Source organism: Zonotrichia leucophrys, chromosome 3 (genome assembly GCF_028769735.1).
Source record: "Zonotrichia leucophrys gambelii isolate GWCS_2022_RI chromosome 3, RI_Zleu_2.0, whole genome shotgun sequence".
Classification (NCBI taxonomy): domain Eukaryota; kingdom Metazoa; phylum Chordata; class Aves; order Passeriformes; family Passerellidae; genus Zonotrichia; species Zonotrichia leucophrys.
Window position 1 is genome coordinate 81,361,545 of NC_088172.1, and position 72,089 is coordinate 81,433,633.

At 39.5% G+C, this 72,089-nt stretch overlaps 2 long non-coding RNA genes across 7 annotated transcripts; both read left to right on the top strand.

Annotated features, from left to right (window-relative positions):
* Nucleotides 1-2,351: 2,351 nt before the first annotated feature.
* Nucleotides 2,352-33,447, top strand: LOC135445869 (uncharacterized). 2 transcript variants are annotated; one of them, XR_010439624.1, is made up of 3 exons: nt 2,352-2,416; nt 27,729-27,829; nt 33,218-33,447. It is a non-coding gene; the product is annotated as an uncharacterized LOC135445869 (long non-coding RNA). The 2 variants fall into 2 exon arrangements; XR_010439623.1 differs by lacking the exons at nt 27,729-27,829; nt 33,218-33,447 and adding exons at nt 4,979-5,081; nt 11,878-11,912.
* Nucleotides 33,448-37,877: 4,430 nt separating this feature from the next.
* On the top strand, nt 37,878-58,945 carry LOC135445866 (uncharacterized). Of its 5 annotated transcripts, XR_010439615.1 has the most exons (4): nt 43,410-43,805; nt 50,683-52,715; nt 57,347-58,098; nt 58,278-58,945. It is a non-coding gene; the product is annotated as an uncharacterized LOC135445866 (long non-coding RNA). The 5 variants fall into 5 exon arrangements; XR_010439618.1 differs by lacking the exon at nt 43,410-43,805 and adding an exon at nt 37,878-38,211 and having other exon boundaries at nt 57,347-58,945; XR_010439614.1 differs by having other exon boundaries at nt 57,347-58,945.
* The last annotated feature ends 13,144 nt before the right edge of the window (nt 58,946-72,089 follow it).

Consider the following 72,089-nt stretch of genomic DNA (forward strand, 5'->3'; position numbering starts at 1 on the left):
CTTTCTTTTTTCATTAATAGAAAAAACCTGTGTCCAGAGAGCGATTCATCTGAACTGTGTAAGCTACCTAAATTAAGATGGAATTATTCACCTCTGGAAGCCCCTAATGTTTTTCTGATGAATAGGATGCAGGAATCCTAGATGAGATTTAGAGGTTATACCAAGATTTTACATAGGTAAAAGCAGATGGGACAAGTCTGCCAACAAAGACAGCTGTAGCATTCAAACAAATATCAACTCTACTGCTCAAATACCTTCTAACTACTCTGACTCATGGAGTGAGACTTAAAGAGGAATGAACTGACATATACCACTGGCATGCTTTTTAGCACATATTTCTGAGGAGTGTAGAAGGATTTAATTAAAGATATGGCTCTGGATGAAAAAGAAGTCTCGATTCAACAGAAGTACAAACACAACTACGCCTTATAACTCATTGGCTAGTTACACAAAATGAATCTGATTGACTTGGTGATAGTTCTTGTACTGCTGCTTGCAGAATGTGCAGAAACTTTAGAAGACATTTTAGGGAAAATTTCTGGTTTGGAAAACAAGACTGAAACTTTACCAGGCAATGGGAGAATGCTGTGCTATGCATCTACCCTGATGAAAATCTGTGCAGCCAACCTTAATGGATGGTGCTGAAGAAACAAGTGGAGCAAACTGGTGAAAATAGCTACATTCACTGCTTGCACAACAGTGTTTCCACCAGTCATCCAGCTTTCTGAAATCAATTATCCTTTTTGGCTGTAGGACAATGTTTTCGGAAACTGGAGTTAGACTTTATGAACATGTTCTAATCATGTTTTGATGATTAGGTACTGAAATAAATTATCTTCCTTCAGTAACAATTTTACAAGTGTCCAGGTTCCTGTCTCTCTATGACTGCTGCTGAAGTCAATGGTACCAGTCAGAAAGTTGTTTCTTGCAAAGGGTTTATTTCAGAACATTGTTTTTCACCCTGGTTTATAAAGTCATAACTTGCTTTCTTGCTCATGTGAACTTCTAAATTGGTTAATTTCTTCCATAGGAGTATTTTAAAAGCCCAAATGGTCTCATTCTCTTCTCACTTCAGAGCAATGTTGACATGATTTCTGTTTGGAAGTAGTGCCAATGCCACTAGGCCTAGGAAGATCATCATAGGCTTTGTTCAAATTCAGGCAAATTCAAGCATACCAGGCAAGATTTCAAGTATTAGTTAACATTATATTATAACTCTTGCAGCTAATCAACAATTTGTTCAAAATGTACTCCAGACCTTGTATTTGGGACTTGAAGAATTTGTTGGTCATACTCAATAACTGTGTTTTGTGTTTTCTTTTGCTTTACAAAGACAACAAAATCTTTAGCAAATTGCTGTTTTATGTAGATTCATTGGCATTATTTTGCAAAGCCTATGCAACATAATGAGTCATTAAGATTTCAAAGTTTAATACACTGGAGGGAGAAAATTAGCTAAATTATATAAGACCTTGGAGCAATAACTATTTTATTTTCCTTATGCTGTTCAATGACTGTAAATTGCAAACCAGGATTCCTATTCTTATGCAGCTGCTGCTTTTGCATGTTTCATTCACAATGCTTTTTCATGAAGCAGCAAGCTGACACTTGCCACGTTTTCAATTCAGTTTTCTCAGAGCTCTAGATTGGAATGGCATAGGCTATGAGGAGTGTTTAAATCTGTGAACTATGTTTGATTTCTGTAGGCATTGGTCCAAAATCAGTATAACTCTGTGTTGTTTTGATCTGAAAAAATGCAAAGCATTTTTAAGAGAGTTTGGTGCCTATTTTACAGATATAAAAACTTAAGTAGGTCTTGTATAGCCTTGTGCCCTACAGTTAGTTAAACAGCATTGCCTGATTTTCACTGGGAACTCATGGAAACCGGACTTGTGAGGTTTTTGAAGTGGTTGTGGGATTTGAGGTCTGAATCATAATAGGCAGTTCTTGTTTTCTGTTTAATTTCTAAGGTATTCTTATAACTAGATCTTAAACCTGTAGCACTTGACTGCTGTTGCTGATTTTCTCATTGATTTGGAAAAATGGGCAATGTTTCTCTGGCTCAAAGTGGTATAAATTAATTTATGTTAGCTTCACTACATTAACTAACGTTTGGAGCTACTAAAGTGAAAAGTACCTTGATTATAATTTATCCATTCATGTTTGATATTAGTAACTTTTAAGTGTTCTTTCTACTGAAACAAAGGGTAATCTTCCTCCACACATACAGATTGAGACTTGTTAGACCACAAATTAATAGAGCAGAAGTACTTGTGATCTTTGGCTAACAGAACTGAGGAATGAATTTTTAAAAACAAACTGTTCCTGATAACTTTTATTCCCTTCTTTCCAGAATTTATCATTTCAACCCGAGGAAAATAGAATTGACAAATCAACAAAATCCCTGAAATTTAAGGTAAAACAAAGAAAATAATTCTTTGTACATGTAAGGTAATTATTTGAAAATTGACTGTGTCTGATAGAATTATTCTGATAGAATAATAGAACTTTCTCTTCCTGTGTTAGAAATAGCTTTTAAATTCTTCAGTTTTCATCTCCTTTATTTCAACATATGTGATGAAATGCATTGAGATTTATGTATGGATATTTTATCAGTCAATCTAATTGTGATTTGAAGGTTCCTATCAGTATACTTTTCCAGTACCTTACAAATCTTCACTTTAAAACTAAATACATTTTGCCCAGATATCCTGATTCCAAGTGTCTGTGTTGAAGTCTGATGAAAGACATGGGAATCTTTTACTTTGGTATCAAACATCCCAAATATTCTTTGGCCTAAATTTTGTATTTACTTAGACATAACGATATAAATAAATTTTCATTCTTTCTTAAAGAATGAGCTGTTTGTTAAGTATATTATCCATTACACTTGAAACAGAATGATAAGGAAGCACAATTTAATAGTGTTTTGAGTTCGAGCCTCTACTTTGACAAGGTATTTGGTACAGATATTTTACACTAATTCTAACTCAATTGCAATTTTATTTAAATTTATTTCTTCTATTTAAATTTGACCAAGAAAGTAGATTTTTGTTATTTACCTGATGAAATATATTGACTGATATGAATATATTCATGTACTGGCATAAAACTCCCAATGATCCAGACTGAAAGACCTGTCCTGCATTATTTCCTCTTTATGCACTCTAATTTAGATCCCTTAAATACTTACATGCTCTTATCCAAATGCCTGATTGATTTTAATGATATAAAAGTGGCAGAGTGGCTGCAAATGAAATTCCTCACTCAGGAAGTGACCCAATAATTATTTCTGTGAAAAATTGCTGAATTTTCCTGAAAAGCACTCCAAATTATTTCATCAGGAGTAAACACATTTCTGGGAGAAAGATTGCTCTGAAATGTAGGTCTTTACTCTCAAAATTAAGTCAGAAAAGCTATTCTGTCAATACTGCATTGTGATTACTGTATTTTGATTGTAAACCCAGTATTTCTTTTGCACTTGCCAAAGAAATGAGGTTTTTCCAAATGATAAGCAAGGAAAAGTAGCTTGTTTCAGAGGTATAGGAGGCACAAAACAATGTTTCCTCCTCGATTTCTCTTTTCCTCTAGCAAAAGCCAGTGAAGGGGCTTAGGGAAGAGTCCCCTTAAGAAAAAAGCAGACATTGTTGTGAGGGAGGGAGAAGAGATTGAGGGAAAGCACAAAGTGCTGCCATTGGAGAGGGCCAAGACAGCTGAATCAGGGTGATAGAGGCTTTTCATTATCAGAAACAATTGCTCCAGCAAGAACAGCATGGGAGTTCATGAAATGTTTTTGAACTCGGATTCCTGATAGGAGCTCATTACATAACTTGTGCTTTGTGAGTGCTGGCAACTGGCAACTTACAGAAAGACACAGCCAGAAGCAATGTGCTCAGCTGCTTGCTTTAAAAAAAAAAAAAAATCACCTATATCTGGGCCAAGCATTAAACAGACAAGACAGACAAGCCTATCTTTACCCCTCCCCCTGCCCCCTTCATCAACAGAAGTCTGGTTTTCATCACAGATTAATAAACGAAACCTTCCATCATTTTTCTCTGCTTCCCACAGCCTTTTGGTAGGAGTTAACAAAGCTCCAAGTCAACATTGCCACAGTGCTTGAAATGTCTTTGCATGTTTGTGCACTTGAAAGAGTTGTGGCGATAGGATTAGAGAAAGGCTTTTAATCCATCAGTGCCTATAACCTCAAAAACTTTGGGATGGTTTTGATCACATTTGGTTTGACAAAAATCTGTTGAACTGTCTTGCTTATTGTGTTTTATAATAACAATAATTTTTTAAAAAAGAGCCTGTGTTATATATTCAGCTGTCTCCAGAAGTGATTATTTGTATCATATGCTGTTAAGGAAATAAGTCTAAATGCTGAGGAATTCCAATTAAGCAGTCTCAGCTGGAACAAATAGCCGTAGGATTTCACAATACTGTTCTGAAATTATTGGCAGGCTCAGAAGCTGGGGAAATTCTTGAATTTTGGGGTTTTACCATGGTGGACATAGCCACTAAATCTTATTTGTTTTCAAATCAGTGGGTTTGTAGACCGTGTGATTTCACAATTGCTGTCAGAGGTTGTTCCTCTTTCTTACTTTCTCTTCCATCTGCCCCAAAAAAAGAAGAAATTTTAGCCAAACAAGCAGAAACTCTTCCACATTTCTAAGAGAGATGTTTATGGGACTAAATGCCATAGAACTTCCTTGGGTTCAGGTGGTTAATTTATAAGAAAAAGCTTTGGTTGTTTTCCTTGGAGGTAGAGGCAATTCTGTTGAGCCCTTGAGGGGAACCGCATTGTAGGTATTTACTGAATCTGTGAAAGTTTAACAGTAAAATCACCTATTAAGTTCTGCTCTAATATATAATTTTCTGTGTAATATGCTCATCAAAAAAACAAGTTTAAACTTTTCTGTGTTGTGTAACTCTAATTCCCTGTTTATATGATAAACACTTCTCTGTTTTGCTTTCCAAGGGCCATCACTCCCTGCCTGCCTAATCTACTGTTGCTAACAAGAATGACAGTAACAAACCAGAGAGGAACAGCCTTCCCTGGCCCTTTGCTTTCATTCTGCCAGGTGAACACATGTATTTTTTGCCCCCTTTTTGCCTTTCCTCTCTTCTCCTTTCAGAGAAAGGAAACCATTTTTATGTTGTGCTAAGGAAAAGTGATTGAAAAGTGGAAGCCCATAGTTTTCTCTTCAGCAAGCGGAGATCTGTTTTCAGTCTGATGTTTGGTGAAAGGAAGCTTCAGAGCTGCAGGCCGGCTGCCAGGAATGTCTGATTTCCTTTCCACCCACTCCTATGATCCTCCCTTTTGGCAGTGATTACTGATGACCACAGCTGTCATGCTAGGTCATGGTAAGCTGTCAAGCAAGGTAGTACATGAGATATATGAGGCCCAGTCCTTGATCTGAAGAACAAGATCTTAAATTGAATCTGGTATCAGCCAGCATGTGAACATACCACAGCAAGAAGTGCTGGGCTGATGTCAACTTGTTGTTCTGGTTCCTGAGGAGATGGGCAAGCTGTAGGTGCTTTTCTAACCTTTGCACAGCTCCTGATATCCTGAAGCATGAGGAGGGGTTGTAATTTAGTCAGGGCAGACGATTGTCAGGAATGGGCAAGTCCTTCCAGCCAGCTGAAATGAGAAATAAGCACTTTGCATGGCTCTCACCCAATGAGTGTGTAATGATAGAGGCCAAACTCCATAATTAGGGATCAGAACAACAGCATTCAGGTGGCTGTGCTGTGTACAGCACTTGTGGGTGACCGACTGTTGACATTATGGATGTGACTGAAAATCAGCACAGAAATGCAGACTTAAGAAAATGATGGATACTTTTGTCAGGGACATAACTTCTATAAATAGGACTTGCACTCTGCGTAAGGCAGTATTTTGTTAAGCTTCGTGTGTTCAGTGCCAAGTGCATAAATATCTTCTGAAGGGGTAATATTTTACTATGTTTTATGCTGTTATGCTGGGTTCAGAATGCACTTTTTGCTGTAGCATCTGTTTTTCTTCTAGTGGCATATTAAATAACGTGACTAAAGTCCATTAGGTGTTTGCTCTGTATGCCTTCCTCTGGAGGGGGAGGCATTTGTGATGAAGTGTTTGTTTTTAAAACATTAAAGAAAAGGTTGCTTTCTGTTTCCCAGAGAAAAAAAGGTCAACACTAGAGGGACAGAAGGTCATAAGTGCTGTGATTGTCCATTGTTTTTGTGGGAGTTTATTGCTGCTTTAGGCTGGCACAGCCAAGGAACTTGCCTTCAAAATAGCGTCAGGGTATGTGTAAGTAGGTGATGCTGATTTCCTTTGGTTCACATTTAAAATGACGGGGTCCAATACCTGTGGTCTTGCTCTAGTTGCAGGATGATGACCTTAGTGAGTTCCATGTGAATTTCATTTGGTATGATTTACTCCAGAACAGCAGACTTAATTTCAGCCCTTTTGCTCCTTGTTCTCACAAAACACCTATGGCCTTCGAACAAATCTTACATAAAATTGAATTTGACTTTATGAAGCTCTTACACAAGGTTGGTAGAAAATTCCAGGAACCGTTTGGACAAGAGCCAGTTTCTTTACTGATTTCTCCTAGCCAAAAAAGGCAACTAATGACTGCTTTCACAAGGCAGGGGAATCCACAGCTACAGCTAAGAGGGGTAAAAAAAATGTCATAAATAAACAAGTCCGTCCACAAACCCTTCCTCAGGAAACCAGCATGGGAAGCACAGACATTTAGAATGACAATCCAGCAGGTTTTGCCAAAGAGAGACTTTCCAAAACAGCTGTAGCAATGGTTGCAGTTTCCTTGAACGTCCCTTTTAACAGCATTGTAGCCTCAACTGTTTATATGTTAATCTAATTGTTTTCTTGCTGTCAGCTGTATTTATTGCCATAATATAAAGTTGTTAACCTTCATAAGTAACCCTTGAGAGGGAGTGGCAGGCTTCAATAAATGCTGCTGTCTATGAACCCAGTTACCTTTCAGCCCCTGTTCAGTCAGTACAGTCAGGTACAGTCAGTTTTGAGGCTGGGACTGAAGCTGGTGTTCCATGTCCCTGTAGGATACCAAATGCTTCATTTGTTCAGAAAACTTTTCTTAACTGTCCCATGTCTGGAGCACTCAGGAGTGAATATGCTTCCTCTCTTTGAATAATGGTTGAACTCCCTGTGGAAGAGGAGGTATTTAAATAACCGTGTTGCCATGTAGAGTATCTCATGATTTCAATCCTCAGAGTCCCTGAGCTATCTGAGCACATATTTATAATCAGCTTGGTGAATGCTCTCTCTGGCTATTTATCAGCTGTGAGCCTGTGTTTCCATTTTACAAGTGCAACTCTATAGCTTAAGAATATGGTATGTCCAGTCATTAGCAGAATTTTAATTTTTTTTTGTCTCTGAGAATAGAAAGTTCCCAGCATAGGACAAACCTTCTTTGTGTAACAAATACACATATACGTTTTTCTCTTTGCTTTGCTGACTTGGACTGTGGGACATAGCTGCTGAGACACAAAAGGATTTCTGTCTGGCCCTCATTGCCATGTTAGAGGGTTTAACTCTAAATATATTTGCAACTGGCAGGATCTGTATCCATACTGTTGAACTCTTCCACACTTAAAATTCCCAAATTGACTTTTGGAAGCAGTCTCTGGCCTATGCTAACTAACTTGTGAGCTGTGTCTAGGAATTATATGCAACCTGGCACTCTCCCAAATGCTAACTGACCCACACTACATCTGTGTCAGGGCTGCTCCACCCCTTTGATAGGAAAGACATTTGACATTGCTTAACCTACAAGGCCATGTAGAGTTCTTAGCCATAAACAAGCTCGTCAAGCCCCTTAAGTGAGACTCAGATGCCTACTAAATTTCAGTTCAAGTTGAAAGTTTGCAAGGCTATCTGTAGTCATCATGGCTTCTGAAAGCCCAGAGACACAATTTTGTAAATAATTTCTTTTAAAGTAGTATTCAAAGTACTTAAGTACTCAGAAGTAATAGCATTTTGGCAAGATTGAATGTCCTGGCATGGTGAAAGCATCATCAGAAGTCACAAATGGGCTTTCCTGATTTGAAATCTCCTGAAGGTTTGGGTTTGGTAGATCTGTTCATGGTGATAGAGGTGGTTTGAGCACAGAAATGAGCAGCTGTGGCTGCCTCCATTTAGGGATGTGGATAGTGCTGGTGGTGCAACGCTGAGAGCTGCCACCCAAATGTTCAGAGTTGTATCTTTCACCTCAGATAAGAACAACTGAGGTTTACCTGGAAGAACTCTGGGTTTTTCTGCTGAGTGAGGTATATATGGATTTGGGATCCTAAGAGCACTGTGGGTGTAAGGTTCTGATTGCCTGTTTCCTTCAGAAGTCTTCTGTCCTCTGTGCTAAACTTTAAAGTCAATGGTGATATTAACACTGGCTTCTTGGAACAAAGAAGTGAAATTGAACTGAACATCCTCACCCAAAGGGATGTGAGAAAGCCCTGAACACAGAAAGGGTTGATAAGTATTTCCTGTGATGAGCAGTGAGTTTAAAGACTATTTGTGGCTGGAAGAAATTATGATTTCCTGACACACTCCTCCACTTAGTGTTTCCTTCAGCAGCTTGGCCAGCTGAGGCAGCCCCTGGCTGCTGGGAACTCCATCCTCATGGCTCCTGTGTGGTCACACAGGCATGGCCACCTGGGCTGAGATTTGCCAGCCTGCCCTGGCAGCTAGGCCTGGCAGCAGAAGTGAACTTAACATCACCATGAGTCCCACTGAAGTGCAGGCAGCACTGACCCAGGGAAATTGAGGGCAGGTGTCTGGTGTCCTCAGGAGTGCCTGGATCATGAGGCTGTGTGCTCCAGGGTACATCATGTTGCTGTAGATAAAAAATGGCGCTTTGAAGTGACAGTGGTTTTGTCTGTCTCAGTTGAACTTGTGCTAGCAAACAAGGAAATTCCAGAAAAATGCTGCAGAGACTTTCATGTTCTCCATCTATTGACCTTGCATGAGAATCACCCAAGCCTTGCAGCAAAACTCTGCATTTTACTTATTTTGTCAGCCAGCCTTCTCCTTATAATTGAGCTCTGTTTGCATCTCATATTTATTACTGGGTAACCATCTGCTTCAAAACTGCCTTTAGACTAAGACTGCTCTCTTGGTCAAAGCTTATATCCTGTTGTCACCAGCAATTCCACTGAATATCAGGGAATGCTGAAGACACACTTTTTCAAGGCTGTAAACTGACTTGTGTTAGATAATTGGAAATGAGAATCAATACTCAGTTTCAAACGTTGAAATTTACAGTTTTAAAACAAATCTTCTCACTTCCAGAAAAATATTTTATGTGGGAGGAGTCTGAACAGAAAATTGTGCTTAAGAACAACATAAACTGTTGTGAAATGTGAATTGACTCAGAATTTTTACAGATGGGCTAAAAGATTGAAGAGAAAGACCAACTGTTAAAAGTGAATAAAATTTTAATTGTTTGCTATTCAAATGGGAGTTAACTGAAGTGAAATGGATATAAATTTCTGTTCAGACCTACTTCAGCTGGTTCACATCCTATCCTAACTAGGATAGGACATGAACCAGCTTAAAGAGAAAATAATTTAACACTTTGTGAAGAAAAGGATTGTGCTAGGTTGAAGGACTGGATTAGAAATGACTGGATTCCACATGAAGGAGTCATCAGTCATGAAGTTTTATGTTTTGTGCGTGCTCTCCGGAGAGCAGGCAGATCTAATCTGTGAGGAGCTGCCTGCTGACTCAGGCTGCTGCGGGAAGGCGTTGAAGGACAGCCAGGGAAATCTCTGACCTTCACTTTGCCGCTGACCGTCACTTGGGGTTTTCCTGCCTGGAAAGGTGGCACTGCCTTGGGGTAGCTGGGGAGGAAACAGAGACCAGAACCATTGACCTCAATCTCAACAGAATACAGAAAAAGACAATAAACTCCAGGAGGAAAAACACAGGATTGATTTACCTAGGAGGAAGTGAGAATATTAAATTCTTTCAAGTAACTTCAGGAGGTGTAATAGAGGAAATCTATTGAAAACACACAGAGTAGACATCTGTCTCTAGCCAAGGATTCCTATGGCACACAGAAGGGATAGATATCTACTGTATAATCAGTATTTTACAACTGATGATACCTGTGAATACTGTGGGATTATTGCAGAGAGTGAGAGATATTTGTGCAGTCACTCCTTCTTTTAAAAAGCATGGGAGGGCCAGAGTCTAACAGTGGGCAAGTTGCAAATAGTAACTTACAGAATCTTACCCTAGACAGAAATTCCTTGTTTCTTTCCTCATTACAGTATTATATTGCATTGACTCTGGTTTCCATGCACCAGAAGCATGTATCATATCCTTATCATATCCTTAGGTTCTTAGGCAAAGAGATAATTAACATATGTCAAGGGAAGTTCTTACACTCCAGCTGCACTTGGCCGACTGACAGCAGCTAATGTATGGAGAGAACAGAACACCAGAATTCAGGAATTGTGTCCTGTCTGATGATGAAGATGAAATAATGGAAAGTATTCTCTTTCTCCCCAGTCTGTTGAGTTTGATGTTTTTATAAATCTTAACCTAGACTAAATTTTCATACATTTTGAAAATGAAAAAAATAGAATTTCTGTCTTTTATAATATACACATTCATTAAGAAGGAAGATAGAAAATGTTTAGAGTAATTCCTTCTATGACAGAGAGATAAAAAAACCAACTTGTTTCCCCCAACTCCACAAGCTAAACTGTAACAACACAATTCTATAATTAATGTGAAAATAAATTTTACTCCTTTGTTGATGCCATATTGCCAGGTAATTGCAATCCTTTTTGTTTGTATGCCTAGGACATTGTGTTCAGGCTCAGTGCAGTGAAAGAAAATCCAGTAAAAAATCTATTTTGCAATACCAAAAGTAGTTCTTCTTATTTCAAGGAAATAATGAATTTTGTCAAATCAACAGTTATGACTAAGTGGGCCTAAGTATAAGAAAAACTAAATAAAATGGTATTGGTTGAAAACCACTGCATTTTTTTCCCAAAGTACCTTGAGAAAAAGTTTCCTCAGAATCTACCCTGTAGCAAATGAGTAAAGGAGAAGCATACCTACAACTTACTATGTGTGTGTCTCATCACACTATATTCTAGCATATCTTTTGTTAATTTCCTATATTAATGTTATAAGTGACTGAAGACATGGAAATACACCTTACTCTATCAGTATTTACTTGATGTTAACTGTGTCTAACAATGGCTTGGCAAAGGAATCACTGCTAGGTTTAATGCTCTGTTGGCTGGCCCAGAATGTTAAAGCAAAGTTTAACATTTTATTTATTGCTCGTTCATTGTATATCATCGAGGCTACATGATGTGTTTGGACAGCCTAGTTCTCATTCTCATAACTAAAGAATTCCTGAGTGCAGGAATTCTTATGGGAAAGCAACAGAATTAGATCAGTAGAGGAGATTTGATTTATGTGAACTGTTGTCTCTCTAATATTGGATGTCTCCAATCTTCCTAATTTAAGAAGATCAGGATATCAAATGCATAGAGATTTTGTATCAAATGCTTTAGATTTGGGTGCACTGTGGATTTAATTTCTCTAAGCAGTTTGCTGCCCTTCTAATATCTTTAGAGTTGGGTTAGTCTATTTGTAGTGTCTAGTAAGTGGTTAAACCTAACTTTCTCAAAATATGCAGGTCACAAGTGATAGTATGACCAATTGAAGGTTCTCTTTAGAGAATATAAAGTTATTTTTCACCTCTGAGTTATCTTGAGTCTAAGTGTTCATTCAAATGAGCGCCAGCTGGTAGGAATATTTCTGTAATTGCAGAGTGACATAATAAATAGGGCTGAGAAATTTCTAAAGCTGTTCCTGTTCCATTTCAGCTGGGCACTCTGGCAGCATTTGCTGTATAAGGGAGTCTTCATCAGCTAATGGCAGACTCAGCTGGAGCAGTGCGGCAGACCCGTGGTTATATACTGGGACTGGAGAACCTTTGGAAAAGTCATGCTCCAGCAGGCCATGCTCCCTAGAGTAGGATCTGAGAGGATGTGGGGAGAATGCTTGGTGGTGTGTCAGCCTTAAGAAATACATAAATCAATATACAAAAGGAAACCTTGTATGCTGTCAGTTGATATCCATGTCCAGGAAGAAATGAGAAAGTAGGGGTACGTGTGCAGCCTCCTGGCAGTCTTTTGTGTTTGCCTTTCATGCTGTGCAGGTAGAAATATATAACCTTAATATGCAATTTGTGTTTTCAACCTGCTCTGCATTTCAAATGGTGAATGAAGAGCTGTGTTACAGGCAAATTCTGGAGAAAATAAAACAAGACAAGCAAGCACTAAGGGGGAGCCAGGTAGTGGATTTCATATTCTGGGGCTGAGAAGCTACTGCAGGCACGTAGCTGGAGCTGTGTGTTGGGTACTGTGTACATGACCAGCACTTCCAATGTTATTTTATTCTTCTTAAAACCACTGGCACTGCTGAAAAAACTGTGTGGTGTACATTCACTTTTATTTTTAGTTGTTGTAACTTTTTCCTTTAGATAATCTAAAATTAAATACTCTGTGGATTCAGCTACAAAAGCTCAAATAGCTGTGTATGTAAAAGAAACCTCCTGGTAAACTGAGCATCCCACTGCCACAGAGCATCACTGGCACTTGCTGTGGGATGCTTGGTCTGCTGACAGACTGGAGCAGGACAGGGAGTACATGGGGACTTACTGGAATACATCCCAAGAGTAATGGCTTATAAAGACTTGCAATAAATATTAAATGCCCAAGGTAATATTCTTTCTAATGAACATTTTAATGGTTTCTTTTCCCCAGCAGGGGACTTTCAGACTTCTTAATAGAGGCGCAGAATGAACCCTTTGTGCTGCGGCTGTCTCTCTCCATCACTTTTTGTTTTCTTCTTGCCTGTCCCTTATTGCTGGCTGCCACTGCTTCACTCTGCCTCCAGCTGTGAGGGCAAAGTTTACAGTGTCTTCAAAACCTGCTCTTTGTTTTCTTTGGTTGGGGTAAAGCTTGGTGAGGGACAAAGCAAAGTGCCTCCCTGCCCACTGGAATGCTCTGGGCAGCATTCCTGTGCCTCAGCCCTGCTCCCTAACACCAAGCATGAGCTGGGAACAGAAGAGCCCAGACTGTGTCTGCAGTAAGACACCATCACAGGCTGCCTATGGTGGAATTAACTGAATAAGGTTTCACACCATCAACAGAGGCAAACTTCAGACATTTTCACATGGAAGCAATTGTATTGCTCTCCAGTGCACCCATGCTGTCTGCATAGCTCATCTTTTCCTATAGATTCTTTGCTAGATGCAGGATTCTTTCTTTTTTTTCCCACAGTTTGCCTAAAGTTTATATAGGCAACCTTCATGATGGAAAACAACTTCATGTTCTGCCCTAGTGATTTACCAAACTCCACAATGACAGAAAATATGAATATTAGTTTCCTATCAAAGTGTTTTCTGTTAAAATTCAGTCCTGCTGTGAGATTTTGCCTAGCCACCTTTAAATAGTTAAGAACTGTATTTTTAACTGGAGTTAGAATATTTCCTAAAGGAACCTACAGTCTGGGATGGAGTCCAGATGTACATTTGAGATGGCTAAAATGGAAAGTCCTGATTTTTTATTAGGCATGCTATTCAGAGTGCAAAATGAAGTGTGAGCAAAGAGAGCATGTTGGCATGGCAACAGCAAGTAAAATTTAATGCAACAGGTTTTGATTCTGACCTGCAAAAGGAACTGTTTGTCCTGAGAGACAGATTGTAGCCCATAAAAATTTTAGAAGACAGTAACTTGTCTTCACTACAGGCCAGAAACTGGGGAGCTGGATACCTTAGAGGGTTTTAGCCAACAAAAGAATCTAAATATTCTAATGGTTCTTGTTCTGACATAGATGTGCAAAGAGGATTTGCTTCAATAATGTGTCTGTTGCTCACATGATAGCCACCTGCAGGCAATCTCTTAAGCATAGTCTTTCTCTGTTATTTATAATAGTGTATGTGGTATTTGTAAAACTGTAAAACATAATGAGACTAAACGCTTTGTGGAAAAATACACAAAGTGTCAATTACCATGATTAAAATTTTAGTTTTAGGAATTCCTGTCTCCTAAATCTATGATGATTCTGCAATTATGTCCCCACTACGTGTTACAGCTATTCAGCCAAAAAGACTGAGAAGCAGCAAGTTTGGGACAGCAAGCTGTTTTCTAGATTAGTTTATTAAGGCTGGAAGCAATGGCAGATAGCTTAAACTGCATAACTCATGCCAGGTATTTGATTCTGAAGGATGTGCTCATTTTCGTTTCAAGATTAGCTGCCCTGGATTCCTGAGAGCAGAGCTGGCTGCACAAATCACATTCAAAACCTTTGACTGTCTAATTCTGTCTGCAGCCACCTCATCTGTCTCCATGGGAAGAAGCAAATTTACAGGAGCAAAAAGAGGAATGAACTACTTTCCAGTGTTTTGGTTCAGAGGAAGAAACAAGAGTAACTCAAATCTTAAGAATAACTTTGATCTTCCAGGATTTGCAGTTCACCCTCTGGATCAAAGATGCCTATAGAAGTTTGGCTAAGGGTAAGGGATAATCTTCCAAAATGAAGGAAAGATTCTAGACATGGCTTAAGACTCATCTTGGAGGGGACTTGGGTCACCCTACTGGAAGTGGAGAGTAGGCATCTGTGTGTGCTTTGTGACCTGAGGATCCTTGGATTGTTTTCACCTCACTGTTTGCAGGTGTCTTCATGGAAAAGTGGGCAAAGGCATTTGTGCTTAAAACCACATATGTGCTGTAGGCAATAAAATCTGCTGTGAAGTAAAGCTTCTCCAGTCTTCTGACACACCACACCATGCTCTCACTGCAGACAGATTGGAGCGGCTCAGGGCAGAACCAAAGCAGAGCAGACTCCTTATTGCACTGTGACTTCTTGTTGGCTAAGACTTGTGTGACCTTCTCACAGCATGAGTGCTTTCTGTAGTGGACAAACATAATTATAAACCACACAAGACTTGACTTTAGTGCATTTCTGACACTCTCACTACTGGCTGTATTTGGCATGCTCACCCTAGTTAATATAGGCCTATCCTGACCTACATTTTAATATAGGCCTATCCTGACCTACATTAATAGTCCCTTTGTCTATATACTTAATACTTGAATTCTTTTTAAAAGAAAGGTACTTAGAATGCTGTGTGGCTGAAAACTTTCAGTAGATGTACACTGAAAATACATGTTATTTTTTTCAAATCCTATTGAGAAAAGAAACAACATGAGGGGGGCTGCAAACAGCGAGTTTCAATGTCATTTCATGCAGCATGGGTCATGATCTGAAGTCCTCTCTAACCCCATTTTATGTGAGCCTTCCTTTTCTGGTCTTGGTGAACCTCAGGAATTTTCAGCTGTTGATGTGGGGTTTTTCCCCCAAAAGTACACAGAAGTGAAATTTTGCTGTTTAATAACATCATCTAGATCTTTTCCCATTGCCTGCTGAAATCAGTGGAAAGCCAGTCGCATGGAAAATTTTTTGCAGCTCTGATATTTTTCTGAAAGATATATTTTTTTCTTGGTGCAAGTATTTGGAATCCAGGAACCAGTGGTACGTACACTGGAAGAAATTTCATCAGTCCCATGTACTGTAAATTGCTGCCCACTTAAGATTCATCAGGTAGACAGAGCCCTTGGCTTCACCACAGTGGGATGCACCACAGGAATACAGTGGCTTAACAATGCATGATAAAAATACTAAAAAGACAATATTCTTTCCTTCCATTTAAAGTGTACCACACAGCACTTCCTTTGGAGGAACAGAGAAGTAATTATCATCATACCACCATTTCCTCAGTGTCTAGATTAACAACAGGTTATGGGGGTTCAGAGTGAGAATTTCAGCCTTGTTACCATTTATAGGTTCTCTCTGCATCCTATAATATACTTTCCCATTAGCTAAAAGTGCCATTTCAGGAAATTGCCTTAAGGCTTGGTTTGATTTCAGGATGGGGCGGGGGGACTGTGAGGGAAAAACACAGTTGCCCTGTTCCACTGTAGCTCTAGACAGTCACTAAGAAGCAGGTATGCAGCTTTTTTATCAGTCAGTTCTTGTCCATTTATTGTTCAGTAGGATGTCATCTTCAAGAAGTTCACACAGACCACTGCATCTAAACCTTTTACAGGTAGACAGTAAAAGGGTAAAAAGAGGGAAGGGATAGTAACAAATGATTTCATTACAATTTTCTAGTTTTGCTAGTTGCTAAATTTTATTAGACAAAGACCAGAATATTAGCTGTGCTAATATTCATTAATCATAGCTACATGAAAATATGTTTGTCTTTAATCCCCAGGACTGGTAATTGTACTGAGATTATTTTCCTTTTGTGCTGTCATTGCTCCTGACAGGAAAACTTCTCAAAAATGAAGCAACTGATAGTCCTGTAGGCCATGCCTAACATGAATATTTCTTAAAGACCTCAGTAGTTTTGATTTGTGATTCGAGATGTTGCTGTCTCCAGGTCCATATTTATTGAATTTTGAAATTCATACATCTTCAACAAAACAGTTCTGCAGATAAATGTGTTTGGTCTCAATTCCAGTCTCAAGTACAATTACTCTTTTTCCCTTTTTTCCCCCCTCTCCATTACTGAAAATCCATAAAGAATATATTATACTTTTAAAGGAAGTAGTTTTAATCCTGAGTGAATGAGATTATGGGATGATAGATATCTAACAATTGAAACTCTGGATAAATTTGCAAGTAGAGAACCCCATAAATATCTAATTCTTTGCAGAGACGTCATAAATGACACCAGCAGTGAACGGCCAGCAAGGGCCTCATGTGCTATGTATGAAAGCCAGTATTTTTTTCACTTGAGCTATTTATTATAAATCTGGAATAACTTAATTTTAAATTAGATTACTTGAAAGAAAATCTTTACCCAAACAACTTGTGAAATTATATTTTCTGTTTTTCAAGCATCATTTCAAAAGTGAAGATGCTCTTCTAGCAACACATTTTGCACAAAATCATCTGCCAGCAGAAAACTTCAGTAATGTTCTTGACCAAGTACAATAGATCCTGTAAATACTGATCTACAGTTTGATTTATTTTCTCATGTGGCTCATTAAAACAATTACTGTTTATGTTTTTTTCCTCTCCTATTAATGCAGAAACCCCCCATACCTAGACATAGAATGACTATAGTAACCATTGTTAGGATTAGTGAGGATTTTGTTTTAATTGTTATGTGTGGAGTGGAAGCAGGAGTTATGTATATTGTGCATTTGTATTTATTTTTCATAAAATATAATAATTCAACTTCTTTATTTTCAAGGGTAATTCTATCAGATTCTTACATCTGAATGCTTCTTGGTCTTCCACATGACCTGTCATAGGATTAAAAAGTACATCATCTATTTTAGTAGTAAATCTGATCAGGGATGTTGTGCCACTTCGTTTTTAACTCAATTTTCATTTGACAGATGTGTATTTAGGTAGCATATACCATCTGACTGATGCACAAAACGTATTCCTCCAAAGAAACCATGTGTCTTCTTCACCTTTTCCATCTCCTTTATGCATATGTACAGATAGGGCTGGCTATTCCAAAGATATTAATATGAAAACGATGACAATATACTTTATAGTCAGAACAGGGCATGACTGGAGCAAATCAAGTATGCTCCAAAGACTGTGTGCCAGACCTCCTTGTCAAGAGCAGGTGGCTGAAGAGTCAACAATATGACATAAGTGCTTTGAGTGTGATCCGAATGAGCATAACTGATTCACTACCACATGGTATCCATACACTTTGTGGGGGCCTTTAGCCCACACTGAGGCATTGAGACATAAATCAGCACACGGGGATGTTTCTACTATGCTGATCAATGAGATACATCATTTATATGAGATGCATGGTTCTATGCCTACTCAAGACCTCTTACAGATGTTGCCCCCATAATAGTGAATATTTGAAGAATTTTTTTTGCTGACGAGGAATTCAAAAGTGTTTTTGATAAAATTAATTTGTATGCTATGCCATGGCAATATCTGATTGTTGGTTTATACTCAATGAGAAAATCATCAAAATCCCCCTGAAAAAATTCCAAATGTTCTAAACATTCCTAAGAAAATACAATACAGCATGGACAGGGGGAATATCTAATAACTTGTTAAATTATGAAAAGTAAAATAGCTTCCTGCTCTGATGAGGTCCACAGGTCCACAGGAAAGACTAAGACTCCAGCTCCTATGTTACTTAAATTTTGGAACTCTTTTAAATTATTCTCTCACCAGAAAGTTAAGGAAATTAAGTCTTATGAGTAAATGCAAAATTGGATTAAAAGAGAAACTAGATGATAGTGACCTCATTATATTGTTTAATTGAAATACACTGAGGAGATTCTACAGGGGATTGTTCTCAATTAAATATTGTTAAATATTCTCATGAATTATCTGAATAAAGGAATAATATTCTATGCAGTAAATTTGCATATGACAGGAGATGGGGGTGGTTCTGAACATGTGGAAAGCAGAATTAGAATCCCAAATGATTTTGACAAATTGGAGACATCATCTGAAAAAAATAGGATTAAGTTCAATAGGAACAAAAGCAAAGTGTTAGGCAGAAATAATCTGCACAGATACAGGATGGGGTAATACAATAGACAGCAGTTCTCTGGAAAAGATCTGGGAATGTGAATCAAATTAAACATGAGTTGATGAATTATTAAAAAGCTAAGTGGCCAGCTAGTATGTATATGAAAACCAGAATGCAGCCTGCAGAAGTAATCTTCCAGGAATTTATACTGGTAAGGCCTCTGGAGCACTGTAGCCAAAGAGAACTTGAAAATTGTAGTTGTTAAGCACACACAAAAAAAAAGATGGAAGGGTCAGGGCAATAATTAAGATGTAAAAGAACCATACTGTTGTAAGGAAGAAAGGAGTAATATGTTCTTTTTGTTTTCATGGCAGATATAATAAGAAAGAACAAGCTAAATTACACCAGGGGAGAGTCAGAGTAGTAGTTAGGAAAACCTTTGTAAATATAAACATAGCCAAGCCTGGAGAGGTGATGAAATCACAATCATGGAGAACATACATTTGTAAAAAGTAACACAAAGATTGATTCTGCCTTAAGGACAAACAAAATGACCTTTTAAAGTACTTTGCAGCTCAACTATGATTTTGTATCAAGACAAGAATAAGTTTTGCACCTTTGCTTATCTCAAATTTTCTTATCTCAAATTCTCTTCTCCATTAAAAGATTTAGTGAATCACAGGAAAAGTTCCTAGTCAATGACAGCAGTACTTACTTGGGTAAAAGAACTCAATTTTGTGAAGTTTTTGCTGAGCATTCATGCTGTGTGAATTTAGTTAAACTTATATTGACTTATACCAGGAAGTATTTTAAGATCCCTATTTCAAGTTTGTTTGAGTACAATAAAATAAATTGTAGCTTCTGAAGTGATTTGATCTACTCAGAGAATAAGGGTGAGTATTCAGCAAAGCTAGTTCTTACTCAATTGCCCATGGAAAGTTTTTGGAAAAGAGAGATGACTGAATCATGCCACCTTTATAGACACTCCTGCTGTTTGGAGTGCAGCTGCCCAGCTCGTGGCTGGAAGGGACCCAGAGGAGCACTGTGTCCATGACCTGAGCTTCAGCACTGCTCCCTGCAGCACGGGAGACAGGAGCTGTATAAAGCCAGCACACTGACTTCTCCTCACCTGGGCTTTCTCTTTGGTAATTCCTTCTGTGCAATGCCCATGGGGTGATCAAGGAACAAACTCTATCAATTTCATTCCTGTGCCTATCCAGAGCTCTCTCTCTTGACAGGGGTTTGATGTTCTGAAGTGTTACTTGAACGCTGCTCTCAGTCTGTTTGTTTAGGCTGGCGATTAAATGCTTAAAGGGCGTAGTGGTGGAGAAATATTTGCACCATCCAAAAAAAATATTGGTTTCTGAATATTTAGGGAAGCTTGTGAAATTCTGCATACCTTTCTGCTCCTTGAAGTCTGTGGTAACTCTTTTGTATGCTGCTTCCTTCCAGCTTTATGCACCACATGGAACCAAATATCTGTAGCAGAGATTGGGAAACCTCTGTTTAGCAGGTCTGGTTTATGGTTATGCTATAAATAGAGGTGAAACATGTAACTCATTTCAAGAACATTTTCTTCACTGAGATCACAGGATCATTTAAAGCTGTCCAAACACTTATGGTGAGTGTCCAGGTAGTCTGGATTTTTTTTTTTCAGGAAATTTGGAAGTGGGACAGCTTACTCACTGTAGATGATTCATATCTTTATATCCTAGTTTGAAGTGGTTCACCACACCGTGGCCACAACTTCAAAAGTGTCAGATGATCATCAGACAACACTCCTGCCTGTAAGACTGATTGATTTTCCCAGCTTTCTAGAGTTTTCATAACTTACTAACCTCTGCCCCTAAAACCAAACAATTTAGGTTCAAGAACAAGCATTAGGAAACTGTTTATGAAATAGTGAATATACTAAATTCCCCAACAGAGAAAGCTCTTAAAAGCAGAGCTCTGGGGACTCAAGTGCATAGATACTGCTCTTCTCATGGATTCATAAAGCACTTTTCCATGTTCCTTTACAAAGGTTTTATCTTTTCCAGTTTTTAATCTTTTTGTCTAGACAGCAGTAAGTAACTTGCATACCTTTCTGACAAGAATGGTATGGTTAAGTCTTTCAGATAAATATAGCTGGATATTTTAATACAAAAATAAATGTCTAAAGCTCTACTTATTAGTAGCATCTGTCTCTCACTTGATGTGTACTTCTCAGAAATATTCCAATACCTACAGAGGCTATATTTAAGCAACCTTGCTTCTGCTTTGGTGATCACATGTCATGGGCTGCCTATATTGTTGATTTTGTTGCTAAGACCCGCTGTGAGTTCTAGTTTCCAGTGTTTCAGGTTACATGTTTAAACCTGGCCTTCCAACTGTTTCACGCTATCCTGTGCGTCCCCATCTACTGAAGCTGATACTCTGGAGGCCCTCTCTTTCCACACTGGCCCACACTGGCATGAAAAATTGAGTCGAAAGAGGAGTTAGGATTACAGATTTTTTTGTTTATGGTAGTTGTTAATTTTCCATTTTGGAAATGTCACTAAGAGGAAGACTTAGGAAGCACATATTGGGTGTATGTGGTCAGCAGATCGGCCTCTGTCACCTTCTCCCCTCCCAGAGCATTCCAGCCATTAGGGAAAACCCTGAGGAACCTGGCAGGCATCAAAGCTGAGAAACCAAAGAGGACTACAGAGAAAAATTTTTACTTTAAATCTCTTTTCCATAAGCCTTTGATTCAGCATCTTTGATTAGGGTGGATAAGGAAAAATTTGGTCTTTATGGACATTTATTTGGAGGATTATGTTTAGGCTCCCTTGTGCTACTGGAAGTGAGCTCCCTGTACACCTGTGAGGTTTTAAGTAACTTAGATTGTAAAGTGTCAGTGAGACTTGGGCTATCCCAGTTAAGTTCTGTGCACGATGACATATCAGTCAGCATGATAGGGCTTTACTTCTGCAAGTAGAAACCACCACTGTGTTGTGGAAATTATTATTGTATGCCAAAAACCTGTATGTTACTCTATCAGGCTCAAGTCCATTCCTTCGACTCTGTCCAAATATATTTTGTACATGGCTGTGGTAGTATGTGAATAACTTCAGTGAAATAACTCTAGGGTTTGTGTCAATGTTTTAATGCATTGTAAATTTTCTTGGCAACATGTTAATACTCCTTTGATTAGAAGAGCCGCCACTGTTGTTTGTTTTTATATTTAGAGCAAAGAAATGCAAACATCCTTACCATCAAGACTAGGTGGGGTAGCACTGAAGGTAGGTTATTGTGAACTTCTGTACTGCTTGTATTCTAAACTTGTTTGTGCCTGTTTTGTCCTCTGATCCAGCAAAAGCTGCTGTTTTGTAGGATGCGATAAAAACTTTTCTGAACACTTCTTTTGAGGGCATAAAGGGGCAGAGGAGAGGAAAAAATCCAAGCTGAACAAATTCATACACTGAAGCTAACTTTACCTTAGAAGAGTTTCTTGGATTTTCATACCCCCACATGGGTTCATTGATCTACATGCCAAAAAGCTGGTTGGTTTTGATTTACAGATTCTACATTTTTTAGGAGATTATAGTCTAATTCTCCTTCTGCTGTGACTAGTCAGGGCATGAACTGCAGTTATAATGATAGGCACTCTGTTTCTGGATTTTAGCATGCCAGGCAAGGAAGTCACTTCAAAGTAAAGCTGAAACACGTGAAGAAGTTGTGGGGAGGGAGCACTAGGAGGAGGAAATTAGGTTGACCCCAGCTTATTAAAGCACAGTATACACTGATGAGCTGGTGAATTTAGGCACTGCTGCAAAGGATAATGCAGGATGAAAGTGATGTCTGCCTTTATTAAAAGAGTTGGTATGAAATAGCAAATGTAAGAAAAATGTAATTTGGAAAAGGGATCCATTTGAATGGGAAAATACTTTGTTGTCAATGGTTGTTGGTGTTATTTGTGTTGGAATTGTGTTCAGGGTCTGCTTTGAGATGAGAGCACAGGGAGGAGTCACACTTGCACTTTTTGCTCTGCATGTGTCTAATAAGAGTCCTTGTCTTCAGTGGTTCACAGCTCCCACAGGGGTGGGATAAAGGAACTTCCTGATTACAGAGGGCATTGAGGGCAGTAGCTTTACTTCAGGGCTTTGAAATATCCTTGAAATTGCTTGGCAAAATGTAGCTCATGGATGCATAAAGCTCTTCTAGGCATTTTGAGGCATTCTGGTTTCATTTACTTTTTTTTTTTTTTTTTTCAATTTCTCCTCTTCTCAAGTCTGGCCTGTGATCTTAAAAGATGCTACAGTTTAGAACATTGGATTTTCACATTTGGCTCTTCCTAATCTCTTATTTTAACACATCTCAATATGGTACTACAGCACAAATGGAGTGCAAGAAACCCTTGACTGGGTATTTATTTGTAATAGACAACTTATTTGCTATATTTTGCTTCTTTGTAGCCAAACACAATTCTCTTTCCTTTGATATTTTAGATGATTTCCTTAATTATTTCTGGAACTAATATTTGGGTTGTTGCTTGTCCATATTGTGTGCTCTAATGACAATGAGCAGATTAGGCTTGCTGGTACTTGCTTCTCTCTCAAATAGATGAGTGTCATTGTAAGGGCTGAGTTTCTGACACAATATTTACAATTATAACCTCAAAAGTTGCTTTCTGTGCATTTGCTTGAATAGTCAATTAGGATTCTTTGTTCTGGTTTCAGTCAGTAAATTTGCTCATTAGAGTGTTTTTATGTAACCACTTTTTGATTGAGACATCTGTGGAAAAGTGACAGGGAAAGGTTTAGTTAAACCAAGCACTAAACTTTATAAAATGTCAGATTTTGAGGTCCTTGGTGTGAAATATTTTAGGTCTTAATTCAGTAGTTCATCTTCATTCTGGAAACACTTCAGTTTGGGAACTACAGAGAGATTTTAATTTAGATGTGTTCCTCTGCCCTGCAGAATCAGCCCAATGTTATTCTGCTCACCTGGAGATCTACTTCCTCTAATAGATGGAAGCCAAGTTTGTTTTAAAACTTGAATGTTAATGTGTTACCATATTTCTTCGAGGAAGTTTGATTTAATCTGAAAGCCTAAATGCTTCTAATTGGATATGCCCACATCCCAGCTGCACACATTCCTGGCAGTGAAGAGAATGCGATGAAGCAAAGATTTCTCAGACGTTAGCATTGTGGAGCCCCTTTCTTCTTCCTCTCCTTCTCTCCTCTGTCCTTTCTTTTTGCATTGAAGGGTCAGAGAGGTTCAGTTTAGGTATTGAATTACAATGCTGGCACTATTTTGGAAAAGAAAATGTTGACTGAAAACCCGAATCCTTTTTTTTCCCTCCTGTTTGGCACAGTGTGTATCTCCACAAGTAAAAGTCTGTGGATGCAACTGCAGAGCCAAATTAGACAGTACCAAAAGCGTGGTAGCTTTAAAATTGTAGATCTATGTGGCAGGCTGTTTAATCTTTCACCTGCTGTATGTGATATAATAACATTGATATATGTTTGAGCAGCCTTTTGGGATTTTATATATCAGAGAGACTGTGTATTTTGAAATTTAATCCTCATGAAATATTTGACATCCTGAATGGGATAATTGACACAGGGACACTAATTAGGGAGTTGTAATTCAGAAGGTTCTGATCATGTACTTTATACTGACATGTATATTGTCCCGCTGGTAACTGTTAATGGTGCTTAGACATGTGCATCAGGAAAGGAGTGCATACTCCTGGGAGCTCTGGAAATCAATCTCCTATGTAATACCATTTTATAATGCTTTAGAAGGAGGAGATTTACACATTTTTCCATTTATTAAGCTGATCATATATAAAATATTCTGGCTTTGAAATTGTTTGACTCAGTGTTTTCATTCTTAGGATTCTGCAGTGAATATTTTCCTCTGAAACTGAGCTTGTTGCCTAAACTGCTTTGCATTTCTTAGTGTTCGCTTGAAATCTTGGATAAATCTCCTCTATTCAGCTGAACTGAGTCTTGCTTACCTTAGGCAGAAATTATTTCATCAACTCCTGAAATGCAAAACCCGTGGAGAAAAGGCAGTCTTGTGATTGCACCTCTGACCTAAAGGACAAGCTTTCTCCAAGTATGATTTCATTCAGGTAGTGAGAGCAAGAGCTGGATTAAGAAACAAAAATATTGGCCTTAGGCAGGCAGGTGAGCTCAGTTTTTTCTGTTTTCCCCCTGGCTTTGTGATCATACTGCACACATGATCAGACTGTCTGCTTGCCCCAAACAGAGCATTCCTTTATGGCATTTCAACAAATCTAAGAGCTCTTGAACTCAGCAGACTTTTCAAACTTTCTGCATGATCAAATAGCTTAAGTCAGGAAATACTTTTAAAGCACTAATTTACTATATGGTAAGTGAATACAGAGACTTGTTAATATTGCTTATGGAGCAGTATTCTACCACTGTAGAAAACAGAAAAGCAAAGAACAGGCTAAAATCCAGTTAAAATTTCTGGAGTCTGGCAAAATGTATTTACCAAATCTAAAACCACCAGGGGAATAATGATCTCACTCTTGAAAAATGTGAAAAGGGATTTTTAACTTTTTCAAAATTAAGATTTTTTTTTTAGGTCTCCTGGTGTGCAGCTTATACAGAAGCTGGCTTTTTCTGCAGAACACTGTGTCCTCTGATGCTCATGTTTGGACATTGCTTCAGCAATGAGTCAGAGTTCCAGCTATTGTTTCACTAACATCAGTTCCTGCTGTGCTGGGGGTTTCCCCTCTCATCTTTTTCCCAAATTATCAGCCAGACCCAACCCTCTTCTGTTCATAAAATCTGGTGGGAGGCCCCACATTGGGCTGGGGTGGCTGTGAGGTGCTATTCAGGCAGTTCTAGCACTGCATCTGCCCTGCAGGAGCAGTGCTGGTTATTGATTTCCATGGCAGGCAGCGGTGAGAGAACAGTCATTGCGAGACAGTGCGGGCTGCTCTGCTCTGCCAGACACAGGCCTTGGGTGGGAGGGCTCCTGCAACCAGCATGGTGCAGCTCCCTGTGGCTTCTCTGCAGAATAGTCGTGCTGTCATTTCAGGAGTTCACTTGGGGGAAAAAAAGCTGGCAGATAGGCTTAAAAATGTTAAGAATTACCAATGTACAAAAATCCGCGCAAAGCGTGGGGAGAATCTTTTCTATTTAAAAAAGTACAGATAGAAAAAGAAGATGGTGTATCTTGGGAACAAGAAACCAACCAGATTGCTCTACTGCAGCTCTAAATTCAGACTGGATGGCACTGGAAGGAGCTGAGAGTTTGAACCTCTTATGTCCTGTAGCACAAGGATATGGAGAATGGAAAAATGAACACGTGATGTACGGACTAGGCCAATGTTGTAAATGTGCCTGAGTCACCACAGCCACCTAGGCTGGAACCTCTTCTCATTTGGTCTAATACTAAAGGTTCATAAAAGAAGCCTTTCACAAACCTGAACTGTTTATGACAGATGTCACCGGTGCAACAAAAATGCCACTGATAGGACTTGCTTTTGTTAACTTCTCTGATGCAATTAATCTCATCAAGGCTAATGAGAATAGCCATTACATGTGTTCAGAGGTGTCCTTGACTTATGGCAATGCCCACATCTCATATGGTTTCAATATTCCTTGCATGTGGATATTTCCAGAAGTTGTTTTTAAACTTTTCATTTATGTTTCTTGTGGAAATACAAAAAAATATGTGTATGGTCTTTTCTCTTAATAATACTTAAATGTTTTTCATATGTCCTTAACCATGCATTCAGCAGCAGACTAAAGTTCAACTCATTCACTATTTAATGCTATCCTCAGAGATGGACTGGGAGGTAGAATGAGCAGATGTCCTAGTCAGACTGAAAAGTTGCTTGGTATTTTGCTTAATTTGTGATGCTTCAGCATGAGACAGGCAGATTTCCATTTTAAGTGTCTTTGCAAACATTGTTGGTAAATTCTAACAGTAATAAATATGATTATTCTGCTTGAGTCTTAAACTTTCCACAGGCTTTTTTGATTTTGTGCTGCTTACAGCCCTAGGACCCTCAGCATAAGAGAGAACAATGCTTTATTAAAACAAGCTGCTATGTAAAATGTGTGCTTACTCAGCTGGAAGCTGCTTGGCCATTTCTGCTGCTTCTCTCAAGCTCCAGAGCTGCAGATGGAGTTGGGTTAATATAACATAACTTTCCCAAGAGCCTGCAATAGGACTTGATGTGTTTTCTGCTACATATCCTCATCTTCCAAATTAACCTTAAGACAAATGGGATCTATTTATTTGCTACTTCTCTGAGACAATATATTTGGCTGTCATAGTAGTGTCTGCTTTGTATTTTGTATAAAACTGGCTCCCTAAGGATCTGGTTAACTAAGACCAGAGAATACTCTATGTGCAAAAAAAAAAAAAAAAAATTAAAAAATTTGATGGCATACTTTGGACTAGAGAGGGAAAAATCAGAAGAAAAAAACTGAAAAATCTTATGAGAGATGGTTTGTGTGCCTGATCTTTGGATCAATGTCTCCTCCCTGTTCTCTAGGCATGTGGCATTCAGCTACGACTAAAGAATCAGAGAAAACCTGAAAAACAATAGCAGCAATGTGGAAATCAGCCCATGTACCCACACTCACTAAGTGGTTCCAGAAGATGTGGCAAATTATATTGATGGAAAAGCTGATTCATACAATTCTCCCTAGCCCAAAAATTTGACAAACAAAACCACTGACTATGCCAGGTGCTAACAGACAATGCCATTGACCATATTTTTATCAGGAGAGCAAAATCAAATATTTGAGAACAAAGCTTCATGAAAAACAACACTGTGGGGCAAAAGAATAGATTAGCCCTTTAACAAAGAGGATTGACAACTTCAATCCCTCCTCTTCATGACTCCTTGAAGAAAGACAGGAGCAGCAATAGATGTGCAACTTAGTGACCTGCTAGATCTGCTCTTTTATTTAGGCTGTGATGCCAACAGTTCCGGTTATTACTGACCAGGCATCCGCCTGGAGATGTATGTGCACCATGCCTCTTGTGACCTGTAAAAGAAGGGAGAACACTGTGAAAATGAGCTTGGGATGCAGCCCAAAGCACCGAAGTCAAAGCTCTTTCATGCTAAAAGTTGAATTCCTACTGCCTTCAATGGATTTTTTGTTTTGTTTTGTTATATAGGTGTCTGTATTTCTGAAGACCCAACTTTTGGTAAGAGGGAAACTGTGTTCACAGAGCAGCATTGTGATTCACAACTTTTAACAATGAAGCAGCACAGGAAGGTAAGTTTTCTCAATGACTCCAGCTTGTGTGAAATAGAATATATTGTTGGCATTACCACTTAGGAAAAGCCAAAGCCCCTGCAGAGACGTACAAAACTTACAGATGAAAATATACACCTCCTGTAGACAGACCAGTTTGGTTTTGAGTCATTCAACTTGTCAAACTCAGTTTTTTCATTATAGCTGAAACCATCAGTGAGTGAGTCCCCAGTTCCCCGTGGCTGGCGGTGTGTCTGTCTTTCATGGCAGCTGCTGCAGGACCAACCAAGCAGTTGCTCCTCAGGGAGACCACAGCCTCCTCCCACCTGCTGTTTACATCCCCACCCATTCAGCTCCAGGGTTAGGCAGGGGAAGGAAATGGTCTCACACTGCGTGTGCCTACGTGACCCAGTATGTGTGTCAGGAATAAATCAATGGCTTTGCTGAGCACTGAAGTTACCAAAGGCCTCTGAGCACGACCAAAGCCATACTGGGTCTTCAGCTGCAGGTTTTCCATGGGTGGAAGGAGCAGGTGACAGGACCGCCTTAGTGGAGCAGTCTCAATACAAAATTGGATTAAAGCAAATTAGTTTGAGAGAAACAGTTTAAAATTAAAAAACTCTAGGAAAACACTACCAGTGGCACTGGGTCCAGGAAAATGTAGGGTACATTTGCTCTTCTCTGTGCATGAATATTGATCAATAGGCTGCTTTTTTTAACCAGCAGTGGTGATGGAGATGAGGTGATTGCCATTATATTCTGATTGCATTTCTTTAATGAGACAAGTCCTTAGACAATTAGAGGTGATGAAAGGTGTCAGTAACAGCAACATCAAGAGTGAAGGAAACCAGTCCCATTGTATATTTTCTGGTAATGTGGGGAGCAGATATGACTTTCAACTTTTTAGAAATTGTTTTAGAATTCATACTAAAAACAGTTAAAAACTCCAAAACACCCAAACCAGTGAAAATTTCAGTATTCAAGGAGATAAAACTACAGCTCTGGGTGACATGATTGGGTCTGAACTACCTCAGGAAGCTGAAGAGAGCTTTTCTTCCAGCATCTAATAGGCTGTGAAAGAACAAGATGTGAAAGATAAGTGCAAACAACATGTGACAAATTCTTTTAAGATAGTTATTACTCCTCCTCTGTTCCATTTCATTTGGAATAAAAGAGAGTCAAGCAGCCTTTTCTGTTCTGTTCACATTTGCTAACTGTTTGCACTTCCCTGCTCATTATCTCCTACAGTTTAATAGAAAGAAAATCTCAAATTCTTTGTTTTAAAAAGCTTATATTTGCTATACCAAAGAACTCATCAAATTCATGATCATTTCTAGCTTTCAATCCAAAGTAGGATCTTTCAGAGATTTAAAGAAAAAAAAGAGCAAACACCAAAATAGACTTTAAAGTGCTGCTCATGCTGATACAACATCAAATAGGAAATGAAAGTTTAACAGTTCAACTAGGGAATATTTCTTCAGCTTCTGAGGAAAGACAGAGTTGCTCAGGAAGCGTGGCATTTTGCCACATCAGGGAGCCTCCAGGAACTAAAAGGTAACAGTGCTGGTGACCATTTGCTGCCTTAGACCAGCTGGAGAGGAGGAGGCAGGCACTGGAGTGCACAGTGCCATGTGAAAAATGAGCAAGAGTACCTGAAAATTGTCAGATCAGCGTTAGGTTGTGGATGTGTGTCTTTGCTGGTGGGAATGTGATGTTTCCAGAGTTAATTTTTTTCCATAATGTTGTTTTATAGTCTGTATCTGCAATGATACATTATTTCTCCTTTAGAAGTCTACCTATATTTGTGCATTTTCCGGTGTCATGTGATCACAGAGAGTGAGTATTGCGGTTGGTGGGATCTGTCCTTCAAAATTCCTTAAGAAGTTTAAAGATGTGCTCTGGAGAGATGGTTTCTCCCTTTCCACTTCAACTAGTGAAGAACATAGACTAAGAAAGAGTCACAAATGGGATTTGTAGCATTTTGGTGGCCCAGATAGGGTAACTTGTCATTCCTAACTGGACTTGATCAGTAAAGAGATCTGACCTGAGTGATGGGAGCCAAGTGTGTAGTGATTCCACTGACTAATTGTTGGATTTTTGTACTGGCTGAGCTGAAGGGAAGGCACCAGAGCTGTCCCTGCCAGCACTACACACAGTGCATGGGCTGCATGAAGCCTGTGAAGGGATGTGTTGGCTTGCTGGGCAGCCCAGAATCATCTTGGGACTTCTGTTGCTTTCCTCTAGTTTTGCCTCTGGATAGCTGGGCTGGCAAAAAAAAAAAAAAGGAAGAAAAAAAGGGAAAAAAAAAAAGAAAAAATCAAACAAAAATCCCAAAAATCAAACAGATGTAGCTAAGAAGAATGGGAAGTTTAAGATGTTCACATGGTGCTATTGCAGATAGGTTCAGAGGGCATGTGAGGATGGGAATATTTCAGTTGGAATAAGAAAAGAAGAGACAAATGTTCAATGGGGAACACATGCTTGTTTAACTTGCACTGTGCTGACACACAGTGGAGGGCTCCACAGTACCCTTTCTAAAATTCACTCCAGTCCTCAGTAAGAAAAGTACAGATTTTGAGTACAGAGGAGGCACTCAGCAACCCTAGAAGGAGCAGCAGCTGTTGAACCAGCTACAGAGAGGGCAAACCAAAAAACACTGAATGCTGAGATCAAACAAATGAGAATGAATCAAAGAAACAGCAGGAGACAAACAAGGGGATGTAGCCCAATGCACTGCCTTGAACTCAGTTCTCTCTTAATCCATAGTGACCTGGATTTTATCCTAGAATGGGAAGTTTTCCCAAAACACTATTAGCCTTGAATGGGTATTTGATTCCATTTTCTCAATTTTTACTGAGGTATGTTCATTTGTATTACTGAGAGAACTTGTTTTCAGCACAATTTTACCTCTCAGAAGTTATAACTATCCATACTGCTGCATAATTTTATTTTTGGCAGAGAAAGGGCAAATCCACTGCAAGTAATTGTTAAGCACTTCTTATCTGTGTTTCCTGGATGAGAATTCCAGAGCACGGCCTCTTTTGAAACTCTTCTCACCTGCTTGGGCATGATGCTGCTAGCTTAAATGTATTTCCTTCTGTTTTGAAATAAGCCACGTGAGAGGATACTCCTAATGTTCTTGGCCAAATTGATAGTGCTGTGTCCTGCCCTGGGAGTCATGAGCATTTGCTGTTTTCTTCAGAGATATGTATTTGCAATTAGTCATCCATACAAGGGGACTGTTTAAGACAAGCCTTTCCCCCAAAGCAGTTAATTCTTCAAAATGAAAATAATCAGATAATGAGCTCATTTCCGATTTCACATTTAATGCCAAACATTTTTGGGTAAACAAGATATGCTGGCAGAGTTCTGCTCTCATTGTATGTTTTTTATTAACTGGGAAACAGACAGTTGATTCTTATCCACTCTATCAGCTCAAATAAATTACACATATTTTAGGAGGAGAGACTTGTGCAAACTGGCTGGCTGGTTTCAATGTGGGAGCCCTTCAGCCAGTCTGTGTAAACTGCACCCAGGCCTGGATAGCAAGAAATGAAAACCTATTAAGACCCAGCTTGGGAGTCTCCCACTCAGTGCAAAGTTTTACCACAGTAACTCATATTCCTGCACCATGAAAATAAGTAAGGCAGCAGGGAGTCTATCTGTGGTGACTTTGCCAAATCAGAGAGGCCCAGTGTCGGAGCTGCTGTGCCATTCCTGCTGACAGCCCCTTGGAAGAGCCAGGGAGCTGATGGAAGCACCTGCTGTTCACAGCGCTCAGGACAGCAGACACTGCCAGGTACTCTGGGGCTGTGTTTCCAAGAGCTTGTGGGGAGAGAAGACAATATAGCAAACCATGGGACCAGATGAAGCTTTAAATGCTGTTTTCTCCTCCTGGGGCTCAGCTTTGGTCAGTGGACTTGCTATGGGTTTACAGACCTGCCAAAGAGAACAGAATCTGGCCAGATTCTGGGGCCTCTGAGTCTTTCAAAATCAATACTTCTTTCCAGACAGGAGAAACTGAAAAGAGAGAAATTGAAAAGATCTATTTGGAAGTGGTATTTATGACTTACCCTATGCCAAAGCATTTAAAGAAGATTTTTCTTAAGTCCCGAATTAACTGTCCCGAATTTTAGCAAGAGGTCAAATAATTCACACTAATTTCTAATTTTGAACATTGGAGATTAAAACTGAGATTGATGTTTAATGGCTATTGTACAAATAATATTCTTCTGTGCACAATGAACTTCAACACATGATGAAGAGAGCAGCTATTCATAAACAAAGCAAAACTGTCTTCCCTGTTGATCCTTTATATCAGCTTAGAGTTTAGTTTGATGGTGGCAGTTCCTGTCCAAAGTGAGAAAAAAGGTAAGAGCAATCTCTGTGCTAAAGAACTCACAGTGCAAAAGGAATTAGGAGATGAACACAGACAAGAGAAAGGAGTACCAACAGAGCACTGTGGATCAGCACAGCCTAAGCCAGCAGGAAACAGTTCAAGCGGTTGTTGCAGAAAATGAGTATTTCAAGGTAAGGTTTGAAAGAGAGCAATGAGTTTATTTGTATTTTAAAACTAATGAGAAACAGTGTCAGAGAAAACAGTTTGCCTGAATCCAGAGTGCATTTTTAGGAAGGCATAATTGGCCCCAGAAGCCTCAGGTTCAGTTGTTGGACAGAAAAAAAGATCAGTGATTGAGATGATTGTTTTTTCTGATCCACAAAATAACCTCCATGACGACGGAGGGTGTATCAGAGCTATATGGTGCAGCTGGAGGAAGACTTTGGCTCTGGTTTGCAGACTAGACAAATCCCAGCTTTGACAACTTTGCTGTATAGCTTCTGAGCTTTGAACAGAGTAACCTGAGATTTTTCTGGGGTATGGAGCAGAGGGAGTCTGGTGTTCACAAAATAAAGCCAATGAACATTGTGATTTCTGGGAAAAACAGTATTTGCAGCGTGGGCTCCAGACAGGAGAAGCTGGTGTATTAGTAACATGTGACTGGAGGCAGTCTCAGCAGCACAGCTCTTGCTATCACAAGAATAAAGGAGTGTCTAGAGAGAACTTCTCCCTTCCAATCCTCTCCTTAGCAGGGGAAAAGTGCAAACATTTTTCTTTCTGCTGTCATTTTGAGGATGAAGCCACCATTTGGACTTTCTTAATGCAGTGTTTAGTTTTCAGATGACAGAAATACAACAGTTCACAAGAACTCCGGCCTCACACATGCTAGTTAACAAATTCAGGGCTGCGTTAAATGCTGGGAGACTCTGAGTTGTTTAAATAAGAATTTGGTAAATTGCAACCACTACCATACACCATCCTCCCCCCCCCCACTGAACAGATAAATATATGTAACTCTTTTTCTTTTGTTTTTTAAGAACTTTCTCATATTATTTCTTTTTCTCTTTCAGTAACAGTCTGATTTGGAAAGTTATTGTCTGGAGGCTGTGTTTGCATAAAGCAGGTAGTGACAACCTGCATTTTCCAGTGTAGAGGGAAAAAAATCCTTCACAGAAAAGGAAGGCAGTTTGCTCTTGTGAGTCATCAGGAGCTGGGTGCTGAAGGAAGAAGACATTCTTGAGGAAAAAGTTTCTGGCATGAGGAGAAGCAGTGCTGTACTGTGGGTATGGTTTCACTAGGAAATTGGGTATGTGCCCTGTTTGTGTGTTCTCAGGAGCCTGTGCTCCCTAGTAGATTAATAGTGACAGTTTGTTGCAATGTTTCAGGTTGCTCTAGCCACTTCAAGCCCTATACCTGGTGTGTGGGTTTAAAGTAGTTTGAATTTGCTTAAAAATCTACAACTTTTCCCTACAAACAATGGTTAGGTTCTGGGCCAGGTACAATCCCTAATCCAAAGGTGCCTTCTGTGAACTCCTCTGAAATTTCTGGTTCATGGCTGTTTTCTCAGGAATTATTTTGTATCCTGTTGGTCTCCAGTTACAGGAACTTCAGTATTATGTGGTTTTTCAAGGAAAAAAGCCTATGGTGAATGAACACTCAGAAGAGCACCAAGCTTCTCTGTAGGGATCCTTTGAGGAACTCCACTGCAAGAAAACAAAAATGTTATACCTAAATGGAGTGATATTTTTCTAATGGTTCTTAATGCTTTACCATCTGGTTTGCCTGCCTATTTCAGCTGTGAAGGGATGTTTGGCATGAGCACCCCATTTCATCACCTAGGAGGGTCACCACATGGTATAAAAACACATGGTATATGTATCCTTTCGTTGGCTTCTATGCCCCTGTCACTCTAGAATATATATATATATATATATATATATGTATATGAATTTTAAGTAGGAATAGCCAATTTAGACTACACTCTTGCCCTCTCTGAGGTCTGCTGCAGAGCAAATGTCTCCCTGCTCAGACTCAACCCCGAGAGGGCCCCACCTCCAGCAGAAATGTCCCGGGACCCGTGCCCCGACCTCCAACTAAATGTGCAGCACTGGTTTGTCCTTCAAGTGTGAAGCCAGTAAGGACTCTCTACCACAGTTTTTGAACACATTTCCAAGTATGGCAGGGTTCAGTGGCAGGCACATAATAGGGCTTTTGGCATGTATTATACTGTGCTCAACAACTCCACTCTCTGATCCAAACATGCCCACCAAAAATAACTTCACTGAACAGCTTTTATTTTAATTATTCCAGTGTGGAACTCATGAAGTTTTGCCAAAAATCTGGCTTGTAAAGCTTTTTGTACCTAAGCACAGAAACCCCTAGTGTGTAGTTAATCCCCCACTGGGATTTTCCTGATCCAGTCACAGGTCTATTCTGCAACCTCATCTTTCTTTACCTATCACTTGCTCTCTCTGTTCACCCTACCAGCTCCTTGAATTTTTGCCCTTTCTTGGCTTCTGTGACTGTTCTTTCCCAGCTATCTCCTCTAATTTTCTCTCTTCTTGTTCAACTCCATGTTTAATTGTGGATGGCGTTTTTTGGTGGTTCCACAGTAGTCCTGATCTCTGCAAGGATTTCAGTGACATCAGTGTGTGGACTCGTCTCTCCTCCCTTTATTCTCTCTATAATAACCAAAAAACTGCACTTTTGCCAGTGACTTGCAAACTTGCCTTTTCCTAGATGATCTGTTTCATTTCATCACTGAGGCTCTTTTCTTTCAGTCTCCTTCCCTTCTTCCCCATGTAACACATGTGTGTATACATTTTTATATGTAAAAGTCATAAAGCAAACATAAAAAAAGGGGATGTCTCTGAGGTGTGGTGGGACAAGCTACTGGGCTGGGCAGAACACTTGCTGTGCCTGAGAAGGCTGACTGTGGTAGTTACTCTCTCATCTCTATGCTGGATTATTTATTTAACCTTTCCTTCATCAAACGGTAATTTGCTTTGTGGGATATTGGTATTTAAAGAAGTACTTGCTGTTATTTTGTAAATAACCTCAGATAGTTAATAAAGTGTCCCTCTAAGAATATTAAATGTGAAGGAGAAAAACAAAAAAGGTTTGATTGATGTTCAGTTTTGCTTGGGTTCATTTCCTAAGCATACCAAAAGAGAAGGAAAAGGTGGAACTCTCTAGAGCAGGATAGCCTATAGCATGACAGTTTTCAGCACAGGTGGGGAAAATACAGATTCAGATGCCTGGAGGGAAGGGAGCCCAGCTCCTGCAGTCTGAGGGAGTGCTCTGGTTGTAACTCAATTGCTGAAAGCAAATCTGGCAGCAACAGCACCCACTTCTTTACTCTTTTGGTGGAGGAGGTCTGGCTAGCAGTGGAGACGGATGGTAATCCCTGCCTTGAGATAGGTGACCAAATTCCAGAGAGGTTTAAGCTAAGTCTAATACCTTCTGCATTTCCTAATGGCTCACTTGAGCAGCTCCTGCTCAGTCTTTTGTTTGAGATGTCTCAATTCTCTGCTTCCCAAACCTCTGGATCCCAGCATGCAAGCACACTCCTGGAAGTCAGGAGCTATGGTTTTCAGCCATGCAGGGCCTAAACATTGCTTGTGTCCAGAACAAAATATTTGTCTGTATTTATGTAAATGCTTAGCTTTACATGGGCTGTGCTTGCTTACCTTGATAAGTGCTGCTAAAAATAACAGTATGGGCATTGTGACATTTATGTGCAGCATTCATATAACATCTGTTACAACATCTATAACACCATGCTGGAATTTATGGAGCAAAACCATGGGGAATGTCTTTGCACCAGCTAGGAGCAGACAAGACATATACTTTTGAAAGAACCCCTTTGCATTCAGGATATTTTTGAACTGCTGCTAACTAGCATGATACCCTGTGTTTGACTCATCCTGAAACACAGTATATAATACTGGCATTTTCATTTTGTCTCACATTTGGAGTGTACTCTGGTTCTGCTACCGTAAATTTCTGTACCTATGCAGTGGGGAATATAAAATTGGGGATTTTCGAAGGTCTGAAGGTTCTTCAGTGTCAAATTACTTTTGGAATTCTACTTCAGCACTTCCACAGGGCCTCAAGTATTCTTGGCAGTTTACAACAGTCCTTGTCCCAGAGCATTTAAAATACATTTCAGATGTGCTGAGAATAATAAACCTGGAAGAAGGGAGAAAAAAGGAATGAAATAATCCAGGATATATAGTGTATCAGTGATTATATGGGTACAGTTTAATTTATTTTTAAGGCTTGGATGGAAGGACACTTTTAATTATTTTTTATTGACTTACATTGTGACAGCATAAGGAATGTTTCTAGAAATCAGATTTGAATTAGAGGGTTTCACATGAACTCTGACTGTTTTTGAAATAAAGAGTTGCAAACACTAGACTTCATTATCCTGCAGAAAGACTAGAAACAAAGTGGTTTATTCATCTTCTTCTCATCAGCTACTCTTTTCCAAATATATTGATGCATTTGCCCATCTGTGATTGAAAGTACAGATAACTGATAAACTTTTGCCTTATGGTTAGTGCAAAGAAAACAGAACATAAAGTTCTGCTTTATTATAAGAAGAGGGATGCTGCAACATTTGAGCAAGTATCAGCTAGGAGCTGATAAAAAACCCCCTAAAAACAAAAAATAATTTAAAAACTCCTGAAATAATGGTAAAGCTTCTACTTTAAAAATTTAAAACTTTTAAAAAACAACAACTTTGGATCATGTGGATTTGGTGCCTACTCACTGGAACATCACCAAATCTCACTTGTTTTGCTTGGGCCTCACTCAAACATAACTGGCCTCAAGCTAGTAAGCAAGCCAGCAAATGTCCTGGCTTGTAAAGAAATCTGATCCAACCCTGTAAACCAAACCCAGCCTAAGAGCAGTGGTGAGGGGAACATATGGAAAATTAATGACAGATAATAGAGTGGTGGGACAGCCTTAAAGAAATTATTGTATTGAGTTTATGCAACAATGCCAGCTAATGGTTTTCTGAGTTGAGAAATTTACAGAGTATCTGAGCAATGTTTTTGACTTTGCCAGCACTTAAGCTCTAGAAAGGGCTGCTGTGTGTTTCTCCTGTCCCAGTGCACATTCTTAATTGATACCTGTGGCTGCTGGTTCAGCTGCAGCAGCACTTTGGGAAGCACAGAGATCCTGGTCCCCACCTGTTTAAATAAACGAGAGCCTCAGGAAGAGGAGTGCATTGGAATTTCCTTGGGCTCAAACTGGGCATAACAGCAAAGGCCAGGCTGAGAGCTAGAGGCCTGCCTGAGCCCTGGGAGGAGGAGATGAGGGTGGTGTGTGTGTTTGCTTTTTTCTCCTGCAGACCCCCAGGCATTTTGCAGAGATAAGGTGCTTTGTATATGATGTCACAGATGGGGAAATAGCCCCAGGGAGCTCGTTGTTTCACAACCCTTCTCTGGTGAAGAAACTGGAAATGGAACGAATGGAAAGAATTATTTTGGTGAAAGTGTATGTATTTCGGGAATACACAAATCACATATTTATTTGGGTGATGGCCTGGCATGCTCATTTAGGGTAGACTTTGAAATGTGACACCTTGCAGTAGCTATTTTGTACCAAGAGAAAAGTGATCCCTTTCCCCTCATTCCTCCACTTTTGTTTTGTTGCAGACCAGCTAAAATACTAACATTCTCCTGTCTGGACCCTAAAATGTCTCTCACTCCTCCCGTGGCTACCTCCATTCTGCTGCACAGGCAAGTGCTGAGGTTGATTTGCCCACTGAGAGACCCTTTAGGCCAAAGGTTGTGCAACTCACCTGTTCATTTGGGTGTTAGAAAGCTCTTGTGCCATTCAATATACTTATTTTTTTCTTCCTGAACCTGTTTCCTCTGAGCCAACACAGTGGCTCAGGACCCTTCCAGAAGAACACTGGGGAGGCTGTGGAGAGGACCATGCTCACCTCAGATTCCTGAAAAGCAGGCACTGAATGTCCTGATGTCAGCTCTAAGCTTCTCTCCCTGCTCAGCTGAGAGGAAAAATGAATTTTGCCAATAAAGCTGTTCAGGTGAGTTACTGCATCTTTACTGGAGTTTAAAGGAATATACTGAGATCAGGGTGTCAACAAACTGGTGAATTCAGTAGTTTACATTAAGCACATGTTCATGTTAGACCACCATAAGGATTCATACTAAGCATAAAAATGGATGTCTATAGAAATACAAAAGAGGAAAGCTGACTTGTATAGGAAAAGATGAATATGTAACACACGCATACATAAATGTATCTTATATATAGACATACACAGTGGTAATTGTAATACCTTTAGTGCAACAGAAAGCCTTAATTATGTATGTGGGGTGATTTAGCAGACAAACTTTTTTTTTTTCTCTGAGAAGTAACTTTTAAGCCACTTCACATGGCTCAAAGACTGGGAATTGGTATCAGTGGGAAAGGGAAGAAATGAGAAATGTTTAGAAATTCCAATGTTACCAAACATAAATATTTCTATTTCTGGTTTGTTAAACCTGTTTTAATCCTTTTGAGTTCCTGAGGAGGAGTAAAACAGCCAAAAGGTAAGACATATGATGTAAAAGAGTGTTTGCTGTGACCTTGCCAAACCTATGAACTGACCAAGAGAGGTGATGGCTCCAGAATGCACAGTGCATGTTTTACTTTGCTAATCTCTAGAAGATCCAATACATCTGAAATATAGCAAGAAAATGTCCTGCAGGGCAGTGGAGATGTCCTACTGACAAGAGGGAGCTGTATTCTTTTCTCATCACCTCATAAACAGTGGGGTTCTGACTGAGGATGTTAGGTAATGCTTGCCACAGACAGAACTCCAAGTGGGTATTACTTTCATTGTATAACCCTTTGAGATCTGAGGCAGGATTGTTTAACAAAGCATATTGTTTTCCCCTCCCACTTTTACTGAGCTTTGATGCTGATTTTAGAACTTGACAGCTGTGTTTAGACTTCTCTTACAGAGATGGGGAAATAGAGATGTTTGGGGCAGCAGGCAACGTGAACTTTGTGGAGGGAACAGAGTCAAGATTTGCCTTGGGAAACTGTGGAATTGATCCACAGTGATGAACTTCAGGCCACCCTCCTTTTGGGAGACTCCTTAGAGGTGAAGGGGGTGCTGGTCCCTTGTGCTGTCCCTCCCAGAGCTGTGTGCCTCAGGGAGGGACTCATGGCCACTTGTCACCATTGCTGAAAGGTGTGAGCTCCAGCTAGGCACCATGCTTCAGAGGGGTCCCTGCCTTTGCTTGGGATTGCATCCGCAAGACTCACAGGACTGCTTGATTTTCCTTGTAGTGCTCCTAATTTTTGCAGTGTTTAGGTATGAGTATTTTGTGTGGCAAAATAATTAGAGGGAAAGAGTCATTATTAGGAATGGTCTCTAAAAAAAGAAAAAGTCAGAAGTTGTTACAGCTATTGTAATAAATTAAAAGGAAACAAACTTTGTCATTAGGCTTGAATCACTAACATCAGTTCTTGGAGAATTGTGTAAGTTCATCCTCTACAGCATAAAGACAAGTGTATAGTTTGTTTTTATTCAGTAGCTGAGTTTATAGGCCCATCTTTGAATAATTATGGATATCTTGTTCAATATCTGAAAATTGTGGTATTCTGCCATCTCTACAGATACCAGAGGAGAATGTCTTGAATGAGTTAGTGGGATTGCACACAGGAAACCAGGGACTGGGCTGAAATAAAAAAAAATAAGGGTATTCAAAATGAATAAAATAGAAATCAGGACAATCCTATTCAAGTTCTGAATATCTCATCTCTCCTCCCATCGCCTCTCCTGACTAATGTAGAAGAAGACCAAAGATTCTTAATTCTCAACTTCTGTGAGGTATCATGCAAACAAAGGCTCTTAATAATTGTTTGTCACAGTATTGTTTGGTTTTCTTTTGAGAGAATGATATTTCAATGGTGTTTGCTTAAGTCATAGCACTGAGGAAAGGATTCCTGAGTTTCAGTAGGATTGTATCGAAAGGAAGGTGCAAAACCCCAGGTAGCCTCATATATTTGTTTCTATGATGCTTAGGTACATTCTTGTTTCCAAGAGAGAGTGAATCTTCTGAGCACAGAGCCCTGGGCAGCTTCTACAGTTTCTCTGTAGAAACACCACCTCCCCAGACCATGGGCTTGTCTGTGCTGTAAAAACACTTCTCCCACTCTGATATGGGATGTCCTCGACTTTGTTTTCTCACCTACTTTCCAGAACTTATTTGCCTTTGGCAGCTGATGGATGTGGCATGATGAGCAATCCTTGCCATCCATTGCACACACTTGAGCACACTTTGAATTAATTTTTAACTGGGTATGAGAAACAAAGATAATTTAATGGCTGTAACTTTTAACCACTTCACAACTGATCAGTTTAGCAGGAGTGTAAAATCAGTATACTTCTAAGACAATATAATATAATTTGTTATGGGTCAGTATCATTTGCATCCTGTATAAATGAAAATTAGAAATTCAGAGGCTTTATTTGGGCACTGAGTCCAACCTGCATTTATTTTCAAAGAACAAAATGTACTACAGGATTTTCACTTCCAACATAAGATGCTGAACCATATCCCTATAACTTAGCCCCTAGCTTTCAGTCATTTTAGAGAAGAAAAATCTAAAAATTCTTAGAGTATTTTTTGTCAATTTAGAACCAGATCCAAATTTCATTGCTTGCACAATTATTCATTTTCAAACCACTGTGTTTGGTAGAAATGTCTGGAATGTGGAATATTGTATTTAAAAATAAAGCAAAGCAATCCTTAATAGCCACTCTATCATTTAGTTAAAGCAACATCCCATACCCACACCATTCTGGGAGCAGGGAGTAGTGAGGATGGGAGAAGTAGTGGAAAGAAAAAAGCATTAGGAGTAAAACTTTATATACAGTGGCCAGAATGAATCACTCTGAGGTTTGGAACAAAGATGAAAATATAAATTAAACAAAACTGCCTTTATTCCATAAAATATTTAGAATTCTAGTGCAAGAATTCAGAGAGTGCAGTGTTTAGTTCCCAAGAAAACTATGAAAGGCCAGGAAGCCACTTCTGCTTGGTTAGCCTTATACCAAGGATCAAAGCAGAAAGGTATCTCATTTCCATGTATAACTTTGAAGTGTTTTATAAAGAATTTCAGAAAATGTGCCTTAGAGTAGTTCTTACCAGGCTGCCTTGCATCAGAAGAATAAATAAAAACTAAAATGTCTCTTTCTGGAAGATGTACCAGTACTGCATTGTTCAAAACTTCTTCATCTGTCTCTAGTAATTCTTGGTTTGTGAACACCAAGAGTCAGACAGGTTTTTTATTGCCTTGGGATAATTTTTTTTTCTCCTCTGCTTTCATAAACCTTCCATATGCTTCTACATCCATGTCTTGTTTTCAATTTTAGTGAAGGTTTTTATTTGGAGTCTCATAAAATTCTAATTTATTGCAGCTTCTTTTTATAAAATGCAGAGGGGAGGAGGGGAGTATTGAGATAGCATGTGCAAGGCAGTCCCAAGGAATGCATTTGAGAATTTATAATGTGTAGCAGTTTATCAACCCCTGCTTCAGTTATTGGCAACTACTTTTCCTAACTCCCCAGCCTATGAGCCTGTGTTCTCATGGTGTGGGTGTAAGACATTTCATATCAGTCTATTTAACTAAGAAAGCCTTCTTTCTTAGTTATGCAAACTGTCTGCATTTGCAGAGAGTGAAGGGAAATCAGGTAAAAGAGCCTGCCTAGTACATGATGTGCTCCTACAGCTGTCAGTTCTCGCTGTCCTGTTGGGGACTCATTTCCATCAGTGTGTACTATTTGCTAAATACTCATAAGAAATAAGATAGGAGTGATATATCCCTCTGGAAGTCCTGGATAACAGCTGACCCTTTCCTAGGTTAGGAGCAGAGCGTTTGCCTTTGAGGGAGCAGGAATACATCCAGGTTCACCTACTTGTGCTCTGTTCAGATTTGACTCAGGACCAAACGGAACAAAAAGGAACAAAGTGTATTTCCCACCAGCAGAGCTGTTTTTCTTTGCCCCTCTGGTGTTAAGTTGACCAATCTAAATGAAAGCCTCATACTTCAAATAGTGAAGAATTGTGGTGCTAATGTGTTCCCATGGTTCAAAGTTACTGTGAAATTTCAAGTAGTCCCTGGCTTTAGCAGAATTAACACAACCTTTTTTGAGCAAGGAACTACATCACTTTCACATAACTAAAAAGCATCTGTGAAAAAAACTGTCCAGAGTTAAGGGTACAGTGCGAGAGCACAATGTACATAAAAAGTGTCATCAGGCAAAGGCAAACCAGTAGTTTTTTTGTGCAAATGACGGGTATATTTTTGCTTATGTTGTATGTTTGATATACATGTGAACAAATACATGTACACACATTTTGAACATATTCTTCTTTGTGAATGTGAATCCCTTCCCACTCTGTACATGTTGTGGTATATCAGAAATACAACACTTGTGATGTTTAAATGTTTGGGGAGAAGACCCTTCTGGAAAAAGTTCACAGAAGTGGGTCAACCTAAGTACTGAAAGAGAAATTCAAGTCCTGTAGCACATTTGAAATCTATTCTTGCAGGGGCTGTAAGGAAATATGAGAGCTGCTATGCTGGAGAGAAACTGCTGGGCACTAGACCCTTTTTTCTGCTCTAAATAAAACATAGAATAGGCTTTTAGCTGCCTTTTCTCCATAATAGCTACTTAACCTGCTCACTAACATTACGGAAAAGAAAGGAAAATTCCAAGAAAAATTCCTATTCAGAGTAAAAAATATAAATTAAAGCAAAGTGCGCAGTGCACACCCTTTTCTTTCCTTCCTGTTTTGTTTGGTGTTTTCTAACTCTGCTTTTCGGACAGCTGAATGGGGGCTGGGAAAGTGTTTACAATATTTTCACATGATTGAGATGGCAGAGTTCTTGCACTCTGTGAAAGGCCTTCTGTTTTCAGATGGCATTGAAAGTTTACCGTCTCTCCAGACAAAAGGAAGAGAGCCCGTTGCCAGCGGATGAGTAATGGGCATGGCCTCCGCACAATACCTCCTATCCAGTCCTAAATCTACATGGTGTTCTTAGGCTTCCCAGCTTCTCCAAAGCAACCTTTGTCTCTGCTCTGGGAGACCAAAACTGCTCGTTGGGCCAGTGGGGATGCAGCCAAGAGGGGAAGGCTCAGTGACAACAGTTGCTCAGTGCTCAGTGCCCAGTATCTGCCTCCTTACCATGCCACTATAATAGTTGGGAACCCGTCAACAATTGAGCATCTTCTATACAAATATGTTGCAGACCATCTGTATAGTTTTCAGTTCCAGAAGATTCCAGTAACTCACTAAGTTTTAGTACTTTTTTTTTTTCTTCTTCTTAATCTGATGGGCTGCCCTGAGATAAGTGAGAAAAGTGGGAAAAGCAAAAGCCTGTCATAATTTCTTCGGAGCTAAAACTGCACAGAAGTTGCTAATTCCAGTATTTGTTTTCTTACGAGAAACTTGAAGCAGGCATTTTCCACTGTTAACAATTTTTAGGTTCTGTCAAGTCATCTTTTTTTTGGGTCAGAAAAACATTTTGGTGAAAATGATTGCTAACATAATCTTAGAAAATATTTGAACAGACAATTCTGAAGTTTTTCCAGAGACTTGGTGTTATAGAGACCAGTAGGTAATTTTTTTTCTTGTTTCTCTTACAAAGCTTCCTAGAGCTTGCCTATTTGGAATTTATCTAAATGTGTTTATGTGTATATAGGTTACCTATGTGTGGGGCATGTATGTGTGTGTAAGCTTGTCTCTCTCTGTGTACCTGTCTAAAAAACCTTGCATTTCACTGTGCTGTAAAGGGCATGAAGAAGAGCTTTCTAAGAATTAACTAAGCATTCATTAACTGCACTTAATTTTGACTGTGTTCTTGGCTAAGAAATGTCAGTATTAAGTTCTTATTCTTTCATGCTAATTTGGTGTTGCATAGCGACTCATGTATTGTTGTCAGGAAAACAGAAGCAAAGACGTAAGAGATACAGGATTTCTTAAGGCTTGGTTGTAGCTGGTATCAGCAATTTACTAACTAACCTGTAGTAACCTGTAGTGCTGACAGTCCTGAGTACACAAGCAATGCATTAAGGTTATTAGCAAAACAATTTTCTAAATTACCTGAATGGAGCTTTCAAGGTAACTGATTCTGTTCTTTGGACTTTTTTTCCTTCCCCCCCTCCCCCCCTCCTTTTTTTTTTTTTTTTTTTTTTTTTTTTGAGGAGTTGACAATCTAAAGCAGCATTAAAATAATCTGGCTTAATTTCCTCTGCTGAAAGAGCAAGTCAGCTGAAATTTAGACATTTTGCTGAAAAGAGGGGGGAAAAAACCAGGTAGTTTTTGTTTTAAAGGGCATGACCATACACATTCTGCTCTGGTGCCTTTAAAGGGAACTTCCCTGTTAAAATGCCCTTGAGCAGAGAAATACCAACACCTCTTAATTGTTTAATATATTACAGCCTAAAATATTTACAGAAGTGCTTTCCAAGTACTTCACTGTTCCAGGTGCTTGGTCCTGCACCTCCTAAAATAATAGGCTATTTCCCCTCAGTTTTCCTGTGCTTGGTGCCACAATGAAACATATGCTCTATATCAAGGGAAGGGGAAGTGAGGGAAGTAAGTGGGATGCCTGACATTGGTGCTGGTGCTTGCGGCACACACAGACCTCTCTGTCTTGCGTCACAGAGCTGCTAAAGAAGGGGAAAATAACATGGCTTGTGCTTGGGCTGTAAGGTCCAAGGGGAAAAATATATTGTTGAGCGTATGAATGTCACTCTGCACAGAGGCCCCTTATCACTGTGTCCTCTGAGAAGCATCACAAAAAGTATAATAATTCTACTAAGCAGGAGGGTTGGACATACACCGGTCATACAGCACAGCTGTCATGCAGCTGCCTTAGGGCCATGCTCCAAAATGTATTTATTCTTTCATGGAGGTGTCGTGAAGCCAAAGTCTGATGTCCATCACATGTAACCATGTTCCAGACTGAGGCAAAAAAATTATTAAAAAAAAAAAGCCTTATTTTGATCCAGTAGGGATAAAGTAAGATACAGTTTTATTGGCCTGTGCTTAAGTAATTTATTTTTCAACTTGCTTAGGCAAAATGGACTGAGGCTTTTCCCCACTCTAGAAATAAATCTCCTAATACAGAGCACTTGGGTCTCCCTGGGTTCTGTGAGACTCTGCCCTGACATATCAGGATTTGAGCTGTGCTGTCCCTCCCATCAGCACACACATGGGCTGTGCAGCGCAGCCATTCCAGGAGCACGGATAACCCCATGGGCACTGGGTGAAACTGGGCAGGCAAAGGGACTTAGTCTGGAAATGCATGCTCAGAAAGTTCCTTCTCCTTCTCAAAAATCCTCCCACTGTGCAAATGCAGGCTAATGAAAATGGTTTAAAGAGCTGGGGTCTCAAACCCTTCCAATAGTTCTGTGTAAGGGAGCAGCAGCTGGATGGTTTCCAGTAAGGAGCTGGAGGGAGGGAGGCTCTGTCTGGCCCGAGGGAGGAGATAATGTGGAGTTAAACAATTCTGTGAGAGTGGAGGACAGAATCTTTCCGTGGCTGCAGTTTCCATCAAGCACTTCCCAGCACAGTTGCCTGCCATCCCTTTGAACCCACGTCTCCCATGTGACAGAGCAGTGATCTGGCTGCTGAGCCACTAGACTAATATTGTTCTTTTAATCTCACAAAAATGTGTTATAAAAGAGTTGGATTCACATGAGAAATTAAGTGTAAGATTTGTCCTCATAAAGACATTATACCATGAATGCTCTCTTTCTGCTGGCTGTAAGAATAGGTGGCTCAAGGGTGAAAGGGTAGCATTTACATTTAAATACACCTATTGGAATTGCACAAACAGAAGGCTAAAGCTACTGCTCCCTCTCGGAATGCTTTTAGAGTTTGCTGCTTTTTTTTACATAGTAGCATCTTTTTTTTTTTTTTTTACCTAATCAAAAAGGGAAATCGAGATGCTTAAGATCCCATAAAATAAAGTAAAGTAGGTCTTTGTGCCAGCAAGATAAATGGATGAGCCTTTTCAAAGTAATTATTTTACTTTTTTCATCTGTATGTGCCACTCAGGAGGTGAAATCCAGATTTCAACCAGAACTTTCTCTGCTGTTGCACTAACTGGTAGTGCTGACTGGGTGGATGCTGTTTACATTTCCCAGAGAAAATGAAATGCACTTTTTTTTTTTTTTTTTTTTTTTTTTTTTTTTGTATCTGCCAAACCCAGATTTACCCTGTGATAAAACAGAAAGCTTCTTAACATCTGGAGAAAACAGAACCTGAAACAGGGTGGGAAGGGCATTTAGTGCAAGGGTAGCCTGGCAGCCATGGTGCAAGCTCAGTGAAACCCTTGAAATGCACCTGCTTGACCCAGGCCAGGGCTTATTCCCTTATTCTCTTTCCTCTCCAACAGCTTTCTCCCCTCTGTACAGTGACAGAGGCTTATGGGCTGGAGTTGCAAAACCTCTGGGCTTACCTTTGCTCTTTAGGATTTTTGATTGAAGAAAAGAATAAAAAGAAAAGAAAAAAAGAAAGAAAGAACCCCAAGTGTATTTTCCTTGATTTTTTCTTCAAATTGTTGATGGCTCCTTTATCATGATTTTCCACTATGCATACAAGGTCCAAAACCAAATGTGCATGAATAAATGCCTTAAAATTACAATGTAATTGGAAATCAGGAATCAGGAGCTCCATGCTGAACAATTTTTGCACATACTCCCTGTATGTATTAAATTACTACACAACATATAGCTAATAACACAAATCATTAAACATGTTCCAGACACCTCTGAACATTTAAGAACTTGAAATCCAGATCTGGATGTTCCAGTTTCTTAATATGTAGTTAGTAATTTTTTTATTGAATATGTACACAAATCTGTTATATTTATATATAACTTGGACAGTGGGGAATATTAAGTAATTAAAACAAAAATAATCCAATGATAGGAACTTTGGAATCTTTGCAGAGTGAAATGATCCCATCATCAAAATACATTCAAAGAAAGGAAGAGTAAAGGAATCCATAACACCATGGTCAGTATCCCTCTATGGGTCTTTGTTTTTAGAGCATATCTGACTGTATTTTGTTTGGGTTTTTTACAGTTTTGTCCTATACAGCACTAAGAGTCTATATAAAACAAAACAGTGTGTCCCTTGTCCTCCTCATCTAGCAAGTACTAGTCCTCCTAGTAAGCCTTCCTAACTTTCATGGTCTAAGAAGTGCTGAATAATTATTTTTTTCCTGTATACTTTCTTGATTTTTAATTATTTTATGTCAAACACTCATCAGTTATCTTTTTTTTCCAAGCCAAGGAATCCTCTCCACCTAAACTCTCCATGTAGAGAAGCTTTTCCACATGTCAGATAGTCCTTGTTGCACCCTGCTTTGGCTCTCCTCCTTCTGCTATGCCTTTTTGGAGGTGAGGGATCAGAGGTGTGCTCAGTAGTGACTCTAAACATCCTCATCATTGTTATTCTTCCCCTCAAAAGGACTCTTGAAGTGCTGTGTGGTATCTGACTGCTAGTGTGCATTGGGATGACATTCTCTTGGAGTTAAAAGTCCATTTTAAGGAGAACTTATCCTCATGGCCCTCAGATTCATAGGGCCATGTTCGCTGAATTCAGAGGACTTTATGTTCTCTGCAGGGCAGCTTAGACAACCTAAATTTCATACCTGTGTTTTGAACTTACACTGCAATGAATGTGCCTCAGTGCTCCTGAAGGAGAAATCCCTTCCAGCAGCTAACAGTCTGTATGCCTCTTATGTGTGAAAATTTAACCAAAAATTGTCTTCTGAGCAATAAAATAGAAAGTAAAACCCATATTCAAAAAGTAGAGGGGATGGTAGATGTTCTGAGATTCTGGTTCCTGGCCTCAGTTTCCTGTTTTCAGTAGTAGTGTAACACAAAATGCAAAGTTTTTTCCAAGAAAAAGAACCAGAATCAATCTACTACCACTATTTGAGAGGCAAGTAATTTCTCTTGTTTCTGGAGAAACCTTGTCAGGTTTCTCTTCTAGGTCAAAGAAGGAAGCTTGTAGTCACTTTTGGGTTTTCATATCATTAGACTGTGGTCAGAAGATGCTGCAAGTTGCTGTTTGAGGTTAGAATCAGACATCTCCATTCAAATTCAGGCAATATTATTGGGTATGGGCAGAGAAGTTACTGAGAGTTAGAAGTTACTAAAAGTTTAGTATCATGAAATTATATCAAGCAGAGCTCAGCTACAATCAAATATTTATTTCCTAGTTTGAGGCTCTCATTTTACGCTTTGAATGAATAAAATACAGCCTGGCCAAACACAGATTGTGAGACAAGTGCAAGCTCTCCTTAGAGGTTAACAACCTGGTTTCTCTCTCACGCCAGTTTTACGGTCATTTAGCTCCACTGACTTTGGTGGACTGAGTGCTGATTTACAGCATTGCTTCAGTGCAGGTTTAAAGCTGTGCTGCACACTAGCAGTGCTGGCGTCAGGTCTTTGGGAGCAAACTGTTTTTGCATTGTGCTTGCCACAGTGGTATCAGTTCTGAGGCCATAAAGAAAATATTTATTAAATCTAAATCCACAGAGAGCATATTTGGCAAAAATTGTTTTGGTTTCTCATTTGTGTCATTATTTTATCATTTAATGAGGTTTGTTGTTTTTTTTTCTCCTCCAGCGATTTATCACTTACCGAGGCAATCCTGGGATTTCAGATCAGAAATATAGATCAGAAGCTTACTAAGTCCATATTTGTGCATAATTTTGGTTGGAATACCTACCATCAAAGTGCAATCTAAAAAACCCTGTTAAATTTAAAAACAGAAGCCCAGGAACTAAAAAGATAGAATAAGTAATTTTAGGCACGACTTGGAAATTAGTTTACCTCCTGTCATCTCTCCTATGTGTGATTGTAAGTTTGCACACAATGGACTACCATTTCTTCAATTTAATGTGTACCACCATAGGAGGTCTCCTGTGCTGCTTTTCTTACCTCATATTGGCTTCCTAGTGTAGAGCAGGCAGGAAAAAACATCTGAGTGAATGCATCTGATCAAGCAATGAGAATCTGTGCTCTTTGCTTGACTCATGTTGAGACAAAATACTGTGGGAAAAGTGAGCACAATAAACTTTCAGCCTGCTCCTCTGCAAGGTAGATACAGCCTTGCCTGCTGGAGTTCTCCTTTAGGATCTTGAGCTCATGTAGGCTGAGGATATAGAAGAGCACATGTGCTTTTGATGTCTCTCTGGTGTACTGATTAAATTGCCAGAGCTCACTTTTCAGAGTCCTTAGTCTGTCACTGGGAAGCTGTAGAATGATCTTCCCTATGAGCCAGCCCTTGTCCTCTTACCCAGTGCAATGGCCATGTTCTTTGGAGAAGAGATCAGCTCTCTTCTCTTTCCCCTTAACACAATCTGAAGTGTGGTAGGAATATCAGGAAGGCAGGGCAGCATTAAAAAGGAGGATTTGTTTCCTGAGAGATGGCATTGTTTCTCAGTTCCCAGCAGCAGAAACTTTAAACTAATGACCTTTCCAGAACATGTAAGCCAGCTGAGCCCAAGACTCATGTTCATTTTGATGATTTGATATTTTGTTATGAACATTTCTAGCAGGGACAATGTTTTGCAACATCATATTAATGATAATAATAAATAAAACCATACTCCCTTTTCTGCCGCAGAAACAATCTCCAAAAACAAATCCAACAATTATTGGGTAAATAATCGTGGTTATTTACCCAATGGGTCTTGTGGGGCTTCTCAGCTTTTACAGTTGTCAGGGTCAGTGCAAGACAGACCCTGCCGAAAGAACCAGGTACCTGTAGTGCCAGTCCTGTGTTTCTCTTCCTCCCCCTCACCCAAATCCTGACTTTAGGGAGGGAGCAGATATTTTTTTCTTATGTGCCTGGCTTGCTGGGAGAGCCGCATAGCTGTGGTCTGTTTGCTCAACATTAGCTGTGCTGCCCAAGTGTGAAAGCAAGCATGGAGTGTAGATTCTCTCAGACTTCTGTGGGATCTGGAGCAGATCCATGAGGAATGCTACTGTTTTCAGCACTTCCCTTCCTCTGCCTAAGACCAGGCACACTGAGATATGAATGTTGTTACAGCTGCCACATACTATATATAAGCCTCATGTTGATGATTATTGCTTTAAACTAGGAGGTCTTTGTTTAAAAATGTTTTCTTCCCTCTAGAATCTACTAGGTTGAGTTATACTTAAAGTAATGCTTTCTATTTTTATTACTGTTAACAGTGTACCTGCAATTTACATAATATCACAGCTCGTATTTATAAAAAAATACAGTTTATTTATTTATTTGTTTGTTTATTTATTGTGCAGACAGCTTTATAGTACTGGAGAACTAGCCCCAAATTAATTGAAACAAATTGGCCTATTAATTTTTCAATTGTTCATATCATTTTCTGTTTTGGTTTCTTTACTGCTTCTAGTGGATCTGTTTCAATCCAGTCCCTCAATTATAATGCTCTTCTTTAAAATATAATGAACTCTGTTGCATTTCAGAGAGCTGCATGGTCAAGTCATGTCCCTTCTGTCACCTTGCTGAATGCCATGTCACACTGCCAATGCTTGGAAGCACTCACTGCTGGCTTCTGCAAGACTGGAAGGAAAGGAAGACCTGGACACATTGACTACATCTCAACTATTAAACAAAATTAGTCAGATAATTTTCCTGGAGGCCAACTGGCATGAAATAGCTTGAATCCACCCAGCTATCTTGCCCTCAAATCACAGTGGCCACATCCAAAGTATCTATTGGAGATGGTGCCTGACCTGGGTCAATACCCAAGCTATGCTTTGGCGTTGTCTGGAAGAGCATTAGCAGGCTTGCACCAAAGGCATGCCAGGGACCAGTTTGGTGGTATGGATGGTTTCAGGCCCATGCCTTGCTGGTCTTGTTTAGTTTATTTAATGTCAGAGGGAAACCTCAGTAATTCTGCCAGGAGTCAATAGAAAACCCCCTTCTGGCCTCAGCAACCAGGAGCTGCTGTGAAGCATAATCATTAGTTGTTCATCTCCTTCACATTTGGATTCTTTTTCTGATTTTATTTTTTACCAAATGAGCCCTGAAAATATTTGAAATCTCATCGAGTAATAAAATTGGGTTGCTGTCTGCACAAAACTTGTTGGTTTTGAACTACCAAGAGATTTTTCACACAAGCTGAGCTTCTGGAAAAGCCAGCTTCAGCTCTCCTCCCTGATGAAGGGTCTCCTCTGGCTTTGAGCAAGTTGCTAAGAGCTTGTGTGACCAGTGCCCTGTTTGGATATAGGGGTAAAAAGCAATGAGGTGCTGAGATACAAACACACCATTTGCTTGGGATCACATAAGCATGCTCAACTGATGCGAACATAAAACTCCCTTTGATTTCTGTGGCAGCTTATTTCACGTGTCTGGGAAGGCAATTTATTTTAAACACTGTAAAAAGGACATTGAGTATGTTGTTATATCAGGATCTTTTCAAAGTCAGAGCTCTGGGGCTGGGTTTGGATAAGCCTGAAATGTCCTTCAGACAGTGGGAGGTGGTGGAGAGCTCGTGCTCTGTTTCGAGTGCTAACTCTGTGCAACGGTACCCCAATTATCCCATGGAACACTGTACTGTGTACACTTCTGTGTTATACTTCTGCCTGCAGCAATATAAATCAGAATCAGGCAATTCATGCCTGAATCTTTTTCCCTGTTCTGAAGATAAATGGCAGTGAAGGCCGAGTAGTTTTAAAGAGCTCATCGTACAAAATTATTGTATTAGGCCATGCTGTATTACTGAGATTACAGAAAATTACCTACGTGTATTGAATTAAACCATGATTTTCCAATGATCTCAGCAGCAGCAGCAGAATTGGGACAATTTAATCACTGCATTATCAGTTTGGTAGATAACTACTATCCTGAATTGCGGCTCAAAATGAAAAAATGGTATTGTTTTATCCAGAAACTAGCCCTTATTTAACTTCCAGCGCTAGCCCTTACTTTGCTTAGACCTCAGGCATATATTTGAATTTCTGAAACTGACAGGTACTGATTTCAACAACATTTAGAGCAATGCATGTTTTGCCTCAGGTTTGCTACAAGGTGAGTGTGCTCTTAATTAATGTGGTCATTTGATGTGTAGTACCTTGCTGAACTATTAGAACTTGACTGTGTGCTTTTACCCAGTGTTTCTTTTTTGGTTAAAAAGTCTGTTTCATAATTTACCTATTCATGGATCAGTCTCATAAAGGAGATTGTTGTGTTGTCATACCTTGCCAAGGCTGTACAAATCTTATTTAATGAAAATGTTATGAAGCAAAGAATCAAGTTGTTGTCCAGAATATTCAGAATACTCAATACTCAGAAATTGGTATGTTTTTCTCTGAGCCAGATTTTGAACAGCAGGAAGCATGGTAAAGCAGAGGAGGAACATTTAACCTTATCTAATTTTGCCTGCCTTTTCCTTCCCTTTTCTGTCTTGCCCCTCAGTCTTAAAGCACTCTCACATGGATGCTTGCATATGGCAGTGGCTCTACTCAGACCTACTGAGACCAGTGCATCAGTTAAGGTTTGTAAGACCATAATGTGTTTATTTTTGCAGTCTGATCTTGTAAGAAATTGAGGAGGTCTTGCATCTCCCTCCTACTGATAACAGTGGTGTTGAAAGAGCTCAGTGCATTCCAGGGCAAAGCCTTGGAGGCTGTGGGTTAGAGAGCTGCTAACTCTCCTTTGGAAGTACATGCAGATTCCTTTGGCCTTCACTGGGGGAAAGCCTGGCTCCCCACTAAAGAAAAAGAAAAGAAAACAATGAAAATCTAAGATACAAATCCCCAACACAATAGTTGTGGTGGTCCAAATAAAACATAAACCCCCAGTCTCAGCCCAGGCACTCAGTCTAGGGAGGCTTTGGAATTAGGGGCTCGAAGCTTGACCCAGGGATGAGTCCCTGGGTCTCTGTGGGAGAAGGGTACAGGCTCTGGCCGTGCTCAAGTGGGCTTTGGTGTGCAAGGACGTAGCCCAGTGGCCTGGGCTGGTAGTCCCAGCCTGCTGGCTCAGTGCTCATTCACCCTGCACAGCTCTGAGCTGTGCTCTGCACCATCACCCCAGGCTTCATCTCAGGCTCTTTCTAACCCTCTTTGGCTGTTTTAAAGCTGGATCCTTTCAGCTTATATTCTCTCTCAAACAATTCCCTCTCCTCACCCCGGCCCCTTCTCTACTTCCACAACTGAACTCACTTTTCCAAACTGCCCATTCCACCCTCTATCCAACTCCATATGTTTATATTTTCCTATTGCTGAGGCATGGCATGCTGACCTGCCTGGACAGAGCTCCTTTATCACAGAGATAAACATGATGTCCCCCTCACATAGTTTCTATCATGTGTGACCTTTCATCTTGAACTGCCATGACCTTTTTTTTATTAATGCTGTACTGTGCTGCTTGCAGAAGCCAGGAAAGAAAATCTTTTGTTTCTAGATAGAATACTGCTAAAGGACATGATACGGTCTTGTTTTTAATCCAGCTAATTAAAATCTGCATGTGCAGTGTAACTGAGAATGCAGCCTTCGCCCACCACTTTCCCACAGGCAGGGAATAAAGGCCTTTAGTGCAGCAGCAGCTAGCCACCCTTGGATAACAGAGAACAGAGACCACAATTCATCCCAGCTTTCCTTATCATATTCGCAGAGGGCTTTCCCCTCCCTCCCTCTTTCCCTCCCCCTCTCTCTCCATGGAATCACTTACTGTAGCTATGTGCCTCTATATATCACTGCAGAATGTAATCAAGTTAAAAATATGTTAGCTTGCATTTATCTATGCTCCAGTGAACTTCAAATATAATTCATTTCTAGTAAAAAAAAAAAAAAAAAAAGAAAGAAGGGGGGGTTGGAAGGGGGAGAAAGAGAAAGAAAAAGAAAGAGAAAGAAAAAGTGACTATTTCTAATCAAGTGTCAACCCTATTTATTTTAAAACAGTTCTGCCAAGAACTAAGTGAATATCACTGTTTAGCAGTTCACACTTTTGTATGTTCATTATGTTGACTTTTTTGGATTTACTGGACGGTTGTGGTTATTACTAAAGCTGCCTTTTGTGTGTGTCAGGGAGAGGGTGCCATGGGATTTTTTCTTATGAAACATTTTCTTGGTTAGTCTTTCTCTTGGTGGTTTTTGTTGGGTAACTGAACTGGGGAGGGAGGAGGAAAAGGAGGGCAGCCTGGTGGGAATGAGCAGTGAGAGCAGAATGGGAAGCATTAAAATTGAGCCCCCACCTGTTTTCTCTTTCTTCAAGTCATGTTTTATATGATGATGATGAGGTCATCAGGATGCATAAAAATGTGCCAGGAGATTCAAAACTTGGAAGGAGATTGTACAACATGAGTAGAAAATACATTTGAGTGCATGTGCAGAATCCCTTCCCCCAGAGAAGCGCACAAACAGGCTTTCTGTGGTCATTCCCTGGTAACCCGCACAAAGAGCTGCTCAAACAGCTGTGCCTTTGGCTGAGCACCATCCTTGGGGCTGCTGTGGAAAATGCTGATTTTGGGGCATTAACTTCCCCAACAAAAATTCAGAGAAATATACTTACAGTTATTAATGGAAGGGATTGTGAATCCTGAATAAATATGCGCCGTGTTGGAAAATTATTTCCTTTATTTATCAAAACAAAAGATTCATATGTGCGTTGTACTCAGGGAATGATTAAAAGTATATGAAAAAACGTTTTGAATTCCAATACAGCTTATTAGGTGACATCAGTCTAGCTAAAGTACCTGACACCATATTTTAAAAATCTCTAAATATTTTGATAACAGAGAACAGTACGATTAAAAGATGTCAGAAGTACCATGCTGCCTATATATTAAAATATGCCATGTTGATCAAGCACAAGAATACTTTTCATAAAAAATTTATTATCTTATGCTGAAAATTTGGTTTTCTTATGCTGAACTTTAACAGGAATAGAGATCTGCACACTTTTCTGCTTTTACTACCTATGGAAGGACAATATTAAATAAGAAATAGCTATTGTTATACTTGTATAATTCTGATATATTATATTTATATACCATGGCATAAGTTTTTATGTATTTTGGAATTAATGTCAAATCAGTAAAACAGTGGTAGCCAAGAAGACATTTATATGTATTTTGCCAAGTTAAGGTTTTCTGTTTCTCATCTTTTGAGGAATATATTCAATAATTGCTTTTTAATAGTGACACCTACTTTGACACACTGAAAAGGTTGTTAATGTCAAGTCACATATTTGATATAAAATTACTGTTTGCATATTGCATAAGCAGTATAAGATTTATGAAGCTTCATGTATTCCATTTAAGTGGGCTAATCCTAATAAATATGGCATTTTTTATTGTTGCTTAGCAGTCTTCCTTAGACATAAAATTAATTTGTATTTTGGGGAACAATTACAATTTTTATGGGCAGAGCCAATGTTAAATTATGTCTTGTTATTCTGTGTAACTAATAACATAAATTAGGGTGGTGATTATTATTTTTGTCACTAATAGCTGTTGTTGTAGGGCACTTTTTAAGGAGAGGGCACATAACAAGAACTGAAAATCAACCCATTGCTATGTTAGTCACACATGGCAAGCAGCATGGCATAAATTCCCTCTGGAAGTTACTGAAGGATGCTGAACATCAGGGCATGCTAAAGGTCAGGCTTAATAATGGGGCATAAATCTCAGATCCCCACAGTGAACATCTAATGTAATGAAAATCAGGATGTCTTTACTGAGTCCCTAAACCGCTTTATGCGCTCACAGCTACGTTCACAAAGTTTAGCTTGTGATAGGACCCAGAAGTGTGTAGGAGGTTCTTGTCAATACACTTAGTGAAAAGAGAATCAAAATAACATTCTGTAATCTCACATGTGGGACCTGAACCTGCACTTCTGATGTTCTGATTCATCTGTGTCATCAGCAACTTTTTACAGGGATTCCTTGTTGGTGATTCCATGGAAAATAAGACTGTGACAGGAGGCCATACATGAAATTCTGTACCAATGTTTTGAGAATTTTCAATTTCTTTTCCAAAACTTTATTTCAAAATAAAACTTTATTTTATTTCAAAGTTTTCAAATTTTCACTGTTTATACAGTAGGTAACTTTTTCTGCCACCTTTTTATTAACCTTGAGCAGAACAGATATATACTGATATTACTGAGAGGATATTCTACACTAAGTGAAAGTTCAGGGTACTGAAGAGGATGACATGTAACATGGCAGTTATTTAAAATATTCACCTATGGTTGCAGAAAGATCCCTTTAAAAATGACCCTTTTTCTTTCCTATACTAACCCGATATTTAACTAAGTACTAAAATCAGTGTCAAAAGGAGTGAAAGGAATAATTGTGATTAAATTCCTTTTCACACTGCAAATTCCCCTCGCAATCCAGTTCTCAGATTTCACTGCATCCATCCCTTCTTAAGAAAAGCTCGCTGGCCCAGTTGTGCAAAAATGTTTTATAAGGCTATGAAACCAAAGGCTGGTTAATCAGGCCCTTTCTGCAAATGATGAAGACCAAGGCAGAAATGCTGCAACCAAACTGATGATTCAGGGGAACAGTAGGAGGCAGTTGCTGAACTGCAAACAGAATGTGAGTCACCTTCTCCCTCACTCTTGAATGAAAACAACCCAAACCAAAACAATAATATGATTAGAAATTACTTTCTCTACCCTCAGATTGAGGGAAGAGAGTGGCAGCCCATCTGTCCTTGCTTAAATAACTAGATAAGTTTATTACTCGTGGTAGATGGAATGGTGTAGCCACATAGCTCTGGAAATGGAAGAGTAATGCTGACCAAATAATCATGCCAAAGTCAGGTAAAGAATAACTCTGTGTGAATAAAAATCAACTTGGAACCTGGAATTTAGCCTTCTGCAACAGCGTAGTCACAGCAATAATCCTAATAAGTAATGGGAACATAGGGACAGCGCTTGTTAGTTATAAATAATTAATCACCAGCAATGGGAAGTCTGTGGTAGCAGCAGGAGCCCAAGGCTGGTGCCCAGCAGGTAGCTGGCAAATGAAAGGTGATGGGCACACACTATGTCTCCTGCCCTTGCCAGTCTCAAGTGAGAGGTATCAACTACTGAAACAGAGCAGGGGAACCACTTGCTGAAGGCATTGTAAAGACTTCTTTCTGCTCATTTATCCCTTGTTTGTCAGTAAGGTCCCAGGTGTTTTTATGGAACATGATTACGTGCAGAAGGAGCAAGGTGAGCTTCCACTCAGTTCAGCATTAAATTGAGAATGGATCTTTGCAAACTCTTCTCTGCCTGTGGTAAGAAGCCTTGAACTCCTTTAAGGAAACAACAACTGAAATCCATTTTTCCAAATTCAAGCCCGATGCTGTTCCCATTCATACTGGTTGGATCAGTTTGCCTATGTATTCCAACATCAAGTTTTTATCTTTCTCTGCAGAAAATAAAATCCTGAACTGTACCTTCTACCCAAAATCAGGAAGACAATTTTGGATAGGTAGAGTATCCAAAGTTCAGTTTTCTGAAATTATGCCCACAAGCAAGAGCCAGAGTTTGGCTCTCTCAATTTGTTCACTTCCTATGAGGATGGCAGTATTATGACATTTAATATGAACGCAATATTCCAAAGAAAAACAAAATAATATATTTTGCACATTTTCTGGTACCAAGGGATTACCATTTTCTGCTGCTGTTATTTAGAAATATTGACATACATATATGTAGCCTTTCTAATTTTCTCAAAAGAAATGGGAACAATCTTATATCTGAGAAACCTAGCTAAACATTTACTATTGTGGTTCATCTCAGTTTTACCTTTTTGTATATTAAACATGGAATAATTTCTCTCTGACAGACAAGTACTATGCATATGCACAGCCCAACACATCTACCTTGCTCCCTGTCACTGCAGGAGGATGGGGATAATTCTTCTGTTTTCACTAGATCAGGTAGGACATTGGTAGCAGCAGACATTTTACTACCACTGCTGCAGTTTTTGGGTTCCCAATGGCTGAAATGTGCTGGACACATCCTTGACAGCTTTAACCCATTGAAAAAAAATTGAACATCTCTAAAAGTTTCATTTCAAAATTTAGCCAGCATCAAATCTGGCATAATCTGTTTTCAGAAGAGAACATGTGAGTTCTTAGAAGAAAATACTCCTGAACACTCAGCAGTTGTTGAAGTTTACTCCTGACCACATCTCTGGGAAGCACACTGAAACACCCCCCAGGAACAAGGGATGCATAAAGCCTACAAGCTCGTTACCAGGTGGAAAAGTCATTCTGTAACAACTAAGAGATGAAATGAAAGAAAAGAGACCCAGTTCAACACACATGAACTTTCTAAATCAAGGTAACTGAAAGGTCAAGAGAATAATCTGAGTGATCAGCAAGGTGGTGAGGCACACACCAAAAGTCAACTTCAGGTGTGCTTCCAATCAGCTGCTTGTTTTGAGAGAACATAATTTCAACCTAATTTTTTGCACCTTCAGACTGGTTATCTGGATTAGCCTGATACTTAACATGTGCCCTGAGAATTTGCTCTCTTTTTTCTGAGGCTGTTGATGCCTGTGCTTGGGGTCCCGCAGGCTTTACTTATACATTACAACATTGTATTTCCCTTTTCCTTGGCTTTGCTTGCAGAAATCTATCAACAAGCCTGTAAATTTTTTGTTTCTTTTTCATTGTCTACCATTTTTTCTTTTGTAAAATGATGCCGCTCATGTCTTGAAGGTCATTAAATATCCTTTATGTAAACCTGCAAATGCTCATCAAGATGTTTAATATCTTTCTCTGAGTTGCTTTAATTTCTAGCTGTAGTGTTTTCCTCATCTTTTGTCTCAAATGCTTTCTTTTAGCTTCCAAGATTTCTACATTCTGTGTTCTCTTTTATATTTCAAAGTGCTTGGAACATCCTGACACATTTATAAAAGTTCTTGCATAGATATGCTTTTTCAGAGACTCAGCTGCTCACATCATGTTTTTTCTAAGAGTTTCTTTATTTTGGTGGCTACTACCCTGGTAGATGGAATTCTTGACTCTTCCATTTGAATCTGGTAAGTAATCTAAAAAGAGCTAGGTGGCCTTGGTGTAATTTGTGAGGCTGGGATTTGATTTCTTTATTTACAAACAACCAAGAACTTCGTTGGTTTCTATAGTGAAGATGGAAATATTGCCCTTGAAGATAAACTGAGGTTCAGGAGGGACAATTGCTTTGGAAGCAGTGAATTTAGGAAGCAAATGTAAACTTTCTTAGCGCAATGAAACATAATACGTTCCTTTGAAGTATGTTTCAAAAAATAAGGAGTTTTAATTAATTATGCTTTGAATTTAGTACATGAGTTGACTTTTCATCTCTGACTTTGACTTGATTAGCTGTCAAAATATTATTATTATAATAATATTTTAAATTTTTTTTTAGAAATTCTTTATTTGCTGCCTTGGAGAAGGTCATAACATAAATTCAGGCAGTTATAAAACCCTTCCTTCTATTTCTAAGCATTTGTTCTTGGAATAAATCCCACTGAAGTCCCTGGGAGTAAGGGACAATCTGGCCCATGATATGGGAGAGTTACTTTTACAATAGCTGTGTCTTGTCAGGTACCCTGCTTTGTGTCTGTTTGGCTCACTATGGAAATAAATTATCCTTTGTCAATGTCTTGTCGGTAGATTTAAATAAGTCTTAGAAGATTAGTACGACACAGTTTTCTCTGTAGAAACTCTGCTAATTTGACTCTGTGGCATCCCGAACATCCAGTCATTTTATTATTTTGCTTTTAATGTCTATTTCAAAGTAATGCCTTGAAAAACCAGTAGACACTTCTAAATAAAGGTACATCACTTGTTCCCTCCAGTCTTCTGAAACTGTTGTTTTCTTGCAGTCTGAAATTTTAGTTTCCTCACAAATTTCATGTTTTGTGGGTCCAGTAATTTTTAAGAAGTTTCATATATTGGCAAGTCAAAATTTTGCACAGCTGCTCCTCTTCATTAAAAAAACCAAACAAATGCCTCCCCACCCCCAAAAAAGCCAACTCCCAAAAAATCCCATTCCTTAAACAAAACAACGAAACCCAAGACGTTTTGAGAATAGTAATTCCCTGATGTTCTGAGCAAAGAAAACTGATGCAGGAAAATAATATAGCTCTCCAACAAAATGACACAGATTTTCTAATTGGTTTCTTTAGGTCCTTCTATTCCAATGCCATCACTGAGTGTTATATGAGCTTTTTATTTCTGATGGACTTATTTTTTTTTCCACCACCCCTCAGCTTGTGATAAACCCTCCAATTCATGCCCCAGCTTCCTGCTCCTGATATACAGAACACATGTCAGAACAACTGGCCTAACTGGAAATTAAAAGAAAAAAAAAAAACCAACAAAAACCTACAAAAAAAGAAAACCTAACAAAGAACCCCCCAAAATACTAGAGAGATATACTATAAAATAAAAAATAGAGAAGTACAAGCACCAACCCAGTATGAGCTTTAGGGTGATAAAATCGATATTTTGGAGATTCTAGAGATTCAGTTGTAGTGAGATATTTTTTTCGTTGCTAATATAAATTTCTTGGGCTTGTAAAAGATTCAACGAACCCATGGCTGTTTCTCATTAGTGGTGGCTGTCACTAAAATGAATATGTTGCTGAGTGTTCAGTTTCTGGGAAACGTGGTTGAAACACGAGCAGCTCTCTCGATGCAGAGCTCAGAGTCAGATGTTTTCAGAGGGGATGTTCCCCATTAAGTAATGACAGAGAACCATACGGAACACATTACAAATCGAAATACTGATTGATGAAGTGCCTGTGGTCAGCTTTCTACAGAAATGAGAATTTTGAACGTATTATCACGTCAGCATGGAATTGATCTCATGTACAATCACATTTTGTTTTCATTTCTTTTTTGCTTTACAGTCTCACATGTGCTGTTCCAGATCACGTTTATAGCGAGCCGAACCTCAGACTAAAGGAAATAAAGCATCAAGTTTGAGCTCTGATGTTTCATTGATTTAGCCAAGTTCACAGAAGCCAAGTATGTCTGAGTTTGTTCACACAGCTGGTGAGCTATAAAGTCTTTCTCCCAACAGTAAACTTCTCCCCTCCCTCCAAGAGCTGGGAGAAGGGACTCGGAGTTTGCTGAAGCACATAGACCTTGGGGAGGGAGAAGAGGGGTCACCTGGTCAGGCAGAGTGGCTCTTGTGTGAGATTGAATTTATCAGACTAAAAGCTCCTCTTTGTCTTCCCCAAAGTAGATGCTTTCCTTCTTCCACTTAGCTCATTTGCAGGAATTTAGTGAGGAAAATCAACAGCTTCAGGCTGACTTTAGGGCAAGATTGCCTGATTTGTTTGCATTCAAGTTACTTATTAGTCTAGCTGTAAGTTCAGTTTTGTGTCAGATAAAGTGACCTCTTCTGTTTTACACAGAAGGCAAACAGGGCTGAGTGTATATGAAACCTGTGTACACAAATCACAATGAGTGCGTGACTGAGTTAGAGCGTATTTAAAGAAAAATATATAGTAAAATGGTAAATGTAGAGCTTTGGGTCTGCAAATCTAGCCCTTTTTTTCGCCAAACAATTCTTAAATGGTGCTTCAGCAAAAGCCTGAGCTGCAATAGACTTAGACACTTATTTAGCACAGTGTTATGAACACTTAAGTATTTCTGTTCCTGAGATCCCAGCATGAGATTATTGGAGTGGTAAGGCACATCAGGTGTGAGAGCAAAGTCTTGCTTGTACCTTTGCTAATGGAAACTCACTCAAGTGAATACAGTTGCTTGGTTTACATTTGCACAGCTGAGGCCATGGCTTGGCCTAGGACCTAAAAGTTTGAACATAAGGGAAAAATAACAATCAAATATCTGCTAATGCCTAGAAATGTGAACAGTGGACTGAATCTAAAATTAAAAATTAGGAGAGAGAAATATCAGACATTCACGTAAAGCACTTGGGCAAAATTTAGGGTCTATTTTTTCATAATCATTGATTTCAGACAATTGGACCTGATTATTCAGAATTGTTAAGATTGCAGAATCCTTAGCTGAGTTCTCTGAAAATGAAATCTTTGAGACTTACAGCAAAAATAAAGTCTCCCAGCCCTCTTAAATACATGTGAGTGGTTGGGGTTTTTTTCTAAGAATTAGCCACGGTAAACTGTCTTTCAGGGATCTGATTTCTGCCCTTCAGACTTCTACAGATGTTCTTCAAAATGCAGAACAAATGTACCTTCCTGATAATCAATTTGTTAGTTTTCACTTCGTGTTTATTCATGTCAGAAATGTGCATTGGTATGTAAGCAAACAATAGTGTTTAAGTGCTTAATTATTTCAAAGGACAAATAAATGTGGAATAATATGAGGAAATATTTACAAGCAGCTGCTCAGGGTTATCAGATTTCAAGTTATCTGTAGCTTTCATAATTATTTCAATGTTCTTGTATTATTAAAGATATAATGCAGCTATGATACTGATAGTAATTAGCTGAGATTCTACTACCTTTCAGATATTTAAGTCAGGAAAATACTGGAAGTCTTTTTGATAATGATGGTTAATCTTTGGCAAAGATACAGACTTTTGGTGGGTCTGAAGGACTTCCTGGCAGGAGGAAGCTTGAGAGAGCTGCAACTCTTACTCAGATTGTCTTCCCCATCTACAGTTTTCTTACCGCACACAAAGACCCTGCAGTCTTCATGTTTCTTCAGCCCAGCACTATGAGCTCTGCTCTCAGAAATGTTGAAATTCTGCTTTTGGTACTGTCCAGGAATTGCAAGTTTGAGTTTAGATTGGGCACAGATTAGGAAAGACTCATTGAGCTTTTATGTGGCATGAGGCTCCAATCTCATGAATCCTGCTAGTCTTGGAGGATCAAATATCCCAAGTCCTCACTGAGGCTGCTTCCCCAGCCCAAAATGAGCAACAGCCATGGTCCTTATCTGAACAGGAGAGCATCTTGGGTGAGATGAGGGAAAGGTTGATGGCATTTCCTTGACCTTGTGTGTATTTCAGGAGGACTCAGTCCCATAGTATGGTTTGGCCTGGGATAGTCGAGGCTTTGGTGCCAGAAAGACTAATTAGTACTGGATTGGGTGCACATATGCACACTTCTGGCAGTGTAACCAACAGATAGGTTTTGTGACTTCTAGGCTTGTTCTGCTCTGACAGGAAGCAAGGGTGTGGTTCCTGGCTCCTAAAGCTGCTCCAAGCAAGGGCTGAGCAGGCTTGCCCTGCAAACCCCTGGCCATGTGCCTGGGCTGCTCTCCTGAGCTGGAACTAGCGCTGATGTGAACATGTGGTGAATAAACTCTGAGCTGCAGGGTGAGGTCAGTCAAACAGGTTATCTGTGTGTTTGGGCTGCCTTTTTTTCTTTCCAGCACTAGGTACTCTAAAACTGATAGACTACCTCAATGCACTAGAGGTTTTCCTATGGGTCAGATAAAAAAAGGAAATTCCTCTTTCTCCCTCCACTGAAAGTTTCTGAGCTTCTCCTGGGACCTAAATCAAGGAATTAGGAATCTTAGATATTATTGAATTAATCTTCTCCAGAACTTGTTTTTTGCATGCATGAAGATAACAGCGTAGTTTTGTTTCAGATAAAAATATTCAGACAGCATTGTGTGAATTGCTGCAGCTGTAGTTACCATTTTCCACAAGTATGTGTTACAGACAGAGAAGACTTGCCAATATAATCACCACTAATACAGATTTCTCTTTCCTTTTGTTACTGTTTCTACTGAATGGCTGTGTTTGATTGCTTTATTTTTTTAACTTGCCAATTCTTATACATTTCAGCAACCCTAAAAAGAATATTTTCAAAATGGTCAGGTAACTAAAGACTTTCTCTCTTTCTCAGATGGGACCTGGTGCTTGTATGTGGGTCTGGAAATGCTGTTACCTGCCAAAACACTAGTGAAACTGGTGTGATACAGACATCTAAATCTTCTGAGACTCTTGGTCTCATATAGAAGATCTGGCACTAGTACAACCATTTAGGTTACTGGTATGTGTTTTTATTGAAAAACATCCCACTACGACAACATTTATAAAGACATCCTATGTTGTTTCTTCCCTGTACTGCCATTTCCTTTCTAGATTGAAATAGGTGATACTGCTAAGAGTACCAGTATAACTACACCAATATTAAATGTTGTATTAACTATGTCTGACATCTTGTTGAAAGTTGTGACAGCCTCCTAAGTGCTAGTCTGTTCTGAAACTGAGATTTAAGGTCTAATTCCACAAAACTTTGCTTTCTTTTTAGATTGAGGCTTTTTGTCTCTTTGGCTCTCTTGGAAGATTTTTCTGTGGTTATATTTATACTGCCAAATCAGATTGCAATTCAAACTTTGGGTAGGATTTTGGGTATTATTATTTCTGTCTCATAATAAGACAGGGATTAGGAACAGAGTGAATGAAGAGTAAGATTTGAAGGTTTTGAACCAGACCTATTGCTCACCAGAAATCATTCCATGCTAATGTTGCAGTTTGAGACTTTTATTTTGAGTTTCCCTAGAATTTTTGAGGCAGTCATCTGAGATCTAAACAGCAAGGCTGCCTAAAAAGTAAACACATCCTTTTAGATGTGGTGAGCTGATCAGATTGGATATGAGTTCCAAGAATGTACAAAATTAAATCTATTTAATTTAGCAACCGAAATGTTACTGCACAGTGATAGCACAGGCATGACTCATCTCCACTGTCGCAACACCGGTTAATGAACCAGAGAGATTGGACACAGAGATGACTGCTCTTGGCCTTGCTGGGAATACCAGTAAGAAGCCTGGCCAGTAAAAAGCCTAACCAGTGTCAGTTGTGCTGTTTTTCAGCTCATGTGTTATTCATGTACAGAAAAATTTATTCCAAATTAAGCCACAGCAAGTAGCACCTAAGCCACACCAAGGAGCACCAAAGTAACTATTACAGTTGCTGGATTTCCATGGCCACTCCAGGACTTGTCCTGTTAGAATATCAGAGTGGAGTGATCACATCTGGCCATCAGAGAGCAACTTGGGGTGCTCTGTTTCAACAGAAAAACTGGTTTGGACCTGTGCTTCCTAGTCAGGATCATGTATTGATCTGCAGTTCCAGTTCTATTGGGTTATTGATTATGTAACACTAATCATTACTATTTTCCAGAGTGACGTGAGGTTTCCACCACATTTCACTTTTCCTGGAGTGATGTGAGATACAACCCTCACCCCTCAAAAAAAATCCCCAGGTCCCTTTTTTTTCTGACCATCTTACCTGTATGGTGCAAAGCTATCTTTGCTAGAAGAATTAGCAGATACTGCAAAACTAATTGTGCATTGTACAGTTTTGCTTCTTTTTATCCCTCTCTTTTTTTTTTCTGAATTTTCTGATTACTGAAAAGCATCAAATACAAAAGGAGAACATAAAGCAAAGGTAGGACTTTTCATTTGCTTGGGGCCACTCAGCTCCCAAAAGATCTGAAACAAGAGGGCCCTTCTAAATCCCAGAGAAAGAGCATGTTTTTCTGTAAATGCTCTCACATTCTCTCTTGCTTTCACTTGCTTTAAAGCATACATCTGACACAAATTAATCTGCAGGGTTTTTAGTCATTTCCCATCCGCTGCTGGGGCAAATTAGACTTGCTGATGTTGTTTTGGCCTAACCCTGAAGCAGCATGAAAGGAATGGCCCAGAGGGAGAGCGAGCATGTTCTCCTTGGCTCTTCTACCATGTACTCTCCAGTCTGTTCAACAACAAAAAAATAGTTCAATTGGCCTGAAAGGCACTGAAAACCCCTCTGTAGTACCTTAAAGAACCAAAATTACTTAATTAATGTGGAGACCATTATGTGAGGTTACCATATGAATGAGTAAGTGGACTGCCTGAGTTACAGAGCAGGAAAGAGGAAAGGATATCTGAGGTCAGACTTGTCAGGGTAAAGGAATCCTAAACAATGAGGGCATTGGTTTAAGATTTGAGGAAGAATTTGAAAAAGAGCCCTGAGAGTGAAATTAAATGAAGCATGGGAGAGTATTAGTGGAGATTAGCAGTGCAGTGAAGGAACCCAGAGCAGACTGCCAATCGCCCCTGAGCACAGGCAGCTTTAACTGGGCTGATGCAGACAGGAATTAGGCACTACTGGAGACTGACTGAAAACTATTTTCTTGAGCAATGTTAAAGAGTTTCTCTTCCACACCCCCTTTCTTTCACTGAGTTCTGAAAGTGAACATGCCCCATCTCAGCTGCATGTGGGGTTTTTGCCAGGCAGATTTGTGACAGAAGCAGATAAAGCAAAGTCAAGACTTGAAAAGCACTTGGGCACTCTCAATGTAAATGTGCGATTCACTCAGTAGCACAAGATAGTCATTGCAAACAGGCTGCTTCAGATGAAGAAAGGCCAAAGCCTAGTGAAATTAATGCCTGTGCTTATAGCTGAATTCTGTGAGACATATTTACATACATATAGATACTGGTTTAGTGAAAACTAGATTATTTTTCTTAAATGTGCATGCTTACAGTGCTCTTCAGGGCTCTTCGAGACTATTTCAAGATTACTCTCCTTGGAGTTTTTCTTATTACTTATAGTTTCCAGAAAGTAGTATCTGTGATAGAACAAGTATCCAATGACCAGATGAATGTGACAATATTTTGTAAAGTGTTGGCTGCAGTACTTATTTTATTTGCTTTGGTTTAATTTGCTGTCTTTTTGAAACAGCACTGACATATTCTGGAATCCTGACTGTTGCATATGAGTCCCTAGCACTTTTCCTGTCAGCTACAAGAGGAATTCTTGCTAAAAGCAAGTGGAAAGTGAATAATCTCTCTGAAAATACTTTTATTCTGTGCTTTTACAGAAGACAATCTTGAGTAACATTTCTGAAACTATCCAGAGAATCCCAAAGTAATACCTGCCAGAGACTGTAGGAAGTCAGAGATCATATTTAGAGCACATTTTTCAGACATAACGGATGCCCCCGATTGACTGTGTGGTTTGGAAGGACCTAAGAACTTTGGAGACAGTAATTCAGTGCTTTGGTGTTTAATCCTGCTGTATCCTGGTTGTGATAACCAATGGCTGAATGGATGGATGAAGTTCTTTTTTGTGGGCATGGTGAGGCACTGGAACAGGTTGCCCAGAGAAGCTGTGGATGCCTCATCCCTGCAAATGTTCAAGGCCAGGCTGGATGAGGTTTTGAGAAACCTGATCTAGAGAAAGGTGTTCCTGCCCATGGCAGGGGGGATTGGATCTGGATGGTCTTTAAAGTCCCTTCCAACCCATACTGTCATTGTATGATTGTATGGATTAATCCCCGTCTTTAAAAGCTGCACTGTATCTTTAGCAATAAGTACTCCAGGTAATCTTGTGTTTTAGAACTGTAAGTCTTCAGCACTGGGGTTTAGACTTCCAGAGCAGCTCCTACATTCTTTTGGGGCATCAAGGGAACCTGGGTAATGGACTGAAATGCTTATGTTGCCTTGTGAAGATTCGTTCCTAAAACTTCACTGGTTTGTGTCCCTAAAACATTTAGGTGCTTCTGGGAAAGGGGGTGAAGGTGGACCCTGACTGTCAGCAATCACAATAGTTTTCAAGTGACACTGAAACTGCTGTCTGGCTGACGTTCTAAAATGGAGTATATTAGTGGAATCCACACAAATGTTGCTTCATTGCATAAACTGCATTTCAGAAACAGATTGGATAAAATTTTCATGTTCCCCTTTGCAGCAATTGTTTCATTTCTCTGCAAAAGAATAATTTAAGTAATTGGAATTTTCCTGCAGGATAGGAAAAAATTACCCGCCTTCCATCCCTTTCTTTTTAATTTCCCCATCTATTATTTTAATTGAAACCAAAATTGTTTGAAATATTAAATACCAAATTAGAGGCCTCCCATAACTAGAGCTGTGTGGGAAAAACTTTTCTAACCTGCACAGCCTTTATGTTTTCCTGAACACTTCTGCTCTGCTCAGAGACAAAACCAAGCCCCTTTAAAGGCAGGAGTGCTCATGCTTTTGTTGCTACATGGGTGTTAGCATTATGAGAGTGGCATCTAACCCCCCAGAAGTGTCAGATTCAAAATGCCTCATTTTCTTCCCAGCCTAAGCTAGTGCAGCTGTGAGGCAGAACTACCTGTGGGGACTCAGATGGGGCCAGTCCATGATGGCATGTGAATTTGGACACAGCAGAAAGCTGCCAGGAAACTCTCAAGAAAAAACCCTGGCCAAAACTCTTGTGTGTCTCTGCATTGGGGTTTTTTTTGCTTGTGGTGTTTTTGGTTTTTTGGGTTTTTTTTTTTGTTTGTTTGTTTGTTTGTTTTTTGTGGTGGTTTTTTTTTTGGGGGGGGGGGTTCATAAAAAAGAAAATCACACCATATAAATGAGAAACAAAGGTGAAGTTAAAGTGGTTTTGCTTAACCCTAGAGCTAAACAAGCTGACAGAGGAATTGCACACCCTCTAAACATTTTGCATTGCTTGAGCTGACAATAACATATGTGATGCCCCTGCTAATTCTGACTTGACCATGGTGTTACTCAATATGTTTTCCTGTAGCTGATGGCTCAACATACAGCCTAAACAGAGCTAAGAGCAGTGTGACTTTCTGTTAACTTAATTAATTTAATCAGTACTGGAGGACATGTTTAGCTAAGAATACTTTTTGTATGAAATATCTTACAGGCAACATGTTCCTGAGCAATAAACTACTGCTGTTTCTCCACTCCCATCTGAATAACACACAGTAATTTTTTATTGAAAGATTTTTGTGTTACTTCAGACTTGAACCCTGATATTCCTTCTACATGAAATCCAATTAAAGAAATGTGATTTCATTTTAAGAGGTTTTTCTCTGTCTTAGGCAGTTCACAGCAATTAGAAATGCTTTGCTTTAGAGCCCACATAGGAGACTTGTATTACGTAAAATTTCAAGTCTTTTTCATGTGTGAACCACAAATATATTAACTTTCAATGATTCACAAATTAAACTGATGAAAATAAAGGCAGGGAGGCTTGTAGCTTCATACTTTATAAGAGCTTGTGAAGGTTAGGGGTGTGGGTTTATTATTTAAAAAAAAATGGAAAACAGCCAAAGTCAAGAAAAAATGAGGGACACATGAGATAAAAAACTATGTCATTTTCTTTTAAAGGATTCTGAATAACTAATCCATCATTAAGATTCCTTTTAATGGCTGGTGCTCCTTCTAATTGGTTCAGCTACTTAAGAAAGCATTTCAGTGCCATCATCAGCATAGAAAGACTGATTGTTTATGTCTTTTGATCATTCATGGCTCTCAGGGAAGAAGCTGGATTTTAATATTCTTGAGAAGGATGTGGAATGTTCTGCCTGCCATCCAAGCTTCTTGCTTGTAATACTATATGTCTAAGATCCTTAAGTTGCATAGAGATATCATCTTATTTCCTCTCATCAAATGTTTCCACAATAAATGCCCTTTTTGTGCTATCTGTTATATACTGTCCAGTGAGCTCCTTGGGAATCAAATAACTTAGAAGGAAGGGGGAGAGAACCCGTTCTTTTTGTAGGGGACTATATATGTTGTGCTTTGGAGATGAATACTTGGCTTTGGGATTTTTAATGATGTATCAGACTTCCTCTGATTCAATGTGAATTGTTGTAGGGGCTAAACCATCTGCCATCTGGATTTTGACCCAGGTCAACAAGATCTACCAGAGTGGTGATGAAGGTACTTACACAAAGAAATGTATGCACTGCTTCTGGTTTGGCAAGCTCATTGGCATGTTCTCTTGCTCTGAAAATTGAGAAGGAATCCTTTCAGGTGGAGCTTTCCTACAACATTTTTACTGTTTCTAGCCTTGAGACCTTGTTGCCTTACTGAGTTTTGCTTTTGGCTCTTTCAAATCAGCCCAGAAGCAAAATGCATGCTGTGAAGAATGACAAATTATAAACTGGCTGCTGACACATTTTCAATACACAAAATAGTCCATGGCATTTTTCATGGCTAAATTAATTCTTCGAGTCGGTGGGTGCTCTGAGAGTGCGTGGTCCTTGGTGCGACACCTGGTAATAGAAATCAAAGGATGAGGAGCTGCTGACTCTCACAAAAGCAGGGAGGCCCTGCAGAGAGACATCAACAAATTGGTGGAGTGGGCAATCACCAACCATGTGACGTTCAACAAGGGAAAGTGTTGGATTCTGCACCTGGGATGGGACAACCCCGGATGTGCAGGCTGGGGAATGTGAGGCTGGAAAGAAGCACCATGGAGAGGGACCTGGGGGTCCTGGTTGATGACAAGGTAAACACAAAGGCCTCACCTCGAGTACTGGGGGCAGTTCTGGGATCCACAATGTCAGAAGGGTATTGAATTATTAGAAAGTGCCCAAAGGAGGACTGTGAAGATGATAAAGAGCCTTGAGGGGAAGCCATATGAGAAGCGGCTGAAGTCTGTTCAACCAGGAGAGGAGGAGACTGGTGAGGGACCTTGTTACATCTTCCTCCTGAGGGGAAGAGGGGGCAGACACTGATCTCTGTTGTGACCAGTGACAGGACCTGAGGGTACGGCCTGAAGTTATGTCAGGGGAGGTTTGGGTTGGACATCAGGAAAAGGTTCTTCACCCAAAAGGTGGCTGGGTGAAGGTGGCTTCCTCAGTGAAATGGTCACAGCACCCAGCCCAGCAGAGCTCAAGTGTTTGGGCAATGCACATGGTGACTTGGGCATGGCCAGGAGTCAAACTCTGTGATTTTTGAGGGCCCCTTTCAACTCAGCTTATGCTGTGATTCTGTGAAATTCCTTGGCAACCATACTTTTACTGTCAGAGCTCTGTAACTGTATCTTCTCTGGATCTTTTCTGGGCTGAAACCAGCAAGAACTTCATACCTAAGACATCCATCTTCATGTGCACACATGAAGCTGAAATTTTGATCTAAAGAAGAACAGTACTGGTTGTAGACTCCTGCTGCTGCCTTGAGCAGTAGCCAACAGTAAAGCTGATTTTTAAATTCTGTCAAATCTAGTATAAAAACCTTGTTGGTTAGGTAGATAGGGGTATTTTATGCTAATCTGCTTCAGAGTAAGGCTAGAAAGCAGTTTTTAAAACGACACTTGTTTCTGAATTCAAAACTGTGTTTCATGAATCATAGGCTCATACTATGAGCATAGGTAGAGGCTACATTGTTTTGAGCTGTCTTTCAAAATGTTGATGGGAGCAAACCCACAGAATTTGAGCTCAGTGAATAATTATGATACCTTTTGCTTAGGTTCAGGATCTTTTCAAGAAAATTTATTTGGAAGGGGGACTTTTTTACACTGATGAGCAACTTCCAAGCCCTGGAAATATGAGCTGTGCTGCCCAAGTGCTCTCTGCCTATGTGTGCTCACATGTTGCTCTGGCATGCAGGCCAGAGGATGCAAATGAAACCTTTGGTTCTGGAAAGCCACATCTGCCACTCTCCCCCTATCCTGCTAGCATGTTTGCCTGTAAAACTCAACCCTGTGAACATTTGCAGACACCAGTCATAAAAACAGGCCAGGCACAGCAACAGTTAAAGCTTAACACAAAAGCAGTAAGAGTCACAGAAAATAGGTGGATTTTGTTCCCCCCACACCTCCCTCTTAGCTGTCCTCTTAGGAGCATTTTACTGGGAAGGAAAATAGTTATCATGAGAGCTGTTAAAGGTTGCTGAATGTTTGATTTAGGCAAAGCTTGCAGATTTGATTCCTGAGTTTTGCATATGTAGGCTCAACAACGTCTTTTGGAAAACCCTTTCCTAAAGGTCTTTGAGTCATTGTAACTTTGTTGCATCAAAAAGTTCAGCTGCAGTCGCTCATTTCCAGTCATGGCCATTGCAACTTAGACTGCGAAGGAAAAGAAACCTGAGGAGGGTGCTTGTTTCAGAATGAAAGGTGTGATGGCTGCCCACTCAGTTACTTAGTCAGAGGCCTTATTTAACACCATCCTGAGTTACAGGAATTCTGCATTTAGCACTCTGTTATGCTGTGTACCCCCC